Consider the following 72,089-nt stretch of genomic DNA (forward strand, 5'->3'; position numbering starts at 1 on the left):
CATAAATTATTTTCTAGATCAAAGGAAACTATTAAATACCTGTGTGGCCTTAGGAATGTTTCTTAATCTTTCTGAGCATCAGTTTCCTCACCAGTAAAATTGTGATGATAACAGTAAGTTGTTTTGTGTGTGGAATTAATGAGCTGATGGTTCACGTAAAGCACTTAGCACTTCATATAGTGCCTATCACTGTGTTGTCTATCACTTTTATCTCTGAAGCTAGGATTAAAGTGATTTAGTAGAAGAATTTGAGGACCTATCAGAAAATAATGATTTGGCTAATTTCCAATACCTGATCCTCCCACAAGATTAGAGTGAAGTTTTAAGTATCCTCACTTATTCTTAGTTTGTCAAGTAGTAATTACTAAACATAGGAAAATACTTAACAGGAATTCTTGGTTTTCATCAAGCAAGCTAGTTAAGGGATGACACCTCTTACCACTTCTTTTTCCCACAAAATTTTTGATCAGAAAGCTGTGTTAAAGAATTTTTAATTCCTAACAGTGGGAGATTCTAATTGGTTATCAAACTAGCTTTGTCATATCTCTGAACATTTGGGAAATATGTAGGAAGTAAAGGGGAATAAACACACGCAAAATATGCTACAGTGAAGTCTGCCTGTATGGGGCACTCATCCTAGGCAATGACACGGCAATCTTTGCAAAGAGTATGGCAAGCCTCTCTTTCTTATACATTTATTCATCAAATATTTCTTAAGCACTTAGGAACAACTGTTACAAGCAATACCAAAATTTCATTGGTTTTACACTACATGATTTAGTTCTCATACACAAGTCTGATCAGGTGTTCCTAGTCCGCAGCTTTCACTCAGGGGTGTCAAAATCCCCTACATTTCCATTAGTGTCTGTGCCTTGTCCTAGAATCTCTTCAGAATCTACTGGGTGGGTGCTCTACCCTCAGCCAGACAACAGGCAGAAAATAAAGAGACTGTGGAAAGTTGAATGCCTGATGCTTAACAACCTCAGCACAGAATAGAAACCTATCACTTCTGACCAAAGTGTGCTAGTAAGAACTAGTTACATGGTCCCACTTAGGGGCTGGGGAAGCTGGGGAAAGTAGCTAGGTAGCCATTTCCCAGAAACAATTCCAGGCTGTGGAAGGGGAGTGTGAGTCTGTGCTGCTCAGTGAGCTATCACTGCCATAAGCACCCAGGTGCTGAGGATAGACCAATTTAAAAAGATAAAAATCCCTTTCATCATGGAACTTAGAGTCTAGTTCATTCTTACTCCAATAAGAGGCTCCCTCCTAAAAGCTCAGTGCACTGAATTTCATTTTATCAATTTTACCCTCATCTCTGTCTACACTGTAGAACTACAGGTCCCAGAATTCCTTTCTAGTATCACTCAGGATTAGATTCTACCAATGAGGCATTCACAAAGATTTTAAAAAGAAGCCATTTTTCTCTGCAGCAGCTGTTTGCAGACTGATGAGATCATTGTTGGCAGCACTCCTTAGCTTTCAGCTCTTCTCCCAGGAATCACTTGCTATCAGCAAGCAGCTGAGATCATCAGCAGAAGCTTCCAGTGGATCCAGCCATCCTCCTGAGAATAACTCATTTCAGTAATCCATGCAACTAGGATCACTGATAGTGCCTCTCCTGCAATCCTTTCAAATTTACTGAAAAATAAGCTTCCAGACCTCTCCCGTAGCAATTCCGATGCTTTGAATTAATTTTCTTCCTACACAAAATACTAGAATAATTTCTGTTTTCTGGCAAAATCTAAACACATTCAGAATTAAAATGTTCAGTACACTTACTTGGTAATTCAAAGAAATATTTTTCAATGCCTGTTATATGCTAGGTCCTATGCTAGATACTAGAGAATACAATTTAACAAGCTAATAGATTAACTTCTGCCTTCATTGTGCTTATTTGTAATATTTTCAGTTAAAAACTCATAACAAATCAGTAAATATATATGTATACATATGTATGTATGTATATATACATATTCTAGCAAGTGCTTTAAAGAGATTCTATAAGAGAGTACACGAGGACTTTTTTCAAGTAAAGTACAATAAGAGTTGGGATGGGTAAACTCCCACCATTGCCATCAATGGAAAAGAAAAAAGAAAATCAAGAGTAAACAAGTAACTCAATGCTGCTTTACTCATCAAAAGCAATTTGGCAAAATCCTTGAAAGTGTGTGACTAATTAAACATCTTTAATATCTCTGAATTATAGTGATATGATGACATATCACAACAGGTGTCACAATTTGTCAGAGTCACAAAAGATATCTTCCAGAACCCTATTTTGTTTTTATGTATAGGATAAAATATTGCATATTGGCTGTATTGCTAAGGATTTGGGTCATTTGTAAAATGAAAAACAATTGGCTACAAATGCAGTTTAAAAATGCAAATGTAACTTTAGAATAAAATTCATTAGAGAAGCAAGATCAAGTAAAGCAAGGTAGATAATTTTCCTGGGTAATTCTGATCAAGAAAACATGGTGTTTGTGCTCTCCCCACATATTCATTTGTCAGTCAATAGTTAAATGGCTTGGGGATCCCGGGGTGGCTCAGCGGTTTAGCGCCTGCCTTCCACCCAGGATGTGATCCTGGAGACCTGGGATGAAGTCCCACATCCGGGTCCCTGCATGGAGCCTGCTTCTCCCTCTGCCTGTGTCTCTGCCTCTGTGTGTGTGTGTGTGTATGTCTCATGAATAAATAAATAAAATCTTTTTTAAAAACAGTTAAAAGGCTTATTTTATATTCTATATACAAGTCTAGGTTAGAGAAAGACCATCAATATTCACTTTGGGATGTGTAATATTGTATGAAAATTATAAGGTATAACTATCATGTGTCCCTTTTTCTTTCAGGGTAGTACTAATGTGAACATAGCTAACAATAATTAATATTCTATTAGTAGCTTGGAAATAGAAAAAAATCACGGGTAGGAAACCATCAGGCTCCATCCTAACCACAGCTAAGACACACAAAATGTTTATAAGAATCTGCTTAGCTTTTTATTCTATTCACTTTTCAGAAATAGGACTCTTAATTTACCTATTCTCATCCTCTGATCATAATCAAGGAAATCTCTTGTAAGCTCTATGCAGTACTTCAAGGCTTGAGATCTAACCAGTCTACTTGCTTACCCTATAGTATTAAAGCTCAGATTCAGAGACCAGCCTCGTGCTTTATAAACAAACCTCCACTATACATTTAGTCACTCAACAAATATTGATTGAATACATAGTGTGTGTTGGGCCCTGGAGATATAAACAAAAATGACATATACGATCCCTATCCTGATTGAATTTGGAGGTGAGTGATAAAGTTACAAAGAGGAGCTAGAATGTACTTGGAAGGAAGTACAGAGTAACTAATTCAAACTTGACAGTTTTGAGAGCATTTCCTAGAAGAAAGGCTTTTTAACCAAGACCTAAATGATGCTTTAGAAAGTTATTCTGGGCAGCCTGGGTGGCTGAGTTGGTTAAGCATCTGCCTCCAGCCCAGGTCATGATCCTAGGGTCCTGGGATTGAGCCCATGTCGGGGTTCTAGGCTCAGCAGTGAGTCTATTTTTCCCTCTCCCTCTGTCCCCCTGCCTGCTTGTGTACTCACATTCTCTTTCTCTCTGTCTGCCTGCCTTTCTCTCTCTCTCTCTCAAATAAATAAACAATCTTTAAAAAAAAAAAAAGTTATTCTGGCACAGAGAGAGGTAAAATTATTGGCAAAAGGAACAACGTTGAGAAACCTGGAAGTGAGAGAGACCATAGTAGATATTCCATTGGAGTAATTGGAAAGAGTTCAATGTAGCTGGATTTTAAATTTTAGTGTTGAGCAATTAAGAAGGAATTAAGAGAATTAAGAAGGAATAGATTTTATAGGAACTAGTAGGCCACATTAGAGACTTTGAACTTTAAGAAGCAATTTGGAGCTTTTGAAAGGTATAAAGTAAGGGAACGGTAGGGTCAATTTTGCATTTTGGAAATTACATTCTGGCTGCCATGTGGAGAATGGAAAGGAAGAGAAGAAAATGGAAGGAGAAGAGGAGCTATATAAAAGATTATTGCCATAATTCAAGTATGAAAGTATGGTAGTTTAACCTATAGCAGTGAGTTCGTCTTTGACTACCATGGTGTTTCATTTAGAATTGGTTTCCTGACTTACTCCTCATAGTCCTTTCTAGATGTTAAAGTTCTACTCAAGTTAGTTTAAATAGCTGAACTTCTACATGATACCAAATATGCTTGAAAATAACTGATTGCCAGTCTGTCCCTCTACTGATTGCCTTAACCATGTGTTCCCCGCCTATGGTATGCTATACTCCCCTACGGAGAAATGTATTCCTTGCCTACTGCCAGTCTTTCCCTAAGTAACTGCTTCCTATTATTAACTACTTCCTATTTTTTGATGCTGACACTTTTCAATTTGCTGTCATTCCCCTGTAAAGCTAGGCTCTTTTTTTTTAATAGATTAATTTTTATTGGTGTTCAATTTACCAACATACAGAATAACACCCAGTGCTCATCCCATCAAGTGTCCCCCTCAGTGCCTGTCACCCGTTCCCCCCCACCCCCCACCCTCCTCCCCTTCCACCACCCCTAGTTTGTTTCCCAGAGTTAGGAGCCTTCATGTTCTGTCTCCCTTTCTGATATTTCCCACACATTTCTTCTCCCTTCCCTTCTATTCCCTTTCACTATTATTTATATTCCCCAAATGAATGAGAACATACACTGTTTGTCCTTCTCCGATTGACTCACTTCACTCAGCATAATACCCTCCAGTTCCATCCACATCGAAGCAAATGGTGGGTATTTGTCGTTTCTAATGGCTGAGTAATATTCCATTGTATACATAGACCACATCTTCTTTATCCATTCATCTTTCGATGGACACCGAGGCTCCTTCCACAGTTTGGCTATTGGGGACATTGCTGCTAGAAACATCGGGGTGCAGGTGTCCCGGCTTTTCATTGCATCTGAATCTTTGGGGTAAATCCCCAACAGTGCAATTGCTGGGTCGTAGGGCAGGTCTATTTTTAACTCTTTGAGGAACCTCCACACAGTTTTCCAGAGTGGCTGCACCAGTTCACATTCCCACCAACAGTGCAGGAGGGTTCCCCTTTCTCCACATCCTCTCCAACATTTGTGGTTTCCTGCCTTGTTAATTTTCCCCATTCTCACTGGTGTGAGGTGGGATCTCATTGTGGTTTTGATTTGTATTTCCCTGATGGCAAAGGATGTGGAGCATTTCCTCATGTGCATGTTGGCCATGTCCATGTCTTCCTCTGTGAGATTTCTCTTCATGTCTTTTGCCCATTTCATGATTGGATTGTTTGTTTCTTTGGTGTTGAGTTTAATAAGTTCTTTATAGATTTTGGAAACTAGCCCTTTATCTGATATGGCGTTTGCAAATATCTTCTCCCATTCTGTAGGTTGTCTTTTAGTTTTGTTGACTGTATCCTTTGCTGTGCAAAAGCTTCTTATCTTGATGAAGTCCCAATAGTTCATTTTTGCTTTTGTTTCTTTTGCCTTTGTGGATGTATCTTGCAAGAAGTTACTGTGGCCAAGTTCAAAAAGGGTGTTGCCTGTGTTCTCCTCTAGGATTTTGATGGAATCTTGTCTCACATTTAGATCTTTCATCCATCTTGAGTTTATCTTTGTGTATGGTGAAAGAGAGTGGTCCAGTTTCATTCTTCTGCATGTGGCTGTCCAATTTTCCCAGCACCATTTATTGAAGAGACTCTTTCTTCCAGTGGATAGTCTTTCCTCCTTTAGCGAATATTAGCTGACCATAAAGTTCAGGGTCCACTTCAGGGTTCTCTATTCTGTTCCATTGATCTATGTGTCTGTTTTTGTGCCAGTACCACACTGTCTTGATGACCACAGCTTTGTAGTGCAACCTGAAATCTGGCATTGTGATGCCCCCAGCTATGGTTTTCTTTTTTAAAATTCCCCTGGCTATTCGGGGTCTTTTCTGATTCCACACAAATCTTAAAATAATTTGTTCTAACTCTCTGAAGAAAGTCCATGGTATTTTGATAGGGATTGCATTAAATGTGTAAATTGCCCTGGGTAACATTGACATTTTTACAATATTAATTCTGCCAATCCATGAGCATGGAATATTTTTCCATCTCTTTGTGTCTTCCTCAATTTCTTTCAGAAGTGTTCTATAGTTTTTAGGGTATAGATCCTTTACCTCTTTGGTTAGGTTTATTCCGAGGTATCTTATGCTTTTGGGTGCAATTGTAAATGGGATTGACTCCTTAATTTCTCTTTCTTCAGTCTCATTTTTAGTGTATAGAAATGCCACTGATTTCTGGGCATTGATTTTGTATCCTGCCACGCTACCAAATTGCTGTATGAGTTCTAGCAATCTTGGGGTGGAGGCTTTTGGGTTTTCTATGTAGAGTATCATGTCATCGGCGAAGAGGGAGAGTTTGACTTCTTCTTTGCCAATTTGAATGCCTTTAATGTCTTTTTGTTGTCTGATTGCTGAGGCTAGGACTTCCAGAACTATGTTGAATAGCAGTGGTGAGAGTGGACATCCTTGTCTTGTTCCTGATCTTAGGGGAAAGGCTCCCAGTGCTTCCCCATTGAGAATGATATTTGCTGTGGGCTTTTCGTAAATGGCTTTTAAGATGTCGAGGAAAGTCCCCTCTATCCCAACACTCTGAAGTGTTTGGTCAGGAATGGATGCTGTATTTTGTCAAATGCTTTCTCTGCATCTAATGAGAGGATCATATGGTTCTTGGTTTTTCTCTTGCTGATATGATGAATCACATTGATGGTTTTACGAGTGTTGAACCAGCCTTGTGTCCCGGGGATAAATCCTACTTGGTCATGATGAATAATTTTCTTAATGTGTTGTTGGATCCTATTGGCTAGTATCTTATTGAGAATTTTTGCATCCGTGTTCATCAGGGATATTGGTCTGTAATTCTCCTTTTTGGTGGGTCTTTGTCTGGTTTCGGAATTAAGGTGATGCTGGCCTCATAGAATGAATTTGGAAGTACTCCATCTCTTTCTATCTTTCCAAACAGCTTTAGTAGAATAGGTATGATTTCTCCTTTAAACGTTTGATAGAATTCCCCTGGGAAGCCATCTGGCCCTGGACTCTTGTGTCTTGGGAGGTTTTTGATGACTGCTTCAATTTCCTCCCTGGTTATTGGCCTGTTCAGGTTTTCTATTTCTTCCTGTAAAGCTAGGCTCTTCACCACAGCTTTACCATGTCCTATTCTTCCTATGATCTAAGTTCCAATTAAAACAGTAGCAATATCATGGACTCTCAGATAAATTATGACATAGATTTTAGAATTTTGAACCTGCCCCCTCCTGTAGTCCTTACACTGTACTCTAGCATCACAGAAGTTACTTCAGCCTGTATTTAATAGCTATTTGATATGAATAGGCATAGTTTTTAAAGTTTTTATTTAAATTCCAGTTAATTTACAGTTTAATATTAATTTCAGGTGTACAATATACTGTTTCAACACTCTCATACACCTGGTGCTCATCACAACACATGTACTCCTTAATCCCCATCACCTGTTTTTTTTTTAAGATTTTATTTATTTATTCATGAGACACATAGGCAGAGGAAGAAGCAGGATCCCCATGGGGAGCCCGATGTGGCACTCAGTCCCAAGACCCCGGGATTATACCCTGAGCCAAAGGTAGACACTCAACCACTGAGCCACTCAGACATTCTGCCCTATCACCTGTTTAACCTATTCCCCAGCCACCCCTCTGGTAACCATCAGTTTGTTCTCTATAGTTGAGAATCTGTTCATTGGTTTGCCCCTCTCTTTCCCTCTCTTTTTCCTTCTGTTCATTTGTTTTGTTTCCTAAATTGCACATGTGAGTGAAATCATGTGGTATTTGTCTTTCTCTGACTAATTTATTTCGCTTAGTATAATATTCTCTATTTCCATCCATGGTATTGCTAATGTCAAGATTTCATTTTATGTGGTTGAGTAATATCCCATTATATATACTACATCTTATCCATTCATCAGTTAATGGACACTTGGACTGTTTCCATAATTTGGCCATTGTAGATAATACTGCTATAAACTTCAGGGTGCTTGTGTCCCTTTTAATTAGTGTTTTTGTATTCTGTGGGTAAATACTAGTAGTAAGATTGCTAGATCATGGATGATTCTATTATTAACTTTTTGAGAAACCTCCATATTGTCAAATACTGTTTTCCAAAGTGGCTACACCAGTTTGCATTCCCAACAGTGTATGAGGGTTCCCCTTTCTCCATATCCTTGCCAACAACTATTGTTTCTTGTGCTGTTGATTTCTTTCATTCTGATAAGTGTAAGGTGATATCTCATTGTGATTTTGATTTGCATTTCCCTGCTGATAAGTGGTGTTGAGCATCTTTGTATGTGTCTGTTGGCTATCTATATGTCTTCTTTGGAAAAATGTCTTTTTGTGTCTTCTGCCCATTTTTAATTAATTTATTTATTTTGGGGGTGATGAGTTTTATAAATTCTTTTTATATGTTAGATACAAACCCTTTACCAAATAAGGCACATTTATTTTTTAAATATTATGAAAGCTATAATAACTTTACAGGTGCATTGATTCATTCATTCAGTATGGTTCAGCCCTATGGTTAGAATCTGGCTAACCTCTGGAAAGAATTAAAATGTTGAATGGCACCTAATTCTTCTTTCCAAGAAGTTAAAAAGCCAGTAGGGATGCCAAAAAATGTGAACACTGAACATTTATGTAATAATATATTTAATTATCTCAAGATGATAGGTATCAATCTAACTTTAATGCTTACTATGTGCCAAATCCTATGCCAAGCACATGATGTGTCCTATATTTTTAAATTATCATAATAATCTTGCAAAGCAGTTGTTATTCCAATATTTTAAATTAGGAAATAAGCCTCAGGGAAGTTAGGTGACTTGCCCAAGATTACACAAAGAATAGTGGTAAAAGTGGATTCAATTCCAAGCCTGTTTTATGACCAGGGATTTGCTTTTCATACATATGCTATGGGCACTTGCCTTCTAATGCCCATGAATCATTATATACCCATCTAAAGCCCATTATATTCACTTAAAATATTATCTGGAAAGAAATGTAATGGAATAAACTGAGAAAAGGATGGCAAAATGCTTTCAACTTTTATGGTAACCCCAATATATATATTGTGGCTGACTGAGTTACATGAGTTAAAATAACCTATAAAAGTATTCTGAGGCTGCACTTGAGTTCTGTGGGAAAGAGCTCCATCTTTAATTTGTGATGTCTGCTCTGAAGTCAGAATAGAGAAGTTGTGATTATTGTACTGAGTTAGTAGCTATCCTGTGCAAGAAAGTCCATGAAACATCAGCCATATAATTGCCTAATCACAGTGAGGAGTCAAATGAATTTTGCTATTATCTATCTGCCCTGACCTGCATTTCACAGTTCTACAGCTTCACCACATTTGTATCCAGCAATCCAGGGAGAAAAAAAAGTGAAAGAAAACTGGGAAAGAATTATAAACCAAACCAGATTTTTCTAAAACGGAAGCCACAAGCTAGATGTGGCTTTTGAGCACTTAAAATCTGCCAAAAATGACTAGGAAACTGAAATTTTTATTTCACCTAACTTGAACTAATTTCAATTTAAATTAAAATACCGGATCCTATATTTGGTTATTAGAAATATTTAAATATGTGATTCTACTTTTTAACCATTTTATAAAATCTAGAAACAGCTCAAGTAATTTCAGTGAAAATTGAAATGTGCTGTAAGTATAAAATACACTGGATTTTGAAGATTTATCCCACACAAAAAGAATGTGTGCTGTTTAATTGATAATTATTATACTAGTTATATGTTGAATATTTTGGCTACATTAGGTTAAGGCAAATATATTATTCAGATCAATTTCATCTGTTTCTTTTTACTTTCTTAATGCAGTTACTAGAAAATTTAAAATTGCATGTGAGATTCACATTTTGCTTCTGTTAGACAACATTGGACACTACAGAAGATCACAAGGACAGGGGAGGGGAGGGTGAGATTAAGTAGGTACTGAATTCATTGAACGTTCAGGTAGGTGATTGTTCTAGATCAATATCTTGGCCTTTTTTTCCTTTTATCATTCTCTAAGTTGCTTTTTTAGACTTTTTTTTTTTTTTTTTGTAATCAGTCCCCCATGTAATTTAAACCAAAAATATACTATATATCTACTTATGTGTTACGGCACTTTGGAGGACTACAAACCGTTCTGATATGTAAGAAGTCCTTGCCTGGCTTATGTCTAACAATTTGGCCTTTGGGAGTGACATTGCTCCCAAAGAGAATTCATGTTTTAGGGGAATTGGAAAGGGTTAAGTGACTAGAAGTCCTAGTGAGGATAGAATGAATCTTCAGACAGTATGAGTTAATTGAAAAAGAACTAAGTTAAAGAATAATGAAGCAGAGGTAGCAAAATGAGGGTCTGGTACAGGGTGTGAATTAGTATCTACAATTATTCAACATGTTTTTTGTCTGTACCTTTAGATTATACATTTTTCTAGACAGGTAAAATGTTGGAGCAGCACCTAACTCACAATAATGTTGACTGTAGAAAGCCTGCATATCATCAATATAACAAGTGTTGTTGTATCACTAATTCCTCCCATAAAGATAGATGCCAAATCTATATTTGAGATGAAATGAGGAAATTAAATAGTATATATAACATGTAATAGCTTTATTTCCAGGCTTTGGAATCTAATAAAGCCAACACTAGACAACTAAGGGCTCCTCCTGTCTCCACTACTTATGTACTATAATAGATGGTAAAACAGGGATAATGACACTAAAGGAAGATGTATGCCAAAATGTGGGGCAAAAGTCAATTGTGCAATTTTCTATAAATAAAGATTTATGTGAATAATATTTATTTCCATGGTAATCTATCTCATGAAGTGATTTTATATAATTTATCTTATGAAGCAAAAGTACAAACCCCTGGATCTATCAGAAAGTAACTTTCTTAAACATACAGAGTATAAGTTTGAAACTTATAACATGTTCTGAAATGAAGACATAATGGTAAATAAAAAAGGGAATCTGCACTGAGTCTTGGGGATAAAAACAGAGGTGGTGAGTATTTTCCAGGTTTTTGCTATGACTGGCCAAAAGCACAATTATTCTGACCAACTGACAAAACATTCAAGTTTTCTTGGTGAATCTCTCCTTATTGTGAAGATGAGTGTCATAGCTTCAGAATAATTAAAAAGCATAATTTAACTAATTTATCCTGACTCAAGCAAATTTCCCATTTAAATTTAGTTTTATGAACAGCCCTTCCAAGCAGAAAAACTCTTTAGATGCCCAACTGTTTTAAGTTTTCCTGCCGATTAGCAGTAATATTCTTCACTGAAAGTTTATTAGCATTCTAGATTTTAAATAAGTACATTATATGCACTTGGAATATAGTATGTTATGTTTAAACCCATAAATTATTTCCACTTTCCACCTCTTCCTTTATTCCCTATCTCCATAAATAGCTTCACTATCTTTCCATATCACCTAAACCAAATGCTGGGAAGTCAGTCAGAGAATCTTTGTTCTCCTTGGTCCGTGCATTATACCAGTCATTTTAGCCTATCAATTCTTCCATGTAATATTGTACATCTCCATTGCTACTATCTTAGTCCCTCATCAGTTCTCCCAACTTCTATATAGGTCTCTCTACTAATTATTGTCCCTTCAAATCAATTATTGCCTACAACAGAACTGTTTCAACCCTGACTGACATGCCTCAAATGACTAAGTAAAAAAAGGGAATTGATTGGCTCAAGTAACTACGAATGGCAAGGGTAGTTCTGGCCTCAGGTGCATGGGGTCCATATACTCAAGCCTATGACTAGGTTTCTTTTTCCATCCTTCAACATTGATTTTGTCAATGTGTGGCCCCATCCTCACCTACTACAATCAGACCTTCTCCAAATGGTGGGTATTGTCAACATGGAGATGCACTGGCCAAATCCTTCTTCCAGAAAGAACTTGCTGCAAAATATTGGAAAGGCAATGAGCCAACAGCCTCCAGTTGTCATTTCCTTTAGGATCTGCCTCATCTGCAGAAAGCCACTCCACCCAAAGTCACACCTTTCATGGTATCATGCATCTGGTGACTAAGTGAAGCTAATCAGCCATTTGGAACTTATGAGGGACACTGCTGGGCTTTCCTCATTCCAGAGCTTCCTGACAGGTTGACTTAAGCTTTGTCAAAACTGTGTCTCAATCCACTCCTCCCTCTGCCCAGCCATGTGTCTTCATTCCTTTTGCAGAGGTTTATCCCTAATAAACACCTGCACTCCTAACTCCATCTCTGTCTGTCTCCAGGGAACCCACCTTGTAACGGTGAGTTATATGGCCTGAGTGACTAGGACTTCACAGTATCCTAGCTCCATTGTCCCAGAATCAGGGCTAAGCCTTCCCCCTAGCTCTTGCTAGAACAATTCTAAAGGCAGATTGTGATAGACCCTCCTTGGTTCACCTTTCATTCCCTGGGGCCATTCAGTTAGGAGCTGTGTTTGACCTCACAAAGAGCACATCGAATGAGAAAGGAAAAGAAAGGAAAATGTAAAAAAAAAAAAAAAGAAAAAAAAGAGAAAAGAAAAAAGAAAAGAAAAAGAAAAGAGAAAGGAAAATGTCCTCTTTAAACTTCCATATATCCAAATCATGTCTCTTTCTAAAATACAGATGTAAAGTGTTTTTTTCTTTGTTTGAACGCCAACTTTCACCATTGTCTGTAGCAAAGTGCATTCAGAATAGCACAAAACACTCTAAAGGACACAAATTCAGCAAAATACCCATTTGGGCATAATACTTAGGGCATAATACTTAGGAATGTTCTCTGCTTCAATTAAAGATTGCATTTTGTGGGCCGCCTGGGTGGCTCAGCGGTTTAACGCCACCTTCAGCCCAGGGCATGATCCTGGAGTCCCAGGATCGAGTCCCACGAGTCCCACGTCGGGTTCCCTGCATGGAGCCTGCTTCTCCCTCTGCCTGTGTCTCTGCCTCTCTTTCTCTCCTTCTCTGTGTCTCTCATGAGTAAATAAATAAAATCTTAAAAAAAAAAGATTGCATTTTGCATGAAAAGATATCTAAAGGAATGTAGTTGTTGCCTTTGGTTCAGTTGCTCCAGTGTGTCTGGGCCAGGCAGCATCTTGGCAGTTCTTTCTCGTGGCTTTTTATTCATGGTTGCATCATGGCTGCCAATGATTTGGCCATCACGGCCTCATTTACAGCAGAACAAAGTCAGGAGGAAGGAGTTTTCCCAAAACCACCACCTGTACCCATGCTAACCCCAACAGGTTTCTACTAACAGTCTATGGGCCAGAGATGAGTCACATGAAAACCCCTACCTGCAAGTGAGATGACTGAGAAAGTCAGGCTCTGTAGGAGTCATCAAGGGAAATGAGGTTAGCATTTGAGCTAGATAAGAAGCAAAGTGAGAACATGAGAGAGTTAAGAAGTGACAGTGAAAGGTAGATTACAGGTTCCAGTGAGGCAAAGGAACATCTGGAGTCAGGGTTCCAGACAGAGGAAACTAGAATGATAGGATGTGGTGAGCAGAGAGTAAAAAGCTCAAAATTGAGATTGTGTAGTTAGTTGAAGTTATTTGTAATGACAAGATGCAAGATAGGGACATAGGAGTCAGGGGCTAAGTGGAGGAGTGAATGGAGGGCAGAAAACAAACCAGTATGTACAGTCCCAGCAAGTACCTGCCACAAACCAGATGGTAGATAAACAAACAATAAGCTGACTGACTTTCCAGTCAATATTTATCTGCAAGCTTGATGTCTCTCCTGACCTTCTTGTCAAACAGCCTTCTTCTTTTTGTAGTCCTGTAGGGGCCTATACATCAACATGGTCAAAGGTCAAACCATAATCCCTCAGTTTCGAGCACTCTATCCCTTCCCTATGTTCTTTGGTTAGCTAAGTGTATCCACTTACCTCAGCCAGAGATCTAGAAGTTGTCCTCCATGTCCTATCTTACCAGTTACAAGGTTTAATAATGGTAACCTACAATTGTCTTTTTATTGTTTCTTTACTTCTGCCAATACCTGAGTCAGACATGCATCATTTCTTATGAGGATTTTTGTAGTAGTCTTTAAAGTAATCTCCCTATATAGAAATATGATGTTTAACACTCTTTAAAAATTTTTCAAAAATCTCAAAAGTAACATATTTAGCCCCAATCTGTGAATGTAGAGAAAAATGTACAAAGTATCATCTCTTTCTCCTGTCAACACTGTGAATAAGTTGGTATCCATCTTTCACATCTTTCACATGGTCAACAACACAATTAGTCATTTATAGGATCATTTTTACTGATATTTTTACAAATGGGATAGATCCATATACCCTGTATGCTAATTTAAAGGTTCCTAAAGCCAATAACTAACACACTAAAGTATCTCAGTAATCTGTGCATTACACTTTGATTATTTTGCTACTTGTGCTTATTCTAGTAGTTAGTTTGTTATAATCACATACTTAATTCCCTGTTAGATTCTCAGCACTATGAGGATAGAATCCAGGGCTGTCATGTTCACTGATTTATTCCTACTAACTAAAGCAAGGTCTAGTGTCAATTGAAACTTTTTGAGTAAACACATGGTTAGTTAAATAGCAATAGCACATAAGGTGTCACTAAAACAAGAGATGAAATTTATTGAGAATGCGTTATAAGGACAAATGGACTTATAACGGACAAGGACTATGTGCTTACATGCATTATTTCTTTTACTACTCAAAAGGATGTAGGTACTATTGTTACTCTATAAATGAGAGAATTAAAGCTTAAAGAAATTGTTACTTCTCAGAGGTCATGGCTACTAGGGAAAGGATCTAGGACTTTAATCATGATCTGACTCCAAGCTTTTAATGATTATGGAGCTAACAAGTGAATTATTGTTATAAAACTATAAATTGGGATGCCTGGGTGGCTCAGCGGTTTAGCTCCTGCCTTCAGCTTCTCCTTCTGCCTGTGTCTCTGCCTCTCTCTGTGTGTGTCTCTCATGAATAAATAAATAAAATCTATTTTTAAACTATAAATTTATAAAATAAAATATAAAAATATTTAAAAATTTATTCAAAATACACATTATTACATCTTATTAGTTTCTTTTTTGTAGTTTTCAGCTTTTTTATTAGATTGGCATGTAATATATAACTCTTAGGTTTATGACATAATGATATGACCTTGGTATATGCTGTAAAATGATCACAAGTCTAATTAACATCCGTCATCATACAGTTACAATTTTTTTCTTATGATGAGAACTTTTCTCCTAGTAACATTCAAACATGCAATATAAAATTATTAACTGTATTTACTCTGCAGTACATTACATAAATATACACATATGTAAAACAATTTCTTTACCCACTTATCCATTAATGGACACTTAGGTTGTTTCCATGTCTTGGCTATTATAAATAGTGTTGCAGTGAACATAGAGGTGCACATATCTTTTCGAGTTAGTGTTTTTATTTTCTTCAGATAAATACCCAGAAGCAGCATTGCTGGATCATATGGTAGTTATAGCTTTAATTTTTTGAAGAACCTCCCCATATTGTTTTCCATACTGGCTGTGTGAATTTATATTCCCACCAACAGAGCACAAGTGTTCCTTTTTTTCCACATCCTCACCAATACTTGTTAATTCTTGTCTTTTTGATAACAGCCATTCTGCCAGATGTAAAGTAGTATTTCACTGTGGTTTTGATTTACATTTCCCTGATGATCAGTGATGTTGAGCATCTGTTCATGTACCTGTTGGCCATCTGCATGTCTTCTTTGGGAAAATGCCTATTCAGATCCTCTGCCCATTTTTAAATCAGATTTGGAGGTTGTTGTTTTTTTTAATATTGAGTTGAATGAACTTTTTATATATTTTGGATATTAGTCCCTTGTCAGATATATGATTTGCAAGTATCTTCTTGCATTTAGTAGGTTGCCTTTTTTATTTTGTTGATGGTTTCCTTTGCTGTATGGAAGTGTTTTAGTTTGACATAGCCCCACATTTCATTTTTATTAGAGCTTCTTTAAGAGGGCATTTTATTGAGCACAGGGTGGAGTCACAGAGAGCAGCTCAGCATCTCTCATTCCTGCAACTTCTATTTTCTGCTATGGCCTATAGGGAGTAACCTTTACTAATAAACTCTTCATACTTATGAAGATTGTAAATGAGTATATGGATTGTTTCTTTTTTGAGACAGAGCTTTAAATAATTGGACAACTTTTTAAAAATCTGGTCAACAGATCAAATAACTAGTCTTAATATTTTGCTACAGTAAACCCTATTTTCAAGACCAAGTGTATTCTATTAAGTGCATTTTGCTTTAAGGTTGAAGCAGCCATGACAAAGTATATAAAAGATTTCTTAAATATTATACAAATAAAAGCTCCCTTTTTTTCCTATATGAATTAATATGAAGGGTATTTTGTTTTCTTGGCAGTTTGAAGTTAGTGTTAGAGAGTTTTGGATCTCCTGGCATCATTTCTTACAAACAATAAATGATTTCTAATGAGATTTGGTATGTAGGGATGTGTAATGTTGTATTAGAGACTTTTTTTGCAAATTAATATAGAGAAAGATGGAAAATGAGGAATTTGGGTGTGGGATTTGGAATTTTGAAAACAGGGATTAAGTGGAAATTGTATTGTTTCTCTGTATGATGTGTAATACAAATCTGTGCAGCAGCGTTAAAATGGCAGATCTGACTTCTAGCCTTTGACAGTAAAAGATCTGCTACAATAAGTCTGACCCTTGATCATGTCTGGGAACTTGGATTTTGGAATGTTAGGGGTCTCCCCATCCCTAGAATTGTTAAAAGTGACTCACTCTGCCTAAACTGTGCAAACAATATGGTTTATCCCAAACACCTGTTTTCCTTCTGGGAGTCTGGAATCCATGTGCCAGGGAGAGGATGCCTACAGGACCAGCCTCCAAAAACCTGGGCACTGAGTTTCAAACAAGCTTCCTCAGTTGGCAACAGCCACCAAAGAGTTGTCACAACTTATTGCTGGGGGAATTAAGTGCAGCCTATGTGACTCTCTTTGAAACTTACACCTGGTTTCCCCTAGACTTCGTCCCATGTGTCTTTTCCTTCGCTGATTGTGCTTTGTGTCATTTTTAGTAATAAGTCATAGCTATGACTATGAGTATATGTTGTCTTATGAGTTCTCCTAGCAAATCACCAAATGTAGGGGTGATCTTGGAGAACTTCAACACAGCACCTTACTCACTATTACTAAAAATCTTCAGTGTATCACTCATCTATTGAGTTTTTCCTATGTGCCCAAGAATTTCTTAAACATTGGGAATATAATAATGAATAAGGTATGATCTCTATTAAGAATCCTATGGTTCAGTGGCATGATTCTCACCCAAGATTGATTTTTGTCTCCCAGGAGACATTTCATGTCTGAAGACGTTTTTGATGGTCACCATTGGAACAGTTCTCCTGGCATCAATTGAATAGAAATCAGGTATATTGCTAAACATCCTACAATATGAACAAGACAGTTCCCCCACAAACCTCCAAAAATCATCCAATCCAAAATATTAATAGTGCCAAGGATGAAAAACCCTAATCTAGTGGAAGAAACAGACACAAAAATACATAATTTTAATAGGATGTGAAAACTGTTCATTGACCTCCTGTCTTCCAGGGATTTTGCCCACTCCCTTACGTTAGCAACTCACTCCCACAACCGGGGCCCTCCACCTAACACCTTTGCACTTTCTTTTACTCTCTTGTGGACTCTGATGAGGTTAAACTTCATAGTCAATTCACAATAGCCATTCCCTTTCATACCCCCTACTTCCCCTTAACTGGCTCCCTCTGTAGGCCCCTCTTGACCAAACAGTACTACTAACCTGAGTTTATGCCTACTCCAGACCACAATGCAGTTGACCTGGACTAATTTTACTTTAAATTCATAGTCACTGACCATCACGTGTGCCCTGCATGCTGTGCTGCCATCACATTTCTCCAGAATCTTCCTTCTCTCACCCATTTCATACCTTGCTCTCTCTCTTCAAATGCTCTGCACTTGCTGTCTTTTCTTTTTTTCTCAGGTTGCTCACCCTGTTTGCAGTTTCACTGAGAAAATAAAGGCAATCAGAAGAAAACTTGCACAAACTCTCACTGCCAAAGCCACTGGCTTCTATGCAACTGGCACACATTGTCTGCCTTCTTCCTGTGACAAAGGATGAACTTTGTTTATCAACCATCTAGCAACCTCTCTCACTTGCTGAAGGAAATCAGAACTCCAGCACCTCTCTTTTCTCCCACATGGCTGTTTCCCTCTCTATTGAATCGTCCCTACTGGCATCAAAATACACTTCTTTCCCCATCATAAAAAAACTTCCTCTCCTGACCCCACCTTTTCCTCTCATCACTGTCCCATTTCTCTCCCCTCACATCAAAACTCCTTAGAATAGTTGATTATATTTACTGCTTTAAATTCCCCTTCTATTCTTTCCTGGACCAATTAAGGTTTTTACTATTTTTCCAAATCTGTTCTTACATCCTGCCCTGGTACGTCATCTTTCAGAGTCAGATAGGGGTGGGGAGCCCAGGGCACTTCCTGCACCCCAACATGTGTGGAAGCCCTCAGCTTCTCTGTTAACCCAAATCCCCTCCTCTTGTTTCTTTCATGGATTGCATAGTCCACTCTCAATGATCTGAATCATGACTTCACTTTACCTCTTCCTCCTAATCACTTTGTTCTCTTAGTGGCTATAAGCTCAATTCCAATGAAAAATGAACCAATTGGTGAATTCATATTTCTAGGCCAGGCTACATCATATACAGGCTACCAGGCCATAGGCTAGGTTATTTGGTTCAGGTATATATTGCCAGTCCAAACACTGATCATACCAAAAAATAGCCCATTATTGCTTCTCTGAGTTGGCAGTTGAGGGCAACTCAAGGCAACTTTATCAAAGAAGGAACACTGTGTGCATTGAAGACAATGAGATATAGTCAGTATAGTGGCACTTGGTAAATTTTCAATTATTCTCTCCCTCTCCAATGGCTTGGGTCACGTACTGTCTATTGTAATATGGTAATCTACATGTGTTACGTGTGGCATCTCTTAAATTTAAGTGCCTATACTCAAAGACTACATCTTAGCTATCTCTATCTTTCGGCCATTGACTGTGTGTCCTCAGTGTGATAAGTCTATATTAGGGCAGTATAAAAGAAACATTTACACTTAGGAAGACCTTGAATCTGAAGCATATTTTCCCAAGTCTCACCACGCTTCATTCCCTCCTCATGGCTGACCATCTTTGCCGCTGCTTCTGCTACCTACTTCTAGGTTCCCCAATTCTATTCTACACTATAAACTATAGTGACTTTCTTGTATTTACTGCTGTGTCCCCAGAACCTTGCTCCACAGCCAAGTCATCATGGGTGATTGGCAAATGTTGATTGAATAAATGGCAACTGAGCATTGGTCCAGGATCAGTTCCTTTGGCTTCATTTTTGTGGCTCTCTGGCAGGCCCTTTGGGATCCAATATTTTCTGCAGCTTCGTTTATTGATCATATGCTTTTCTCTCCCTCATTCCATACCCTTTCCCCAAATCCATGGCAAGGTACAGTGCATTGAAAAGGGCCAGGATGCAATACATTTTTAGCATATTATCTTCCTGGAAATGTAACCCACCACCTTAAAGGCCTAATGCTATTAATTCGTCTCCCTACGTTTCCTCAGTCCACCATTACCCTGCACAATAGAAAAGAAATAAGCAAAAAAAAGAGAGAGAGAGAGAGAGAGAAAGAAAAAAAAAAAAGAAAAGAAGCCCTTTAATAATAATGAGAATGCTACTACCAATAAAAAATAAGCACTACATTGAAGCTAAATTACACGTCTTTTACAGGACTGGGAAATTTTAATATGGTTCCATGCTTAAGTGCTTATTGTTTAGGGAGGGATTTTTGGTTTACATGGTCTCCAAATTATTTTTTTCTTCTTTACCATTAGCATTCCTATTTTGGCCATTTCACAGATCATTAACATCTCTACTAGAGAAGAGGAAATATAAATAGAAAGGAACTAAAATCCAAATTTATAAACTGAGTTGTTTGTCCATAACTCTAACAGTTAAAAAAAAAAAAAAAAAGATGAGCAAGAAAAAACTGTAGCAGGAGTAGGAATCTGAAATCAGTGATGAGAATGAAATGTGAAACCTATCCTATGGAATTCCTTTATAGTATTCATATGATAGGTCTTTTTTTTTTTTTTTTTTTTTTTTTGTAAAAAGGGCACATATCCTCAGCATGAGCATATACATGTGTGAGAGAGTCTGGTTTGGAAGTGTTGATGTGATGGGAATGAGCCAGAAGAGTGAATTATACACATGTTTGAGTTGAAGCTGCTCCTGGCAAGCTGCAAATTATGACACAGTCATTTAGAAGAGAGTCCATAATTGCTAGAGGAATTTCTGTGTTAATCATCAGGAGACAGATTCAATAATACAAAAATTAAAAAAAAATCAGTGCCAGCTTATATAATATTCTCCCTCCCTTCCCAAATCAATTATTGGCTCTTCTCTGTCAATGACGGAGAAATGATAACAACTTAATTAGCTATTTTTCCACTGAAAAAAACCACAGTGTTGCAATTCAAATGCACCCATATCAGTTAACCAGGAGGTATGTGGCTACAATGTAGGTTTCTAAGAATCACAAAATCAACCTCTGAGTTCAAATAAAATGACAATTTAAAACATAATTTTAGCTCTTGAGAAAATTAAATCCTGTTTTAATATAAAACACTTTATTTTTGGCTCTGCAGTTGCTATATTAGACCAAAAATTCATGTCAAAGAAAGTCAGTAAAGATTTTCTCCAGGAGAGGTATTTTTTTAATAATTTTAAAATGGCTAATATTTTCTGTCAACCTGATTATCTAACTCTGTAAAATAATCCTATGAATTTTAAAACCACTATTCGAATCCCCACTCTTCACCAATAAAGTGGCAGTGATATAGATGAGAATATTTCTATAATTCTTTCTAATCATTATTTAAAACCTGGAAGCCGGGACCCCTGGGTGGCGCAGCGGTTTGGCGCCTGCCTTTGGCCTAGGGCGCGATCCTGGAGTTCCGGGATCAAGTCCCATGTCGGGCTCCCGGTGCGTGGAGCCTGCTTCTCCCTCTGCCTGTGTCTCTGCCTCTCTCTCTCTCTCTGTGTGACTATCATGAATGAATAAATAAATAAAAATTTAAAGATGACCAATTAAGTTTAAAAAAAAATAAAATAAAATAAAACCTGGAAGCCTTAAGAAAAAAATGATTGATACCTATGACTTCATAAAACCATAGTATTTTTATATGAAGATAATACTTTCATATAAGCAAAAGTAAAAAAACACTACAAACTGGAAGAAAATATTTTCAACATGTATGGTAGAGGGTAAATATCACTTTTGAAAGAAAGCTCTTAAAACCTGATTTAAAAAAAAGATAGCCACTAAATATATGAAATGATTCCCAACCTCACCAATAATTCCAACTTAAACAAGAAGAAATTAATTTTACTTATAAGACAGGCCAAGATGGGGCACCTGGGTGGCTCAACCACTGTCTTTGGCTCAGGTTGCCAAAACCTGGGATCGAGTCCCGCATCAGGCTCCCTGCAAAGAGCCCGCTTCTCCCTCTGCCTATGTCTCTGCCTCTCCGTGTCTCTCATGAATGAATGAATGAATGAATGAGTGAATGAATAAAATCTTTTTAAAAAGACAGGCCAATATCAACAATAATAACATCCGAAACTGATGTATGTAAGGGAAAATTAGCACAATCATACACTTTTGTGGAAGTATAAATCATTACATTTCAGCAAGCTTTTTAGCAGTATTTCTCAGAATCACAGCACACCATCACTTTGACACTGCAATGCACATAGTGAAGCGATCCTACGTTAATACAGAAACATGAAACATACAAACATGGTCCCCTTAATGGCATTTGCCATTGCAAAAAAATCAGAAACCACATAAAAATGTGTCAGTAGGAACTGATTAAATAAATCACCATAAAATCTTACAACAGTCATGTATCCATTGTGTAATTTCAAGAAAACCTTCAGGTATGGAAGGTCAGGAGAGTGAAGAAAGAGCAAAATTGCTTAACATGTTAACATTAAAAGTTAACTTTAGAATAAATTACAAAAATGCGTGAAGTCAACCCCACTCCCACAGGCTGGGGCTGTTAACAGCTTGGCATGCATCCTTTCAGAGACAGATCTGTGTATGTTTTGAAGCCATGGCCAGCTCTGCTCTTACTAAACCAAGTTACAGTTAAATATTAGTTTCTAAATCTCATAAGATACAGAAGTAAACAGTGCCAAAAGAATTACATGTCTCCGTCTACAGTATCCAAAAGAACTGAAATCCCAGCAGAGATATCAGGCATCATGTAGCTATGCTTGCTGGAGAAAAGAGTTTAATTTCTCTACTTCCTCCATGGCTTCTTACATATCTTGGACAATGCAAGCAATGCAGCTTCTCTAAGCCCTCATATTTGTCTTCTAAACTTCCTGGTTTCACCTCATCTGTTATAGGTGATCTGCTTCCTTATTTTAGAGTAATAATGTTTTACCATTTCCATCATCTCTCCTTGCAGTGGCTCCTTTGTATTGGCAGCTCGACCCTTTCTCTCTCTCTCTCTCTCTCTCTCTCTCTCTGTTTCTGTCTCTGTCTCTCTCTTTCTCTCTCTCTCAAATCCAAATGTTTTATTTAAATGATTTTAATTCAATAAATATTGAACAATGATTAGAATTGGAACAATTGCTATTAAGAGTGTTTAGACTCCTGGCTGACTTGCAAGTCCCATTTAAACCAATCAGCAGCTAGAATTAGTTCAATTTATTATTTTCTTTGGAGCTGATCTGTCTTCTTTCACTGCCTTGTAGACTTTCCTTACTTCCTTCTTCCTTCTCTTTGTTTACTGCTTCCTCCTTCCTTCTCTTTCCCTCCCTGCCATTCCTGCCCCTCCTCTCATCACCATCAGCCCTACTTCCTCTTTCCATAATGTTTCAGCCACAATATTTGTTAAAACAGAACCTGAAGGGTTGCTCTGGGAACTAAATCACAATGTATACCATGGCTTCTCCTATGGGCTTTAGCAAGAAAAGATCACGAGCACACTTGGTCCTCCTCTTCCTCCCGGCTACAGCCTACCCTGGGACAGGCAGGGAGCAAAGTCTCTACTGGAGGGGAAAACAAATCTTTTACTTGCATAACGTAGGCCAGTGTATGTTGCCTTCTGTATACAAGGACCTCTATGCTTTGATCATTATCTTCTATTATATTTTTTGTGACATCCTGTTGCTCTCAGTTCTACCAACCTATCTCATTATCTGTAACTCCTTGCCCCCATGCACATTCACTTCTTCAGTCATCTGCATCTAATTGTTACCCTTACCTCATTTCTGCTTTCACCTGTTTCTTTGGTAACGTAATGGCAGCATGCGCAATGAAGACTCTCTTCAATTGGTCAAGAAATACTTCAAAGTTCTGTTTTAACATTCCTACTAACTACATAATTCTTTATTGCTTTCCAATAATGTGAAGAGATGAGATAGAATGGAAATAACATGACAAATGAACCTAAGCCCATGAAAGCTAACAAAGGTTTACTTGTTGGTTCTTGATATTTGGAAGTCAAAAATAGCAGGTCTGCTATTAAAACATTATACTTGTGAGTTTCCAAAAGGAACATAGGAGATGTTGTGAAGAGAGGTTATTTCAGCCCCTTAAAATATGAAATTTACTAAGAGAAACACCACAATCTTTCCTTGCCTTGTGGCTCTTTCTCATCCACTCTCTCATTCCATAAAAGATCTTTCTAATAATCTAATCTCTTCTTCAGAATCTCTAACCCTTACTGTGACATCCACCTACATATTTAGACTTCCCTGCTACTATTTTCCCATTGTGTATCTTAGTGACTCCTCAGTATTCTATGATATAATCCCCTTGTTGTTGATGCTATACCCTCCACCTAAAACCCCTTCCCCACCCCTCTGCTTGTCTCCTTACCTCTGCCAACTGTCTTGTTAGCTCTAGAGGCCTCACTCTGTTAAGAGCCTAACTCCCCAGGCAAGCATAGGCACTCTTTTCTCTACTCCTCTTCTCCTCCGCTTCTTACTAGTGCTTCCATTATAGCTCTTATGCATATTACTACACATTTATACGTGCTCTTGTAAAACCTTTGCTTAGTGTAGCCAGCTTACCACTACATTGTACTTTTTGGCATTCGGAAACTATACCTTTTGATGCCCGTGACCTCCACATCTAAGATGGTACCTGGCATTTAGAAGGCACCTGTATCAGGGTGTGTTCTTGTTTATAGGCCACTAAAACTAATTATGGCTAAGTTGATCAGAAAAGAGATACACTGATAAAAAAAAAAAATATTGGGTGGACTACGGACTTAAGAGGAAGGAAGAATAGAGAAATAGGCTCAGAACATAAGTAGGAACCAATGGATTCATGGCAGCAGAACCAAAACTAAAGCCATATTACAAGAAAGTCTAGCTACCTTGCTACCACTCGTACTAGGCTTCCACCCTTGTCAGATGTCACTGTGTGGTGCTACCACCACTGGACTTTTAATGCTTTCAAATTATTTCTAGTTCCTTGCTTCACTGCCTCCATATTCAAAATTCTAAGTAGAAGCATCCAGAGCATAGTTCATGAGTCTATACCTTGACTTATAGGTAATGTAATAGATATAGAGAAGTAGACTTCACACCTCACCAATCTATACAATGGAGAATCCCCCCAACAAGAAGGAAAATTATACATTAAGCAGCCACAAAAAAATTGCAAATGCCCATGAGAGTTACCAAGTATTATCACATTTACCACATTATCACCATGTAAGGTGCATTTAATGATTTTGAGCCCAGCTTTAAGGATAATGAACTGATTTTTACTACCTTTGCTTATTATACAACTCTTCTATGGCTCAATTTTTTATTTGGAAAGTGTAGATAACAATGATATTAATTTTTATAACAGTTGTAACAAATTACTACAAACTTAGCAACATAAAACAACACAAATTTATTATCTCAAAGTTTGTAGGTCAAAAGTCCAGGTGGGCTTGGCTGGTTTTGGTGTTCCAGATCCCACAAGGGGCAGCAGGGCTGCATTCCTTTTTATAAGCTCCAGGGGAGAATCTATTTCCTTGTTTATACAGTGTATTAGCAGAATTCGGTTTCTTGTGGTTATAGGGCTAGGATCTCATTTCTTTGCCAACAGCTGAAGGCCACTCTCAACTTCAAGAGGTCTTGTGTATTCCTTGTCTTGTGTCCCCACCTCCTTCCTGAATCTTCAAAGCCAGTTTCTGCAAAGCAATTAATATTGTTTTTTTTTTTCTTTTTTGTTTTCTCCTCTTAATTAGTCATGATAACAGTAGTAAAAGATAACATTTGAGGTCACTTACTCTTCGTCAAGCACTAAGATCAGAGTTTTACTAATGAATCCCCAGTAATCTTACTATACCACTTCTCAGCGGTGTGGGGGAACCTGCTCCTGTCAGTCTTATGGACAGAGCTAGCTTTGTGATTTGCAGGGCTTGGTGTAAAATGAAAAATGCAGGCACAGCATAGACAGGAGAGTCAATTTCCCCTATCCACAGGCCTGTATTCTAACTTGTGGCAGATGAACAACTCCAGAAGTAACACTCAGTAACTGGATGAGGAGAGGGTGAGAGGCCAGCAGAGTTGCCACTGAAAGAACGATGGCAAATCAGCCCAGGGCCGGGAAGACCAGTGCTTTGCCCTGCCCTGAAATGCTACATGTTGCACACCTCAAGCCACCATGTGGTTGGTCGTTCTCCTCAAGGAATCTCTATATTAGAGGTCAATGTTGGCATATGGTTTTACAGGTTGGATATTGGGTGGTGGTTTAAAGAGAATAGTCTTAATAAGGGAGAACTCTCCCACAGAACCTCCATCCCTTATCACAATGGCTGCTTTGCTCATGTGCCTATGTTCTAGCCCTGGGGTAGCTGTTGACACTTTGTTGACATTAATCAGCCAAGTTATTTGAGCTACTTTGATTTAAGTGTCTTTTCTGTGGTAGCTACTCTGACAAACATTAATAATTAATTAATAACTAATTAATATGAAGGTTTTAAACTTTGTGCCCATTCCTATATATCCATCCAGATGCCTCGACCCTATACCTTTTGGTCTCTGGCCACCCAATCTTTCTCCTTATTAGTCATTGTGCACAGATCCATATACCCTTTTATCCAAAGTATATGACCAGATGTACCACCCAAAGCTCTGCCTATTGGAGGGGCAGGGCATTCTCTCATCATTGTCTTTAATAGACACTCAGTATGGCTGTAGTGAATTTGCAGTTCATTTTGGGTATCAACATACCAAGCTGGCATTCATACACCAAGTTTGGGCTTTGTTTTCCTCAGTCATCTTTTCGTAACTAAATTATAACTGAAATTGTGAGCTAAGTGGCTGCTGGTACAATAATGGCAGATTAAATGGGAGTCATCTGGCTTTTGCCTTTTGCTTATCCTCAATTCTAGATGTGCTGCTTGTATTTTACCAAGGATTGTCCACTCAGTTGTGCATCTCACAGACCCTGGCTGTAATGGGCAGTTTCAGATATATAGTCATGCACTCCTTTTCTACCATTGTCCGGTAGTATGCAAAGAGTTGTTTTCAAAAGGCATAAAATTCTCTGGATGATATTGATGTTCTTCAATTATACTGTGAATTTTAAAATTCACAGTAGGTGTGAATTTTAAAATTTTCTTGGTATTTGTTGGATTTGTTAAACGATATTGGTATCTTTCAGAAAAATTCTAAGCCATGGTATCTTCAAATATTTCTTCTGCTTCAGTGTTTCTTTTTACTCAAACAAAAATCTCAACTAAATATATATATATGTATGTATATATATATATATATATATGCACATTTGTGTGTTTGACATTTTCTATTGATTTTCCATATACTTTGACCTATTTTTGATATTTTCCATCTCTGTTTTTCTGGCCTACTAAGATGATCTCATCAGTTGTTCTTTTTTCTAATGTACTAATTCTTTTATTAGATGTGTATAATCTGTCATTCAACTAGTCCATTTATTTTTCATTTTAATAATTAGTTTTCATTTCTGGTTCTGTTTCATGCTTTTTCAAATTTGCTCATGTTTGTTTTACTTATTAAAATATATTCACATTTATATTCTGCATCCTATAATTCTAAAATATGAAGTTTGCATATCTGTTTCTGTTTCCTTTTTCATATAAGATAGTTTATTTCCTTGTATTTAATGATTTTTTTAATTATATGGTGCTCTTATGCCTTAGAATTTTATCTGTAGAAACATGCTATTACCTGGTTTAAAGGAAGGTTATTCTAGAAAAATATTTGTCTTTGTTCCATTTGGGTGTCTGGGGCGGGGACAGACCGGGAGGGGGTTGGCTACCCAGGTAGCATGTATTTGCATCACAAGATTGAATTATGTTTGCACAAAGGAAAACTTTTGGTTTTTTCTACTAAATAGCAAGTTTTGAGACTGGCAGTTTTCCTGATAGTTTCTTGAAGAGAAAGAGGAGGCAGATTTATTTCTAGTCAATATATACTATGGGTGTAAAGTCCTTTGTGACCCTAGCTTTATGTGAGGGATTTCTTATTAGACTCTCACTTTAAGTGCCTTCCAGAATGTTTTTTTCCTTTCCTTAAATTTTACAGTCTCACAAAAACCATTGCTCACATTCTCATGGTGTGGTTAATAGCCTCAAGAAACAAACAAAACCAGGATCCCTGGGTGGTGCAGTGGTTTGGTGCCTGCCTTTGACCTGGGGTGCGATCCTGGAGACCTGGGATCAAATCCCACGTTGGGCTCCTGGTGCACGGAGCCTGCTTCTCTCTCTGCCTGTGTCTCTGCCCCTCTCTCTCTCTCTCTGACTATCATAAATAAATAAAAATTTTAAAAAAGGAATAATTATTTTTTAAAAAAACTGTTTCAAGTGTTATCTGTACCCTTTTCTTGGTACCTAGGTGCACCACAGATCCTGACCTGCATATTCCTTATTTTTTGCCTTTAGTGAAAGCAACTAAAGAATATTTTTCTATACTTTACCCAGAATTTTTTCTCAGAACAGTCTAGAGGCCTAGTCTGCTATTGCTCTAGAAATCTCTTCTGGCCTTTTTTCCACTTAACGTGTTAGTATCTGTCCCATTGTTATAACTGTTCATAATCTAAGTCTGGTATAAATTATTTGCCTCCGAGTGACAGCAATAACAAAAATGACTAGATAAATGCTATAAATAGTTGCTTTTTTCTCATGTAACAAGAAGTCTAGAGGTAGGCATTCCAAGTCATTGCTCAACAGGAATGACAATGACAAATATTCAGGTTCTTTCTACCTCTCTGCTTGGCTAAATTTAGTGTTTTGATTTTTATCTTCATTGCTTGTCAGCATGAGTTAGCAACTGCTTCTTGAGGAATTAGTCCATTTTATAAGCAAAATAAAGAGGAAAAACCAAAAGGACAAAAGCTTTGCTTTTGCTTTAGCTTGTCCAAGCTAAGTTTAAGAAGTTTTATTAAGAAATAATAATTTCAAAAAAAAAAAAGAAATAATAATTTCATTGGTGAAACTGAAATACATGTTCACCTCAAACCAATCAATGGCAAAACCGCATGAGAATACCATTTCTGATACAGGCCAATCACATTCCCTGAAGCTAGGATAAAATGTTGCTCTACTTGAACTCAGGAATTCTCCATTGCTCCCTGAATAAACGTGGATCCTGTGAGCAGAAAAGAAGGTGTTGGAGAATTACCATTGGGTAGGCATTAAAGTATGTCTGTCGTAACATCTAACAGTTTCTCAGCATCTAGTCTTTCCTGCCTAGAATGTCTTCTCTTCTTCCTTCATCTGTTTACACAAGTCTTTATGTCCTTAAATCCAAACTTAGGGTATCTTTTATTAACCCTTTGATACCATCCTTTGCCCACAGGCTTGCCCTCTTTCCAAGTTGTTGCTAATAACTATTATAGAGTGCATTTTTCTTCTGAGTGTGATCACTTGCTGCACTATGTTATTCTTTCCATCTCCCAAACCAGAATGTAAGCTCTTTGAGAGTATGACTCATATCTCATGTCACCTAGCCTAGTACTTGATGCTCAATCAGCTAACACTCATTGTTTACTGCGAGCTGATTATCTCATTACTTATGTTCTCTATAACTCCTTCTGCTTAGTGACATATCTTTGACATTTACCCTACACCATAATCCATTGACCCTCTTTTATAACTTAATTTTATTGATCTCTCTATTTCTAAATTCTAATTAACCATTCTCACATAGAAAATCTGTTCTGCCTCATTCCCGACTATCCTGGTGATTTCTTAGAAACTACCATCTCCACCAGGGCTTTGCAATTCTATGCCATTCTGGTTATCCTCCTTGGTTTCTGGTGGTTTCTTTTCACCTTATTCCTCTCTTCCTTTTACTCTCATCTCCTGACAGTTCATATTTAAACCTCCTTTACTCCTCAACCTTTTTATTTGGAGAAAAGAGGTATTTGTGACAGAACTTTTTGAGGCTATTTAGTTAATTGAGGTAAGTATGTCTGAATTTTGAGGGAGGAGGGAAAGTGAAACAATGGATATTAGAGAGATTTCAAAGATTGACTTAACATGATAGGAACAGTTAGAAATGCCTCAAATATTTCATGCTGTAAAACAAGAAATGTGATGGTACCACTGGAAGAAATGGGAAAATTGGGATAAATAGTGTATTCAAACTTAAGATGATAGGTTTAGTGTTGGAAACTTTGAGCTTCAAATGACATCAATGCAATAAATACAGATACAGAAATTAGCATGACTACTTTCATTGATGTGGTGAATCATCTAAATCAAAACAGATCTGCTCAATCTCTCCTAAACAGATTAACCTTTTTTTTTTTAAGATTTTTTTTTATTCATGAGAGACACAGAGAGAGAGAGGCAGAGACACAAGCAGAGGGAGAAGCAGTTCCCCACCGGGAGCCTGATGCAAGACTCGATCCCAGGACCCAGGGTTCATGACCTGAGCCAAAGGCAGATGCTCAACCACTGTGCCCAGTTGCCCTCAGATTAATCTTTTTAAAATTTCACTTAAATGAAGTCCTAATTATGAGCCAGAAACCTTCAGTGACTCCACTATACATTGCATAAAGACCAAATCCATGAAGCTGTTTCAGAGCCCTGATATCCTTGTTATATCCAAATTAATTGCCTATTCTCCCCAAGTGAATATTTTTTTACAGTGAGATCAGTTTATTTTTATCTCTGTGCTTTTACCCTGCCACCTCCCCTCTCCCAAGTTAGTGACTTTGCTCCTGCATCTCCCACAGAGGATTCCTAGAAATCATCTTTAATGAACAAAAAATATCTTTTTTCTGATATTCAGGAGCCAATAAAACATTTTCTCTGCTTTCAGTAGCTTTGACTCCCTGATGAATATACAAAAAAATGAATCATATGTACTATGGGTTCTTTCAGCAACTATTCTTCTCATGTCTTTCTTGTAGTTTGTTAGGGGTTTTGCTATTGCTGCCATGGTGCTAGTCTCTTGAGCTGCCCTCACTTTTTTAAAGTTATGCAGCTTGTGAAATTTGAAGATGAAAAGAACTTGTTTGAAATCACTTAGCTGACTAGGGACTTGTACATCCTTACATGATCCTAGTTTTGTTTTTAAAATAGAGCAACTCCATCTGGACACCAGCCTTTGGAGGGACTTTATGCAGGTGGCAGGCCACTTAACATGGTGGAGACTTCCTTTTAATTGTGTTCAGGTTGAGTGGCTCCCACAAAGTAGGTAATCAGACTGATTTCTTTTCTCTATTGTAAATTAATTTCATACTAATATTTTGTCTTTCTTTTGAAGATTGTTGATTGGAAAAAGCAGTTTTGATTTTTAAGAATCTGATCCATTTGATCTTAATGTACTTTCTTTCCCCATAGAGCAGAGATATTTGAAAATGTTTTACATTAATGGTTTTTTATCTAAACTAATTCCTTGTAAAAGAGCAAACTGTCTGCATGCTAAAACAAATGTGCATTTGAATGCACAATTGATTAACCAATTTTCAAATAATTAACTTTTTAGATTTTGCATGTGCATTTGTTGCTCATTTGACCATATAATAATTAATTAGCCTTAATTATAATGGATTGTACCTTCAAATCTGCATGCATATTCTAATAGAATGACAGCATTTTTTAACCACTTTTTTATATTTTAGTCAAACAGACAAGCACTCACAAGCAAAGGAAGAGAATTTTAAAAGTGGGGGACATTTTACATCTGTGGTAGTTGACATTTTGATTAATGAAGTGTTACAGTTGTTTTTAATGTATTTATTTGGTCGTGCATTCAGCAAAATTAATCCTGATAGATGAAATGTGTTTAAAGTACTGCTCACAAAATGAATGGTGTCTCCAAGCTAATAGAGTTATAAATGAACAGAAAAAAATGAAGAAGACTTTAAAAATGAGTCAAGTGAAAATAAATGCCAGATTAAAAAACAATTTGCTGTGTGTGTCTAGAGAGCCAAAGGGAACTCGAGTGCAAAGAATTTGACTTATGGACTAAGTGAGCAGTTGAAATATTTAAATATCAGCCTAATGCTATTCAGTTATAATGGTAGAAAGGCTGCACAGGTTGGGCTTCTTACCTTCACCTGTGGTATGCAGAGCTGAAAGGCAAAAATCAAAATCATGTCCTGAGGGATATATTAAGAATTGAACAGGAAAGTACAACCATGTGTTCAGTCACTTGGGACGCCATGGTGTAGCTTGAAAATCAGGGAAAACAAGAATTAGAAATAGTGAGAGGGCTCACGCATCCAAAAAAGCAGTGGGGATGAGTACTGCAAACTGAGACCAAGCAGGATCATTTGCCCATATTGCCTTTTGGTTTCGAAAGCAAAATAGGCCCATTTAAAATGATAAGAATGGGGTGGTTTGGTGGCTCAGTCAACTGATTGTCTGCCTTCAGCTCAAGTCATGATCTCAGAGTCCTGGGATCAAACCTTGCCTTGGGCCCCACATTGGCCCTGCAATGGGCCCTGCATTAGGCTCCCCATTCAGCAGGAAGTCTGCTTCTCCCTGTCCCACTGCCTCTCCTCCCTACTTGTGCTCACTCTCTCTCTCTCAAATATACAAATATATATTATATAAATGTATAAATAAAATCTTTTAAAAATAATAAAATAAAATACTAAGAATAGAACAAAAACTTATCTATAAAAATTCTCCATAAAAGAGAGTTCCTATTTTATGAATGACAGCTTGAGTCTATATAAGCAATTCTCCAAAGATTTTCAGAATACATAAATAGCTGAGTTTTTACTCTTGGGAAAGGTCAAATAGGTGTATATGCTCTGTACAGAATAGAGTAGGGCAGGACGCCTGGGTGGTTCAGTGGTTTAGTGCCTGCTTTTGGCTCAGGGCGTGATCCTGGAGTCCCAAAATCGACTCTCACATCGGGATCCCTGCATGGAGCCTGCTTCTCCCTCTGCTTGTGTCTCTGCCTCTGTGTGTGTGTGTGTGTGTTTCTCATGAATAAATAAATAAAATCTTTTAAAAAAATTCCTCACAAAAAACAAAAGAATATTAAAAAAAAAAAAAAACGAATAGAGTAGGGCTTCAGAGAGAGCCACATGGGTGCCAACTCTAGATTTATCACTCGTTAACTATTTGGTCCCAAGCAAGTTAAAAAAATCTCTCTATGTCTTGGTTTTATCATCTGCAATAAAGATGAATAATATTTGTTTTCTTTATCTTTAATCTCATAAGAATTGAAGATGTATGAGGACAGCCATTTTGATGATGTTATTCACTGATCTAGCCCATGTGCTTGAAAAGTATTGAGCACTTAGTAGGTGCTTAATAAATATTTAACAAGTGAATGGATATATAAGGCATTTTTCAGACTTTCTGGCACTTAAACATTCAATAAATAAATGGTAAACAAAAGATAATTTGATAGCACCCCTACATCTAGGTATAATGGAGTGGCTAGAGCAGACTCCCCCTTCAGCTGAAAGAAATGAAGAATCCCGTGTCCTTGTCTATCCAGAATTTTTAAAATGAATTTGTCCACAGAAATCTTTTTTCACATCATGACACTCCTTCATTTACTCAAATATTTATAGAATATCTATGTACACTAAACACTATTTTCATGCCTACAAAGACATGAATCAGTCCCTGTCCTCCAGGAGTTTATATTTTTGTATGATGAAATCAGAAAGTAAAGACTAACTAAATATGTGATTTCAGGTAGTAATAAGCACCATGAAGAAAAATTAAGCAGGATATGGAGATAAACAATGACCATTGAGCCTGGATTATATGTGGTAAGGAATCCACAGAATATACTTGGGGAAGCTCTGCCTTAGATTTATACCGATGTGCGAGCCAAGGTGAAACAGATCTGTAAAAAGGAGAAGGCTTAAGAAAATCCTCAACACTTCTCTTCACTCCCACTGATGTGTGCTTTCTATAAAGATACTTAGTCCTTGAGCTTTAAAGGCCAGTGCTATTGGTAGAGATCACTGGTCAGATATGAGGGAAGGCAGTGTCATGGGATACATCCAAGAGACTCTGATTTAGAGGCCCTCATATTGTACTTTGTGGATAGTCCTTACTTAATGCACCCCTTAGGCAATTTTCCCTTCTTATAAAATTGGGAAAAGGTAATATTTACACATTTTGTTGAACTTAAAAATCTCAGCTATTCAGGGGCACCTGGTGGCTTAGTTGGTTGAGTGTCCAACTCTTGGTTTCAGTTCAGGTCCTGATCCCAGGGTCATGGGATCAAGCCCTGCAACAGGCTCCACACTCAGCGGGGAGTCTGCTTGAGATTCTCTCCTTCTCATTCTTTCCCTCTCCTCTTCCCCCAGTCTGTCTCTCTCAAATTTATAAATAAATATTTTTTTAAAAAAATCTCAGCCGTTCAATTTACCCTACAACAATTCTCATTAGATAACTGACTGGCATAATTTTTCTTTCTTCTAGACATAGAAATTGAATTGCCAGCTTCCATCTTGTTCCTCAGATGATGAAGTGGGCCAATCTAGGCCTTCTCTTATTCACTACTTCACAACACCTGCGAGATATCTTACTGTCTGTGCAGCCTTGTGTTAGGAACTAGGTATGCAAAAATGAATTTGAAGCAGAGGAACTTACTAGCACATTGATGCTAGTGAGATGGTTAGACAAATGGTTAGGTACTTTCCCTTGTGTTTCCCAGCCTGTCTTAAGAAATAAGTAAAAGCTTCAAAAAGAAGGGATATAACTCATTGGTTTCTCACTTTCCAAAGCCACAGAGAACACAGTAAATAGAGGTAGATGCCTAAGATGTACTTTGTCTTCATTCATGAAGTCTTTTAAATATTTAGGGTAATGATCAATACAACTATCTTTTGCCAATCAATAAAAATAAGATATCACAAACACAGAACTTCTTCCCATTCTTTTCATCAGGGAGGATCTTAGTAGCAGAACTTCTCAATGCTCACCAGCCTAAAAGTAGATATTCAGAGCTGCTTAGGGCAGAGAAGTTCTAATCCTCCACCTGAAGTCATATGACTCATCTGAAGCAGAAGTGGGAAGAAACAGTGAGGCCAGGAATCTGAAATTATGAGCAGCAAAGAAAGTCATAATGATTGTACTGATGAGTCATTTGCCATCTGCTTCTCATTCAGAAAAGATAAGTCAAGGTACAGATAACCAAGAGTAAAGTGATACCAAGAAAAAACAAAATGGACTGTTTTTCTGGAATGATAGAAGGAAAGATGAAGTACATAAGAAGCTGTCACAAGGGGACCAATGTATTCAGAACCCCTCTGAGCAGGCTGGGCAGATACAAGCTTTGTGAAACCTAACACCTGCAGTAAATGATAGAGAAAAGGAAAGGAGGCCTATACTAGAGAACTAGAAGCCAAAAGACTCAGTAGGTGAGTTCCAGTTCACCAATTCATTCTTCCAGCCCCACTTGCTGCCTCAATTTGCAATACCAGAGGCAGGAAAAGGCCCTCATGAGGCCCCACTCTGATGAGGGAAGAGAAGCTGACAACACACATAAGGTATCTTTTTATGGCTTCACTGATTCAGCTCTCTGATGATCCACTGTGGCTACCTTTTTATCCAGAAAAAAAAGAACTATTCTATGGAAATGTTCTATGTTTAGTGGAACTTCTCATTCTGTTGCTTTTGGTTTATATTGCTGTTTGAGAACCTATCACACCACATTATGTGGCTTTGTATTTGTCTCACTAACAGATGGTAAACTGTTTGAGAGCAGGAGCAATAGCTTATTTATTTCTGTTTCTTCAGTGCCCAGCAAAGTTCTTGCACCAGAATAGGCATTGAAAACATCTTAGTAAATTGAAGTTGACTGGGCTTCCCCCTTATATTTCACTGGTGCCTTGTCATCCTATACAAATATATTATAGGACTTTGGTTACAATTCCTGTACAGAATCCTATGAAGTTCCATTGAGATTTTAGCTGCTCTACTAAAAAACTTAGCTAAAGGAGGGCAGTGGATTGCTATTCATTGAACATATACATTTTTATTGAGCATCTATTATATGCTACGTACAATTCTTGGGCTTGGGATACATTAGTAAACTATGATTCTTGCCCTTGTGGAGCCTACATTCAAATGGGAGGAAGAAAGAGAAAATACACGTAATAAGTAAACATGCTAGTACGTTCAATGATGCATGCCGTAGAAAAGAGAAAAAGTAGAGTAAGAAATATCAGTAGTACCAGGATATAGGGTTGAGGGTTGGTCGGTTTAAAACACTCAACAAACTAATCAGAGTGTGCCTCGTTAAGAAGATAAAATTTGACCAGACTTGAAGGAGGTGGTAGAGTTTGTCAAGTGGTTATTTGAGTAAAAATGTATCACATTTTTTTCCCAGCTGCATAGAGGACTTTGAGCCAATGCTGCTTTGAGACTCAGAAGATGTGGTAAGTTTGCCAAATGGCCATAACACTTGCTTTTGGCTCACATGGTAAATCCAGTGAGTAAAGTTTTAGTCATTTTGTTACTGGTGTGTGACATGGGAGACTGAGAACAGGAACAGAGAAAGGAGAAGCACAGAACTCAAGAATGGTGTGGGGTTGGGAAAGAGAAGGAGTTCTACTCTGAGATCAGGGAAGGTTCTGGAAACCTTGTGGGTAGTATGAAGTCAAAAAGTTTGTTATTTCCTTAATGTTCTTCCCTGTAATGAGTTTAAATTCTCTATATTTGGCATTTTGAACTCACAGAGCTTCTGTGCTGCTACTAAAGACTTCTTTTTAACTGGCTTTGTCCCTTCATTCTATATTTCTGTGGCAACCAAAAGAGAGCAATCAAAACTATAATTTCTGGCCCAGAAAAGGGAATTCTAGTTTTGTTCTTTTAATCCTTGCTCTATACTAGTCTTATCTCATTATATCTCTCTGTTCCTTGGGGCTTTTTCAACATAGCTAATTAAAACACAGTTGAAAATTTATTCATTCTATCAAATATGTTTATTAGGTGATTGAGAGGTTTCAGGTCCTGTCTACATATAAAGGACACAAAGATGAGGAAGATGCAATTCTATTCCTAGTGAGAAGCCATTCTCAATAACTTGTTGGCATATTACTAGACCAGAACATAATGACCTCAAGTCACAGAAAAACAGAATTTTTGTCCTATTCTAGAAGTAATCCAGTCAAAAATAATACACATTTTTTGTCAATGTTTCCTAAAGGAGTGAAACTTAAGAATTAATTCATGGTCTTACCAATGATTAACTACTGTCATTGTCTTTCCCATAAAACTCTGAAACCCTAGCAACATTCAGCCACTCCTCCTAGTTCCTGTTAGTAAGTCTGTGTTTGACTGAAAGGGCTTAATCACTTGCATTTACCACCTATTCACTTCACCACAAAAAGAGAAGAGGATGGAAGCTTCCCAAAAGTCAATTAGGAAGAATTGGAAACAGTGAAGTGAGGTGAAGTCCTGAGTCTGGGACAGAGGACAACCTATAAGCACAGAGAGTAATGGCAGCCAGGTTGTCCATGACCACAGACCTCTTGGAGTGGCTCATTCCGATAGTGTTCTATGTCCACTGTTGATTCTACAGTGAGATCTGCCCATTTGGGGCTGGTAGTGTGACTTACGTAAGCTGGAGCGCAGTTGTCAGAGAAATAAAAGTTTGCTTCAGCCTTATAGGTCTTAAGTAAAGAATACCCCGAAATTCAAACAGCACAATATGTCAACCACATGCACGTGATGTTTGGCATCATACAGAATGTTTTTGCATTGATGAACAGGTGGCTGCTAACTTGAAAAGGGATTTCTCTTCTGCAGTGGGAATTATAGATGGGGAGAAGAGGAGGAGAAAATAAGCCTATCCTTCACAGACTGCTCTCTTTGCTTTATTCTTTCAGGAGACTCATCATTCTCCAGAGGATTTTATTTCACCTTTGTTTAATTGCTGGGCCTCTCCTGTTTCCATACCCAGATGAAGTATTCTTGGAATTTAAGGTGTCACTTTAGTAGCCTAGCCACAAGTTCCATGCTGTTTCCTCTGCTCCACTCTTGCTCTTGAATAATACTTCTCCTTTGATACTAATTTCAGTGTCCTGGTCGAAGACCCAGAGAAAATACGGAGTCCTCTGCCCCTGCATATCTTTACAGAAGGTAAGACAGTAAGAAGGCCAGCAAAGCAGTAAAATGACAGGCCCATTGTTTGAGCCCAGCACTGGGACTTCCCCTTTTGTATAAGCTGAGTCACATTTTTCCTGTTGTCAACTTGAAGCCTGTCCGTTGATGGACGATAGGGCTATCTTGCTGATGTATAAAGCCGGGCAGACAGGTTTCCTTATATTTGTTTGCCTTACCTTGGACCTTTACCAATTAGAAGCCGTCCACTGGCCAAAGGAGATAAGACACAGTTTCTTAAAGCTCAGATACTCGACAGAATGAACTAATTTCTGACAATTTTCTTCTGTTAAAATGCTATCCGAGGTTCCTGCCTTGTGCAATCTTACTGATTTTGACACAGGTCTTTTGGGATGTATATGTGCATTTTATTCTTGATATCTGTTCAGTTGACACATGCTTTAAAACCACAGATATCTTTGATTGGCTGGCAAATTGTGAAAACAGGAAGTCAAAGGATGGAATCAACTGTGAAACAACCATAACAAGTGAAGCTTTCTGCTTAAGTGCCAAGATGGGAATGCTGTTATGAGAAACAAACAAAAAAAAAAATGAAATGATAATATCAGAACAATTCCAACAGGAAGAGTGAACATCCAGAATGCTCCAATTATCATATTTTCAGGGCCTTATAACCACCAAAACGGATTATAGATCTTAATCTACAATATTGTTGCTAGGCATGAGAAAATCTCCAAAATTAGGAGAGGGGTGTCATGACATTTATTGGCTAGGAAATATTTGGGATAATATTTTTTTTGTCTGACAATCACCATCTGATTGAGCTTAAAAGAGAAGAAAAAACTTGCTGTGTGATTTAATCCCTTCATTTATTCAGCAAATAGCTGTTAAGAGCTCACTGTAGGACAGGTTCTATCGTGAACATCAGGGTTGTGAAGGTCATAGCATATTGCCTTCTTGCCTATAAGCCTTTGCACATTACACCAAGACTTTTCTTATAATTCTTCAAGGTTGCCAAATATCAGTCCTCCTGTGATATCATTCTTCCATGGTGAATTCTCAACAAAACAAAGGTTATTTATCAGCAGTTGAAAGAATAAAAAATATCCTCCCATCAGTTGATCTGAGGAACACAGGCAAATATTAGAATGAAATGAAGGACTTTTTAGACAAATACTGTAATTACTACTTCACTAGTATGTAATGAGTTTATGAAATTTACTACTTTAAAAATTTTAGAAATGTAAACAGATATAAAAAACTGGGATAATTTTTGAGGCAGGAACACTGTTGGCAGTAGAACAGGGAAAGGGCAGAGACTGGATAACATCGTAAATCCTGTTCATCCATCTTTTGAGAATTTCTGTATGAAATATTCTATATAAACGATGTCATGTGCCATCCATTCAGATAACTGACTTTTTAAAAGTATGATCAATATCTCTCAAGGTCTAACTCTGCCAGAAAAAAATTTTAAATACTACAATGAGACATTTTAATGTCATCTTGTTGGAGTGAGAATAAAGAATTAATCATAAGGACTTAGCACAATTGATTGTTAGTTAGAAGATTAGGTCACCATGCATGTATTAATCTGTTATTTAACCTTCAAACATCATTTTAAGAGACTGTTTCAGGAGGGATACTTTGGGGGCAGTTGGATATTCATTTTGGCCAGCCAAAAATCAAATTCTAGGAATTGAAAATCAAAACTGGAATGAACTAAATCTACTCTAACTCTCCCATCTTACTGAAAAGGAAACTGAGGCACAAACAAATTAAGTGACTTCTGCAGGTCACAGTAGTTTTAAAGGGAAGAAGCCAAGCCAGATACAGGTAACCTAGATACCAGAGCTTCTTTCATGTTACTGTGCTGATGGAGATAAAATAAAACAGCATTCTGGGATTATTCAGTTATCTTCTATTCCATATTGTGAAATGATCACATTTGGGGACAGAGTCAAGCACTAATTGGAAAGAAACTGCACTGACTTTAGCTCAAAATCTACCTTAAGAGGTGTTAACTCGTCATAGCTCTGTCACATCCATGGATCATTCCAGAGCTGTTTACCAACCCTAGACTAACAAGACAGTCTCTTTTTGTTGTTGTTGTTTAATAGGTAGATGAAAAGTGAAGAAAAACCCTAAATATAAAGGCTCTCCCAAAGAGAAATCCAGAGGAAATAGCAATAATAATGTAAAATATTCAACTCTATAATTTCCAAGACTTAGATTTTACTGCATAGTCAAATAACACTATTATTCATTTCACAGCTATAGATCAATTTGCTCATGTGTGAAACCTATGAAATAACAACCATTTTCTCTTCAGATGAGTGATCCTGGTTTGAGTTACCCATACAATTTGATAAAAATACATTATTCCAGATGGACTCCAGTTGTTGGGCAGATGGAAATGTTTAAGTTAAGAACTAAAAACTTTATTATCATAAATTAGGTGGTCAGAGAGAAAGGCATAAGAATATAACTGTAACCCAAATGATTTGTAAGTTCTTCTGAATTCAGGAGAAAAAAACTGTAGAAAGGAAGAAATGTATACATTTATGAAATTTGACATATTTAAGTTTTTAAAAATGTCTACTTTTACAGTCAAATATTTATCCATAAGTTTTAACTCTGCTAAATATCCTCCTAATACAGTCAGTTTCCATTCTCGCACAGTAAGCCAACTCAGCTATAAATCAAGCTCAGGTGTTTCCAGCTCTCCAGTTGATTGCAGAGTACCTCCCTGCCTCCCCCATCCCCTCCCCATAGGCAAAGGTGAAAGTGAAGGGAGTATTACTGGTGTGACTTTGTCCAGTGACATGGGGGTCTGGGCTACCTGCCCATGCAGCTTACTTATGCTCTGTTATTACTTATGACATTTCTGGATACACAGTTCTAATGATAGACTGCTGCTGGGCCAATCCATAATTATGGCTTGGCGAGCCCAACAGAAATTAGCTCATCATGGGCAACTCAATTGGCATCCTATGGTCAAGATTTCCACCTCTGATAGGACCCAATACCACTACAGGAGCTATTTTTCAAAAAGCATGTCATTTTCCACTGCAGATGGCATCAGGTTGCTGAGGATGGTATAGTGTTGCTTGCCCAAAGGCCTGCCTTAACTTTCTCCTCCTAGAGGTTGCTATAAACTCCAAACCATACCTTTTCTCAACCCTGACACTTCCAACACCACAGAGTCTGATGCCTCAAATAGTCCAAGTACCTAGACCTCACTGCAGCCTAAACCTATTGCAGAGCCCTTTCCAGCACAGATGTCCACTCAAAGCTGGCAGCCTTCTATATAACCAAGTCTGTGGACTCCTAGCTATAGAAGGTGTTGCCTCTAGAACTTAAGGAGATCTACCAGGTGCAATGATTCCTTTCTTGCCATGGAGATGTAAGATGCTGCAACTTAACTTTGGCGCAGAAGGACATATTGTACCATGTTTCTTTCTGGCCACTGGATATCTGTAAACTTCACAGAAGTGCAGGTCCCTAAATTTTATCACCCATATTCAGGGGTTGCCAACTCTTACTGTACAGGAGCAGACTATTTTTGTAAATTTTAAATATTCAGGAAGGTCTACAGAGACAAACTCCTTTGGCAGGACCTATCTAGATGTCTCCATCCCATATTTCAAGATCCCAGGTTTTCCCAATCAGGGCCCAGAAAAGACAAGTCTTGGCTGAGCATCCAAATATCTCTGGAGCGTTTAGAACTGTATCAAGTTCTGATTCTGCTCTTCAGCTGTTCGTGACTCCATAGCAGGAGAAAAGGACTTGATAAAATAACAAAGAGGCTCTCTAGCTCACACTCTTGGGTAACCTAGATACCAGAGCTTATCTGTTAATAGTCTTCAGCTTCTCATTATCCTACTGCAGTACATCAGTGTGTAGTTTAGTAATTGCTAGCCAATCCTGCTGTCCTTGCACACTCATCCCCATATCTCTCAAATGGGGAACCATCCACCGATAAGGGTGTTGTCCATTGAGATGTTTCTGTAAGCCACAGTAGTAAAATGTTCAGCAACTGGACTGCCATCTTTGGCCAGGGATTCCCTGTGCCTTACAGATGAAGTCCTCCTTGCCTGCTGGGCAGTGAGTGAGCCAAACCCCAAACCTATATTACCACCTGATTCATCAGAACACTTTTGGTATCAATTCGGTACCTGAACAGTATCAATTCAGGTCAACCCAGAAGCAGACACCAAGACAGGATTACACATGCAAGATGTTGACTGGGAGAAACTCCTGTGAGTGATAAAGAGGTATGGGGCAAGGAGAGCCCAGACTGCAGTGAGGAACTGACACCTGTAAAAAGATAGTTCGTAATCCTGGATCAGATGATCTTTAAGTCTGTAATTCTCCTATATCCATTTCTTTTGCTCACAAGGTGTTACAAGAACTGAGGGTAGATGTACATGGAAAGGCCTGGCTCAGACTCCACATAGTAAGGGTCCTTAACAATTCAATTTATATGTTCATTTCAAAAAACAAAAACAAACAACAACAAATAAAAAGGAGAATAATAAGCAGAGCCCCTAAGTGTCCCTCAAAAAAATACGGTACACCTGATTCCACGTGCAGACAGGTAGACTCGGAGGCTGCCTCTGCATTCACAACCCCTATTCCTGATTAAAAGCATTGTTTAGCACTTTATATTTTAAATAGCACTAGAAAGAAAACAGGATACACTTATCTCTTACAGACATGACCTTAAAAGGTATTCCATTTTATAATCATTATTACTAACTAAAATGCACCTCTCCTATTATTGTTTAATCAGAAGAAGAAAAACATCCTACAGGCTTGTAACATATATTAAGTGCTGATTTATGCCGGGTATTACTTTAGTCCCTTCACGGATCTTTTCTTACTTCATCCTTACAATAGCACTCTGGAATAGGAATTATTATCCACTTTGTAAGTGAAAATTGAGGCTTATTGAAGTTAAGTAACTTGTCTATGGTAACTCAGTTAATTACCAGAAATGATCAATAATAGACTCCAGAGCCTTGTATGTTTCATTAAAAAAAAAAAAGTATCTGCAAAGTAGACCTTATGTAAGAATTACCGAAAATTTTTAGTTTAAGTACTTTTATTTCCAAGGTCAGAAGGAATATTTTCCTACATTATATATTTAAGAATCTGTACTGGTTTCTGTCCCCACTCCAGTTAATATCACATTGTTTTAAGTAGTTAATTGTTCATAGATCTATTTCTCTCATTTAAATTATAAACTCCTTGAGGACAGCTATCATGTCTAATGCATCTCATCCCTAACCAAGTAGAATAAGGCCTGAATAATGTGTGTGCTTAATTTGTTGAGCCAAAAAAGGAAATCTCAGCAACTCAGTTCATTTTTCTATTTCTCCCATTTACTCTGATATAACACATTAGAATATTAGGAAATCACGTCCTCTTTTGATTTTGTGGGACCCACATCCTAATGGAAGGGCCTTCTCAAAAGCCTTAAAATTCTTCTCTTCATTGAGAATCCAAAGTCACTTAGCTTTTTTCTTGGCTAAAAAACACATATGGGTGATGGGAATCAATAGAATTCCCAAGCCCGGAATTCATCCCGAGTTCCTCCAACCCGTGGATTGATGACTAGTCAGAAGCATAAAAGTAAAGAACACCTGTGGTGTGGGGACCAGCTTAGGATAGGCAACTTCAGAAAACAGGGCCTTGGCAGTGGCTTTCTGAGTTCACCTCATGGTGAAGAGCACAGGCTTTAGAAACAGAGCACCCTGAGTCTGAATCCTGTCTTTGACATTGAGCCGTGTGACCTTGGACAAGTTGCTAAGCCTCTCTAACCACAGTTTCCTTGTGTGTAAAACAGAGATAATAATAGTGTTGCCGTGAGAATGAAAAGGAAGAGCAAATGTAAAGCACTTAGCACATGGGCAGCACATGATAAACACTCATTAAATAGGAATTTATACTCATTAATACTTTCACTATGCATGCAACTAGCAGCTTCATGTGTCTGAGCCGAATGATAACAACATTTGAACTCACGATTTTAATAGGTCTTTGCATTGCCACAGCACCTTTCATCTCAGAGGACCAAAGCCCTGGCAAATATTAATTCTTGTCTACTTTATTTATGTGAGTAAAGGCAGGAGCACATACAATAGCCTAGTTATTAAAAAGAACTGTAGTATAGAAAGCTAACTCCACATGCACAAAGTAAAACCAAGAAAACCCTTAGCAGTATCTAGGTCTCTCAACTTCTGGGATTCCTCTTTAATTGGATCAGGTTATTTGTTTCCAGTGGCTAAATATTATTTATTGGCAGTGTAAGTCAATGCTGCTGATATATTACCCTTTCGGGGAGTGTTTGTTTTTTGAAAACTGCTCTCAAATTTTCTAAATGTGAATTTAAAAGTCTGTCAGTCTATGTGCCGATAACACAAAACAGATTGTAAATGTAACGGGATGCAATCAAGTCAAACAAATCCAACGAGAGTGCCAGAAGGCTTAATATTAGGACTGCTCCTGTTCACAGGCTTTTGCTAATGACGGAACAATTGTTTGTGCTGATTTGTAGCTGGCATTGATATGCAGACAGTAACACTTTCATCTAAAATCCAGCTCCAAATTTTTTTAATGCTGTCAATGAATATGCTGTGTCTGCAAAGAGCAACTCCGAAGAACCTTTCTCAATAATAAGAAACAGGAAGATGCAAGCATCGTCTTTAATTCTAAATCCAGGGTTTCAGTTGAAATATACAATGATTTTTCTCTTTGTCATTGTCTTATCATCTACTGGGATGCTTGCGTCCAAACAACTTGTATGAATTAACAACTAAACACGGTTTTAAAATATTGGACTGGGTCAATGTGGGCGGGAGGCGGGCGCTCAACTGCAGGAGGATATTGCAAGATTCCAAACTCATCTAACATTTGCTTCAGAAAATAAAAAAATGTAAATGTGCTCTGACTGCAGTTCACATTTACTGTGGGGATGAGGTTTTTTTTTTTTTTTTTTTTATCAAACAGCACCTGCCTCTCTATTCAGAGATGTCTGCGTGCAAGGATAAGTGCAAACAACAAAGGCTTCGTCTGTGGCAGCGGCTGCATCATTTTCTTGGAACTTGCCATTATGTTTTAGGTCAGAGATTGAGGTTTGGTTCAGGGAATGGAGCTTTTAATATCAGGTGAATGGATTTTTATATAAGAGGTTGGGAAGCTTTGCGTCTTAGAAGAAAAATGGTGCTTTAAAAATAGTCACATTTCTTTTGTACTGTAATTATCAGTGCATGACGAATCATTTTTTATTCTGTTCTGTGTGGGCAAAAGGAAATATCCCCTACCCATCTCTGTGGGCTGGCCATTTTAAGGAGTCAAAATGTTCCCATATTTAATCAGTTCCTTGGGAATATGTAATTTACCTAGAAGATTGATCCCAAAACATCACTTTTAAGGGAGGATGAATAAATAGCACAGATTCATCAGTTTGTCCAGGAAGTTACTGTCACATGTGTTCACCATTTAAGCAAGTAGTACTGAATAAATTGGTGATCTGTCCATAATTCCTCCTGCAAAAAAAGGCTCACATTATATAAAAGATCAAATGATAGAAATAGGAATAATCAGCCTTGTTAAAAATAGAAAGAATTATTAAAAAAAAAAAAAAAAAAAAGGAGGGAGTAGAACAATAGCCTGAGTTGAGCCCAGCTCTGACCTTGACGGTAAGAGCCCAGGCAAATCATTTCATGTCTCTGTGCTTCCGTTTCCCCATCTATAAACTAGAACTAGTGAAATGTTCCCTTCCAGGCCTCTTGTAAGCAGGAAATAGGGACATGTTTGTGAAAGCTTTGTAAATGGTAAAACATTTTAAGAGCATCAAGAAGGAAAAAAGGAGAAAGCAGAATAATAACGGCAATAATAGTAACAATTGTAACAATCCTAATATTATTAAAAATATTATTAAAAATAATAGTAACAATTGTAACAATCCTAATATTATTAAAATATTATTAATATTATTAATAAGGAGTATTATTATTATTATTGAAAGTAGTGAAACTTATCCAGAAATGCTGAAAATTGGTAGATGGTGCAGCTCAGACTATGTTCTTCTTCTCTGAACTGTAGGAAAAAGAGACATACAGGCCCTGTAGTCTCACATAAAAAAAAAAAATCTATTCTGGCTGAGTAGACTTTAGACACATTAATACATATTCTTTGAAAGAAACTCTGCAGGTTTTAAATTAAGTCACATCGCTCTGAGAGCCTTTTTCAAAAGCAAAGTGTAGGCTGATAGAGGATCCTCTTTTTTGAAGAGCTTGAAGGATTTCAAATGACCTTTGCCCACAGGACATGGGTGTCATGCTAACTTGCCAAGGTCAGGTTTCCCCCTCAGTAGGTCAGTAGCCCACATGTTTTATAGCCTAAGTGAAGTCTCCAGGCAAGCATTCATCATCACATCTCTGCTTCAAAATTCACAGCTTTCTATTGTTAGAGCAACTCAAGGTTTTTAAACAGTAAAAAAAAAAGTTGCAGGAATTATGGATGGAAAACTGCTGCATATTTTTGCTTCTGAAACCAAAACCCCAAGAAAATAAATACACTTTTAGCACTCGATGCAAGAGATAGGCAGCTTCCTATACTTGCTCTCAGGGTGATAAGTTGTGTGGTGAGAAGGTAAGGCAGCTGGTGGCCGCTATGTAAAGTCTGTGAACACTATGGTTCCTCTAGTCAGAGACAGGAGAAAGAAGTGACTAGCATATACAGGTTGCCAATCTTTTCCCCTTCCTTGGTGGTGGTACGCTGTGACTGCTTAGATAAACTGAAACTCCATCTCCTGGGCTACTTCTAGGTACAAGAGATTTGGGAGGTGAAATAACGCAGCAGCCATTATGCTCAGATCGTGTTTGCTCAAGGCAGAGAGATTGTGTTGTCAACAGACAAAAAAGGTTCCAGTTTGTCAGACTCTCCCTGTCCTATGTTCAGCTCCCTGATTGCCTGCTCTGCTGACAAATAGCAAAACCAGGCTACCATCTGACCCTTTATAGTGAACTGACTGAGGCATTGGCCACAAGGAATCAACAATCTTACACAGACTTCTCTCCCAGTCCCATTTCCGGTTCCACTCTAGCAGCTGGATGGGATGGGCTTCCCTCAAGATCTAACTTGTTTACCCACTCAAGAGCTGATTTAAGTCCAGTTCACACATCAACACAAGTCATTTGAAGATATTTGGTATAAAGAGACAGCATAGGCTCCCAAGTCCTACAATTATATGTAGTCAACCTGAGTCTTTTTCAAGCTATGTGACCTTACTCCTCTTAAGCCTCTACTTCTATCTTCAGGAGAAATGGTAAGAAATCCAGCCTTTATCCTGTATGAAGAAAACAAAAATTCTCCTGTGAGAATTCTTATTCATAAGCTAGTCTTCATGTAGATTGGGGATTCATGTACTCTACCTGCATAAACCATAAAAATCTCCAGCTGAGCACTTAGTTTAGTGGCCTGTGCTTGTAAGTGTCTTCAAGGCATCTGGAAAGAGCAAATTCAGAAACTTTCCAAAGGAAAGCACCTTAAAACCAGGACACAAAGTTTTCCCAAATAAAATTCCAAGAAACATGAGCTCAGAAAATTAAAAAAAAAAAAATCACAAAACATCTACGGAATTAATCTGTCATTAGCAAGAGTGAGCAGAAACAATGAACAGCATCTGACTTGCAAAGATGGCAAATAGCGAATTTTAAAACAAATATTTATAGATTTCCTACTTTGTGCCAAACTATTTTTGGTGCTTCAGATCAGGCACATCAATGAGTAAAATTAAATTTCTGCCATTTTGGTGAGATTTAATATTTGCATTTATAATGTAAAGAGTGTCTGAAAGGTTTTTAAAGAAATACAAGAGGAAAAAAAAAAAAGAAATACAAGAGGATGTCACAATTACCAGGCAGATCTGATAAACAAATAGAACTTGAAGAAATAAACCAATAATGGTGGTTAAAATGAGAAACTCACTGGACAGATTAAGCCACAGGATAGCAACTGAATGGAGAACTTGACTTTTATCCAGAATACAATACAATGAGACAAAGGGACAGGGAATATGAACAAGAGATGATAGAGCATGAAGGATAAAGAGGCTTTAACATATTTCCAGTCATTGTTTCAGAAGGAGAAAATGAAGGAGAGGTGCCTCATTCTGAAAAATAATGGCTGAGACTTCTTCCAGAGTGAAAGACAGCGATCCTTACACTCAAGAAGCCCAACAAGTCACACCAGGATTTTTTTTTTTTTAATTTTCATTTGGCGACAAGATTTAATGGCAGTATATTTTATAACATTTGGTTCAGGTACCAAAAGTATATTAAAAGATGGAATGAAATTTCAACTTCTAGTAAATCGCCAAAAACAGTGAGGTGAGTGAGGAATCCAGCAAGCAAAATTTGAGGGAAAATTTAGGGATGTGCAAGTGCTGAGTTGACCCTTGAAGAAATCTGGCAGTGAGTATCTCTTTCAATTTTGTGTCCTGGATGCCTCACTTGCCCTACCCCTGTCCTCGCCCTTACAAACAATAATCTGCTTTTGTGACCTTACATTTGGAGTTATCTAATTGAATAGTTAAAACAATAAATTGAGTTATTTTAATGAAATTTATATATTGGCTTTTTAATCTGCTATATTGTGATCTAATTTACATTCAATATCATGCACCTGTTGTAAATGTATAGTTCATTGCATTTGACGGTATAACTACTTCCACAACCAAGATACAGGACATTACCATCATCCAAAAAGTACTGTGCTAATCTTTTGCCTTTATCCACACCTACTCTTCTTGGTCCTAGAAAACCACTGATCTGCTTTCTGTTATTATAGTTTAGATTTGACTTCTCACAATTTTATGTAAATGGAACAATAGAGTATTTCCATTTTCTTTTGAATAACAAGAAAAATATCTAAGGCAGCACTGTTTAAACATGTTGCCTTATAGGTATGGTTATCTTGATTTGCAATAAGTAAAAAAGTGAAATCGGATATATTTGTCTCTGCACATATTTCTCCTTTTATAGTAGTTTTGGAAATACTAAAGATTTCGGTGTGCTCTGTAAAAATTGTGATTAGGACAGCCTGGGTAGCTCAGCGGTTTAGCACTGCCTTCAGCCCAGGGCCTGATTCTGGAGACCCAGGATCTAGTCCCATGTTGGGCCCCCTGCATGGAGCCTGCTTCTCCCTCTGCCTGTGTCTCTGCCTGCCTCTCTCTCTCTTTCTCTCCCCCTCTCTCTCTCATGAATAAATAAATAAAATCTCAAAAAATAAAAAATAAATAAAAATTGTGATTAAATTGATCCAACTTAAGAATCTTGTACAGGACATCTCAGAGCAAATTAGAGAATTGCTATCATTTTTATACCCATAATTAACTTATAATTAACTTCAGTGTTCATTTTGCTTTTGTCTTTATCAAAAGTCCCATCATGGTATAAATTAAATTTAAAGGGTACTTAAAAATGAAACAGACATTTAACTCTCAAGTAATCAAAATCAACACAACGGCTACAGGTATCCAACTGGGTGAGCAAATCACAAATATAAGCCTTTTATATCAATGATTGGTGTGCATGGCCACTCAAACACACTCTAAGACCCTCAAAGCATCAGTTCTGAAAAAACAAAAAATCACATCATCACTTAGAGATTTTTTTAAAACAGAAATTAGAGATCGACTTAATTGTTTAGGCATTTCCATTTTTAATAGAGTTGTATTACATTTGAAAATCTTTTATAAACTTACCAAGTAAATAAAGAATTTTTCAAGCATGCAGAGACTTTAAAGAGGGTGACTGGCAAAAGAGACAAATTTATTTGCTGACATGCAATAATTAGTGACCCATGAGTGGCCTATAAATGTTCATTTTCCCTTCTCACGCTATGATTTGAAAATCCTCAAAGGTTTGTGAAAGTGTCATAGAGGAGTCATCATTAAAAATGGTAATGACATCTGTTTTGGGTTCTGGCTTGTGCATTGACAGACTTCTTATTCCTTATAATTTTCTCATTTCCTATTTTAGGCCAGCATCATGTTATTTCTACTCCAACCTGTCTGGCTGGTCTATCTCTGATTCTTTATGAGATCCCTCTCTCTTCTCCATGGACACAACAGGACTAAACCCTCTGCTTCCCCACCCCCACCCCCCACTTCATACTTGCTTTTCTTTGCTTAATCTACTGTACTGACCCTGGGCTTGTTTTCCCACCCATACTTCATGTTACAGGCTGCATTTCTCTGGATCCTTATCAGCTTGTTTCATTTAGTTCAACCAAAAGAAGGGAGAGGGAGGCATGGACACTGATAGCATAAAGGACTTGAGCAGCCAAGGTATTTCTCTCCCTCTCTCTCTCTGCCTTGGATACAATCTCTGATGTCTTGATTGCAGCTGGATGGTTCAAAATGGCTTCATTTGCACATCTGAAAATTTCTTTTGGCTGTTTGCTGGGTTCTCCTCCATGTGACTTCTTACCTTTCAGTAGACTAGACTGGGCCTCTTCACAGCATTGTGATCTGAAAGTTTCAAGAGGGCAAGACTTGAAGTACAAGACCTCTTCAGGCCCAAAGGTTCCAGAATTTACACAATGTCACATCTACCACCTTCCATTGGTCAAAGCAAGTCACAAGGCCCAGCCCTTCTGCAAAGGGATAGAAAAATAGACTTTGCTTCTTGGTAGAAGGAGCAGTAATATACCATTGCAAACAGCCTGGACACAAGGATATGTTCACTAGAAGCCATTATTGCAACAATGCACTTCACTCAGTCCTGCGCTGCAGAAACACCACCTCCATCCTAGCCATAGTTTAGGACCCTAGCCATATGCTGTTCCCAAACTCCGCATTGTAGCCTATTTGTCTCCTCAGCAACTTCATAACCTCTTTAATCTGTTCTTTGCAATAGATTGCTCTTAGTTTCCCTGTTGCTGATTCGACCAGAAATGCACATCTACTTTCTTTCTTTCAAATCTATTACTGGAACACAGCCATGCTCATTAACTTTTATACTGTCCTGGCTGCTGCTTTCATGCTACAACAGAATGGAATAGTTGCAACAGAAACCATGTGACCGCAAAGTTAAAAATCTTTATTATACAGCTTTTGAGAAAATACGGAAAATTCAGAAAATTTGCCAACTCTTTTCTAAACCTCTGATACCTTTTACTTTTTCATATAAAACTGATGTAAATTTTCATGTAAACTGATCATTGCAAAATACAATTTTAATTCAGTCACCTACTAACAATTCTACAGTGACTTTTATTTTTTTATTTATTTTTTACAGTGACTTTTAATATCTGATCTGTATCATAACTACAAACTCTACAACCTTTCACCAAATTACCTCAATTTACCCAACAAAATTTAATTTGCACCTTTCCCAAACCATCTTCTCCAATCTAGTGCATTTTCTTTTACTGGATTTCAGAGTCTAGGAATATAGGAATCCTGTCTTATGCACTAGAAATACAGGAATTAAGTCTTATGCTTATTCTTGCACTCTGGAACCAAGTGCAATGTCTGGCACGTGGCAACCAGGGAGTGTGTGTTAAATGAATGTTCCCCCTGAACACTACTGATTTTATTTCTACTTTTTTTTTAAAAGATTATTTATTTATTTATTTATTTATTTATTTATTTATTTGAGAAACAGAGACAGAGAGTAGAGAGAGGGGCAGAGAGAGAGAGAGAGAGAGAGTCCTTTAAGCAGGCTCCGTGCTCAGCGGGGCTTGATCTCAGGACACTGAGATCATGACCTGAGCTGAAACCAAGAGTCAAACACTCAACCAACTGAGCCACCCAGGCACCTCTTATTTCTACTTTGGTTATTTATATATATATACTTCTATCTAGGACGCCCTCTCCATTCTTTCCTATCTATACAAACTATGTTTTCTAGTCCTAGCTTCTCTCAAAACTGTCCTAATCTTAATGATCTCTTCTTTTATTCAAGTTCTGTAACACTAAAAATCCAAAACATGGGTTTTAATGATGACTCCCCCATGACACTTTCACAAACCTTTGAGGATTTCAAATCCTCAAAGGGGAAGGAAAAATTAACAGTTAGAGGCGACTCATGGGGGATCCCTGGGTGGCTCAGAGGTTTAGCGCCTGCCTTTGGCCCGGGGCTGATCCTGGAGTCCCGGGATCAGGTCCCACGTCGGGCTCCCTGCATAGAGCCTGCTTCTCCCTCTGCCTGTGTCTTTGCCTCTCTCTCTCTCCCTGTGTCTCTGCCTTTCTCTCTCTCTCTCTCTCTCTCTCTCTCTCTCTCTCTCTCTCTCTCTCTCTCTCTGTCTCTCATGAATAAATAAATAAAATCTTTAAAAAAAAAAAAAAGAGGCCACTCATGGGTCATCTTCCCACTGCCTCCTTGCATAAGTGGATATAGAATTACCCACAATATTGATTCTTGAGACAATAAGAACATGCCATATGTAGAAATATGCACATTTTGTGACATCCTTTCACATACTTCACAGTTACCCTTTGAAATATTTCTTACTAGCCTTGATTTGGGATTTGTCCAAAATTACAAGGCTAGTAATGATTAAGAGCCAAAATGATGATTCAATTTCTAAACATACAAGTTCGAAGTCCAGGACTCTAAATTTATAATGCTTTCCAGGAAATGTCAGATGAGTTGTGTATTATAAAATTTGGTTCTAATTTTTTTTTTTTTTTTGTAAATTGAGAGTTACAATTATTCAAACAGAAAAAAGAAGAGTTGTGGAAAAGAAATAGAAAACACTTATTCATAGGTTATTACTCAGAAGAGAAAAGTTCACTTAAGCCATCTAAAAATTACAACCTATCCTTGCAATGTTTGTGAACAAAATCCTGAGGATTGCACAGACATCCCTGGAAGCCAACTCTTACACTGTGTGGTTTCAAGTCTTACGTTTAAGTCTTTAATCCGCTTTGAAGTGTTTCTTTGTTTCCTTCTGGTTTTGTTTTGCATATGGTACAGGAAAGTGGCCCAGTTTCTAGTTGCATTCTTTTGCAGTTAGCTTCCCAGTTTTCTTAGCACCATTTATTGAAGACTATCTTTTCCCCCACTGGACATCCTTGCCTCATTTGTCATAGATTAATTGACCATATAAGTGTGGGTTTACTTCTGGACTCTCTCTCCTGTTCCCTTAATTTTCTTGTCTCTTTTTTTGTGCCAGTACCATATTATTTTGATTACTTTAGCTTTGCAGTGTAATTTGAAATCTGGAATTGTGATACCTTTAACTTTGTTCTTCCTTCTCAAGATTACTTTGGCTATTCAGAGTCTTTGCTGTTTCCCTAAAAAGTGTAGAATTATTTGCTCTAGTTCTGTAAACAATATTGTTATTTTAATAGGGATTGCAACCATAAAACCCCTAGGAGAAAACATAAGCAGTAATCTCTTAAACATTAGTCTAAGCAATATTTTTCTGGATCTATCTCCTCAGTCAAGGGAAACAAAAGCAAAAGTAAACATTTAGGACTACATAAGACTAAACACATTTTCCACAGTGAAAAAAAACCATCAATAAGATAAAAAGGCAACTTTTTTCTAGGAGATATTTTATGGGAGATGATATCTGCAAATGACATACCTGATAATATATAAAGAACTCATGCAACCCAACACCAATAAAATAATCTGATTAAAAAGTGGGCAGAGGATCTGAATAGACATTTTTCCAAGGAAAAACACAGATGACAAATAGACACATGAAAAGATGCTCAATATCACTAATTATCAGAGAAATGAACATCAAAACCACAACAATATATTACCTCATGATAGAATGGCTAGTATCAAAAAAAAAAAAATGACAAGTGTTGGTGAGGATATAGAGAAAAAGGAACTCTCACACACCTTTGATAAGAATGCAAACTAGAAAAGCCACTATGGAAAACAGTATGGAAGTTCCTTAAAAAATTAAAAGTAGAACTACCATATGACCCAGTAATTCCACTTCTGGGTATTTAGATTAAAAAAATGAAGCATTAATTCAAAAAGATATATGAATCCCTATGTTTATTGCAGCATTATTTATAATAGCCAAGATATGGAAGCAACCTATGCATCCATCAATGAACAAATGGATAAAGTTATATATCTCATATTTAATGGAATATTACTCAGCCACAAAAAAGGATGAAATCTTACCATTTGCAAGAACATGGATTGACCTAGAGGGTATTATGGTAAATGAAATAAGTCAGAAAAAGAAAAATACCATATGATTCACTTGTATGTGGGATCTAAAAAAATTTTTTTCAATGAAGAAGGAGACCCACAAGTATAGCAAACAAACTGGTGATTGCCAGAGGTGAGGGATGAAGGGGTGAGAGGATGGGTAAAATGGGTGAAAGGGAGTAGAAGGTACAGACTTCCAGTTATTGAATAGATAAGTCATAGAGATGAAAGGTACAGCATAGGAAATATATTCAATGGTTTTGTAATAACATTGTATGGTGACAAATGGTTGCTACTTTCATGGTAAGTATAGCATATTGTATGGAGTTATCAAATCACTATGTTGTATACCTGAAACCAATGTAACATTGTTATGTCAACTATACTTCAACAATAACAGCAAAAAAAGGAAGTTGGCAAATGATACAAATAAAAACTTTTTTTTTTTTAGTTTTCCTGCACATCACTGGATATAGACAGACATTGATAAAGGAAGAAAAGAGAATCAGAAGGTAATAATAATCACAATAGTAATTAATAATGATTGATAAAAGGACATTAATTTAGTATTTACTCTGTTCCAAGCTATGCTTTCTAAGCATTTAACATTTTTTCAGTAGTGTGCTAAAGCCAGCCAGTACCAGCTTGCAAAAGCTAATTATCCACATGTCTTTCCAACTTTGAATTCAGTAACCTCAGATTGGTACCTTGAAATTAGACAGGGGGAATATCTAAACCATGGAAATCAGCAGATACTACAAATCAGGACTTCTTACCCAGGGGAGCCAGTCATTCAACCTCAACACATCACAGGTCTTAAGCCAGACTTTTACAAGGCAGAAGAGTCACTATTGGTTTCTTAATGTATAATTCTGCATTATTTCATTGATAGGAAACCTACGCTTGAACAGAGTGAAGGAAAAATAGGAGATTGCAAAAGTAAGGAAAGACTTGACTACAGCACAACTAGTCTGTGACAGCTGAAGGCTCTGGAAGTCTTTGCTTCCATTACCTTCCCTCTGCCACAGGAGCTTCTGGAAAAAGACTGTAGCATACTCTTCCACTGACCATGCAATCTCTATCATTCCTAACTTCTGCACAAAACAGAATTATGAACAGTTCAATCACTTCACCTTAGCTTTTTGAGAGTCACTATTTCTAATGAGACAACACCCTTCCCATCTATAAGTAGGCACTTTGTAGACACAGACAATCAGCTACTAAACCATAACCTTGGGTATGTTCAAAGGGATACACCAGTGCTGATGCAGTAAGGAAAAGGGTAGGCCAAGGGGAAGAGAGCCAGAATAAGAAAAGAAATTAAGAATGGCACCTCAGGTAGGGTGAGTTCTGTAAGAACTGAGTTTCCACTTTATTAATAGGTTCCCTTGGTGATTTGAAATGATAACATGGTGTCTTTGTCACTCCTCCTTCCTTCCCTAATAATTCTCAGTATATCCCTGAGAGTAATCTGTGCCAGTGCACAAAGGGAAAATTATGACAAGTTCCTTCTGTCATATCTTCACAAAAGGATAAAATGTCTACATTTCTAGGACTCCAAAGCAAAAGGTAATTTCTAATTCAAGCTTATGCTTCCCTTAAGGGGAGAGCTGTCCAGTGAATTAGGTAATTTTCAAAATTTGCTAGCAGAAATACAAATCCAAAAACTTGAAGGAAGAAAATGAAAACAATAGCAAATGGCAAATTATCCGTCATAAACAACAACCACTGGGTCTTGAGAGGAGAAGAGGGAGGTGTACAGCTTAATTAGGAAGTGTCCTCCCAGAATACCAATGGCATCCCAGATGCTCTACTTAGTTTGCCACGGGCCATTGTTTTCCTCCATAAATTTAAATTAGCATCTGCAGCCACTCTCCTAGAAATAAAGACTTGAGCTCTATGCTTCATTTTGAACACCCACTGGTCTTGAACTAAAATTAAATCATGAATGGAGTATTATTTAAAGGTTGATAATTTTCATGCAATATCACTTCAGCAATGAAACTAAAACCCTTGAACAAAATTCTGCTATATACCCAAGAGTGTCATGATTAGGTTCCGGTTTAATAAAATTGGCTAGCATTTCAAAGTTTAAATGCCTTCAGGCAGTTTTTTCAAGAGGATATTGTAACCTATACAAAATTGAGCTTGAAGTGATTAAACAATACAACCTTGAGCTGATGGAGGAGGGGCGGGACAGTGATAGAATTCCAAGGAAGTGAAGTGTCAAGGTCCTGCCCAAATTGGAGGAGATGGAGAAATTCTTTTCTTTCTTTCCATTCTAACATCAAATAAGACGCAACTCCTGTCACAAAGGGGTTCTTAAAGCCTCAGCCCAAAGAAAACATTGATTGCGCTGAGAAAATTCAGTAGCCAGTAAAATCACACAACCAGAAGCACACATTCTAGGGATCAATCCAAAGTAATCACCTTGGGTAACCAATTCTTTGTTATACTTATGACATCTAGAAGCATCTGTAGATATATTTGTGATGCAGTGGAAGGGTGTAGTTGGGAGGAGGTAATCTTGTTATCACACAATCACAAACCTGCCAAGCCCCAGAGATGGTGCAGACCACCTTTTCTATTTCAGTCTACAGGTATTGTCCCCATTGCCACACCGATGATTCCTTGTAGTGCTTGGTTCCCAAAGAAGGCTAGACATCTGCAAAATCTTCAGCTAAGATGAACACTTAAAATGTGATATCTTTGATATGTTATTATGGTTTTATGGGGTAGGAGAGAAAAAAATGGGATCTTAAAAAAAAAAAAAAAAAAAACCACCGTAGGGAAGATGAACTACCTAGAGGGATCAAAGAGAACTTAACAGAAAGATTCTACTTCATTTTTATATTTCCTTCCCATTTAAAGATTTAGCCAACTCTGTAATGTTCCTGGAGCAAGAAGCAAGCATCTCAGCTCAGGGTAGACTTTGAGCTAAGAACCATCAGCAGACAGTGTTCACCTGACAAGCATATGCCAAACTTCTACACAGTCTAGAGACGTGAGCCTACCACAGATGGCCCAGATGTTCATGTGAATAATTCTGGCATCTTTCAGAAGCCCTACTAGGTATCAACTGGATTGGATTTATAGTTAATATCTGATAATATATCTAATATCTTAGAAGTATATTGTGTCATATACTGAGACCCTAATGTCTTGCTCACTGAATGTTTGGAAACATATGAAAAGTAGCTACTATGGTCTCAGAGACTGAAGAAAGCTTTAGGGATGCTGCAATAGTTCTGGGCTTTATGGAAACAGACCAGCCCATTCTGTTAGAAACAGGACACCAGCAGATCTTTTTTGTGAGTATGCTAAGATTGTCACCGAAGGAAGATAACACCAAGAAGGAAGGTTACAATCAGATCCACAAATGGTTGTGGCAGCAATAAATCAGTAAATAGTTTGAGGAACCCATGGAATTTATGACTAATAATCCTAGACATTTATGATAGATACAGATATACAGATAAAGATAGATACTGATAGATATAAATGATATAGAGATGCTAGAGAATATACAGAGATAGAGGTAGGGATGGGAGAATTATGTATATACACTCAAGGCCTGATACAAATGGAACTTAGACAAAAGCGTAACTACTGTTATCAATCAATTAGTCAAGAAACAATATGATGAGTCCACTACTACTTCTACCTCAGTTTCATGTTCAGGGTAAAAGAAAGAAGTATTCATACACCAATTGCTGTACTTCCATTAGTGATATCATTTTTTATCTTTCTTCCAAAATAGCACTAGAGTGATCTTTCTAATCATAAAACAGTCCCATAAGGCCTTATGAACTTTAGTTTCCTATGTGTTATTTAATCTCATAATAACTCTGTGAGGAAAGCCGGCTACCAGGGCCAACATAGTAGCATGAAGAAGGAAGAGGAAGGTTGGGAAAGAAAGAAAGGAAGGGGAAAAAGGAACCAAGGAGAGGAGGGGCTAACAGGATGAGAGAAAGCTGCCTACTCAGCTCTTCCTGCCATCAGATATCACTCTTCAGCCTACTAACAGTTCCTACCATCTCCTAACAAGTATTCCAAGGGTTTAGACCCACACAATCCTTTAGACTCTCCAATAATAATTGTTCTACAAATGCTGAGAAGTGATATCATCATCACCAAACTTAGCTTTCATATTTTTCATAAACTCACACACAAAGCTGAGGAACTTCAGAGAAAACAACAGTAAGAGCAAGTGAAGCACAAAATCAAGAAAGTGAATTAAAAAGAAAGAAAGCACCAAGCACTCACTTTCTCTATAGGCCTCATAATCTTTCTTCATGAGGCAATCTAACCAGGCAGTAAGCTTACATTAAAAATGGGGTGTGTAAAGAGTGAGTTCTTGGAGACCAGCCTAGAGAAGGGAAATCCCTCCCATTTTGTCCTTAGTTCAACTCCCAAGATTCCCAGCCACACCATGTGAGTCACACTGCAATTGCCTATGATATGCATCTGCACGGATGCCTTCTGCTTTAGCAGGGATTTCAAGCTTCTGCCTGCCTATAATAAGGGGGAAAATCAGTGCAACAATGTGACCGGATGCTGGAAAGCTGGCAGCCAGGGAAAACAGTAGTGCATTTGGCTAATTTTCTATTTCAGGGCTTTTTACTGTTAAGAAAATTGGCCTCTGTGGATTAAGAGAAATTCAACATTTGCATCCCTTTCTTCAATTTGATCTCTTTGTTTCCATTTTAATATGTCGTGGGAAGTTTCCTGTGAATATGTAAACAAGCTTTGTGTTTATTTTAATCACTTTTTCCTCCTGTTTCCAGGCTCTAGACAACCCAAGCCCTCACTCAAATTCTGCTGTTTCAAGTAGAAAACAACCAACTTGTAACCTAAGTCTCTCCTTTTTTAAGAGGAAGTGGTAGTGGGATAAAGAAAAGGATGGCATTTCCTACAGCAGCTGAGACTCTTATTAACTGGTTAAAGAACCAACTCCTCAATAAAGAATTAGTCAAATGAACCAGTTGAAGAAAGAAAAGAAATCTTTGCGCTAATTTATGGCTTTGGAACATGAACAGCCACCCAAGATTCTCTCCCTTTACAGTTAATCTTGAATATCATACTTCTACTTTGCTTCTCAGAGACTCATCTTAAAAGTGTTGCCATATTTTGTGTTTCTAAGCCCTACATCTGATTTATTAACCCACTGTAATCTGTCTTTTGTCCTTACTACCTTACTGAAACTTATAAAGACAGTGGTCAGAATGACTGGCTTATTGATAAATAGAGTGAATGTTTCTTAGTGCTTATTTTACTGGATTTCTCTATGGTATTTGAAGATGATGAACATTGAGAAATTTCTCTTCTTTTGTTTCCTGTGATACCATGCTCTCATTCTCTTCCATCTCAGATCAGTTCTGTCTTCTCTGAATTCTCTTCCCTGCTTCTCTTTTTTTTTTTTTTTTGAATTTAGTTCAATTTATTCCTGCTTCTCTTAAAAATAGATGTTCTTTGTGTTCTCTACCTCTTCGTTGATGATTTCATTCCTTCTTATGTGTTCAATATCACCTCTATATGATTTTCACATCTGGATCTCTAGCCTGGACTTTCTTCCTGCATCCTTATATCTTCACCCACCTATCTCAGTTGCTGCCAGCTGTGGCCATTAAGGACAATTCCAACTCAGCTCCTGCTGCCACATTCCTACCTCAACTGCCTGCTGTTGTGTGTCTTTCCAAGGTTTGCCCCCAGGACCTTCTATAATATCATGGGAGTTGGCCTGCCCACTTAAACCAGGGCAACTCACAATGGGGTAGTCAGCGGGTAAATGCTCCAGAGTCCTGTCTTTCAGATAGGCTAATTCTTGGAGGCATTCCTTGTTCTCAAAAGTCTCTTTCTTGCCCAGAGAACTGGCCTTAAAAAAGTATCCTTATATTGAATCTTTCTCCTTCACTGTCTCACTCTTCCTACTTGGTCACTCATGGTTTGTGGGATCTTTCCCCAAGTAAACTACCTGTACCCAAGTTCTTATTGCAGGTACTGCTTTTGGGGAAACCCAAAGGCATTGGGTACCAGGAGTGGTCATGGAAATTAGACTTTCAAAATGAGATTTTATAGCTAGATTGTCTCTATTTAGATGATACCTAACCCAATTACTGGTGGCAAACAGGATGGTGATAGGACTTACCACGCTATTGCATTAAATAACTGGGACTCTTCCCCATAATGGATGTGATGAAGTACAGAGGAAATGAAAAGCATTGTATGGAATGATATGGGGCAGTGGTAATTAAGGTTACCAAGTTGAATGGCTTTTCTTAAATGCCTTAAAAGCTTTGAAGTAAAAAAAAAAAAAAGAAAAAGAAAAAAAGCTTTGAAGTAATAGAATATGGAATAAAATTAAAATGCCAGGCTCAGATCAGCTGTCAACTGAGTGCACACTGTGAAGATCGTAAAGCTTCCACAGAAAGATTCAAAAAGACCTTCAATTCCTATAATCAGAGGGATGTCTATGGCAAAAGCCAAATATCTAAACCTTATGGAAAGACAAGATGTCTTTTGTATTGATAGGTCTCCTAAGCTGAAGACATAGCCATAATAGAAAAGTAGTAGAATCCTGAAACTTGATACGGAGACATTGGGTGGATTCATTTAGGAAGAGTGAAACTCCCAAGTTCTCTTGGATCCTCCAAAAAGAGAGGAATCTCCCTTACCTGAAGACCTTGTAAAGACCACACCTGAGGCAAATGCCTTGTAAGATGATGTTGCCTTCTCAAAACCCACTATCACCTCCTCCTATAGCTTACAAACCAATAACAAAGGCCATGACCCTGTATTAATTTAGGAGGGAAATACAGTCCTTGCTCCAGAAGGAAATGGCTTTTTTACTTTTTATTTTTATTTTTTACAGAAAATGTAGTGCTTATTTATATGTACTGTCAGGAATTGGAAGAGTATGTGTGGGAGTGGTTTTTAAGGATTAAGATGAGGAGGAAGTACATAAACCTGGATAGGAAGATTTATTAATCTTGAAGTATACTTTCCATGACTCAGGATTTAATGTCTCAGCAAGAATACCTGGATCCAGTCCTAACCCAAAGCTAGGAGGCGTCCATGAAGCTCAGTCATAATTTTAGCCTATAGCAATAAAGGTAGAGATACTGGAACTGCCTTGGCAGAGTATTGAAGAAGGATTTGGAAGGCTCAGGGAAGCGTAAAAGAAAGAGAAAACTCAACCCAACCACGTTTTGAAGGATACTCCCTTTACTTAGACAATAAGGAATAAATACTTGATGAAATTCCATTATATATTTGAGAATTTCAGTGATAACTCTTCTTAGTAGGCCAGAGTATGTAGTGGGAAAGTATGCCCTGGTGAAACTCATTTTCATTGTGTAAACAGGGAGGACAGAATTCAAAAAATCAGAGACAAGGTTTTAGCACTTAAATGGAAGGTAGAAGTGATTACCATAATGGGCATCCAATCCAGAATGGCAATCTGAGAACTTTACCCATCTCTCTCACTCCTAGGAACCATGGTCAATCGACTGCAGACAAAAATCAAAGGCTGGCACACAGAAGTCTGATGTTAGCCTCCACTGTGGAATATCACAATTATTCAAACAACTTTAATATTAGATCTTGTTCTCCCACAAAGAGCCAATCATTGAAGGGGGGGTGGGGAATGGTCCTCCTCAAAAAAAAAAAAAAAATCTTAAAGATTTACTTAAGGAAGTTATGTATGTTATATACTACTGCAATAACCATGTGCAACAAACATCCCCTAATTCATTACCAAAAGGACTTGTGGCAATTTACCACAGTAAATTGTTCGCTAGGAAAAGAGGAGCACTCTGACCTTTCAAGGACTATTAGATACACTTGTAGGCTGACACAAATACAAAGAGATTTGAAACTCCCTCATACCCTACTACTAGTTAGAGTAGGGTTTTGAAGGTCAGATAAATCCTGACCGAGAATTATCTCACAATCTGTGCATAGACCTGATGATGTTGTTATTTTCCCTGTCCCTGAGTGTACTAATTGATGGATACACTCAGCTAACAAACGCCCATGTGTTTCCCTGAATTGTTCAGTAAGAGCCATTAATATATGAAAGACCAAGAGTAAGACTTTGAAACAACTCTACCCAGTCAAAATGGTAAATGGGAAGCAATACCACAATCCACATGAAAATACAATGTTCATATTCCAATCAAGACATATAGGACACAAGTATTATAGTCCTTATATTGCTAATTAACATCCCTGTAGATTGTGATTGATTACCATGAACTTACCAAATGAAAGCCACAGTTGTGTGTCTATGTGAGATATGGTATCTTTACTGGAACTGATCAACACTCCTTTTGACCAAATGGTTGCATGGGGTATGTAGCTATTTGTCTGGTGAACAGATTCTTTTCAATCTCTATCAATTAATGAGGATCAAAGCAATTCACATTTATGTAGAAAGAATAGAAGTACATAAGCCAGATGTTGATTGTGTAGCTCCAATCAATTATATAATGAAAATAATATACAGGGATTCAGGCCTCAACAGATCTACAGGACACAAGTTAATCATATGAGTATATGGCCATGATCCCTCTATCACTTATCCCAATGTACCAGTGTACCAATGATTCCCTTCAGCACACAATGTTGTCCTGAGTCTTACACCTCACAGAGGAAAAAAAATACTGGTCCTATTCACAACTCAATATGTTGATGTGACACAGAAAATCCTGTCACTATACTGCAGCTCCACTCATGATTTTTCCTAAGGGACAATAATGAGACAAGATGCTTTTTGGCAGGGCTTTGATCCGTATATTTAGTAGGCCACATTTTTTTGGAGGGAGAAGTGGTCTGAGGTGGGGGATATAGACTCCTATGCAATAGATTATTATTACCAAGATGTCAGTGTAAGATTGGCCACTTACCATCACTGCCAATAATGCACTTGCAAAATTTGTGCTCTTTCCTTGCAGTTTTAGTCTTTGTTGCATTAGAGGTTCTAACTCTGAAAGGAGTGGTACTATCAGGAAATTCTTCCATAAGGAAACATTGTAAGTATTCTGTTGAACCTGAAGCTATAGTTCCTCATGCCAATGGACCAACTGGCAAATAAAAGAGATACTCTACTGATGGAAACATTCTAATGTGACTCTCTTGTGGAGCTGCAGTTGCCACAGAATAGAGATAAAGTGGACTATATCTGCAACTTGGAGCATCAACGGTAGTGTATTGCCATGGTTCCTGCCTAGTGACAATAGCTAACTGGCAATTGGAGCAATTATAGCTTCACAAGGGCAAAGTAACCAAAGACTCAGACCCCCTCAACCTGACAAGGCAAGCAATTTATATAAGCTTAAGTGTTGGCTGAGGGTTATAAAAATCCCGTGTTGGTGGTAGAAAAGGAAGATGATAAAATCAATAACAGTCTGAGGACTGATTGAAACAACAAAGACTGTAGCTTATACTACCAATTAACCGGAACATCTTCCTGCCTTCTGTCCCAGGGCCTTCTCTAACACAACAGAAGTTCCCCAAGCCTCACGGAACTGCAGTGCCGTTCACACTTCTGCAGGCTTCCTTCTACAGCACTCATCCAATCAATTCCTGCATCCAGTTGACTCTACCTCCCAAGAACGTTGGGAGGTTCTATCATTTAATAAGTGTCTCTTTTTTCTGGTCCCCATGACTACAACCTTACTGCCTTCAAACCTTTTTCTCTAATGCAAGACAGGCTCTTAAAAAGCAAGTTATGTCTCTGCTCTTCTTTAAACCTTTCAATGGTTCCATAATACCTATAGGTTAAGGACTACTTTCTTTAACATGGTGTATAAGGTTCTGGATAGCCTTTGTCTGCCTATGTCTCCAGCTTCATTTCCTGTGATTTTTCATTGTTAAGCCACTTCAAGCTCTAGAAATACCAAGTAGCTTAAACTTTCAAATACTCTGTACTAGGTATTTTAATATTCATTCTCCTTTCCAGAAACTGTAGTCTAAGTTCTCCCTGGGGACCATCCTTCCCACCCACCCCTCTTTCCAGAGTAGGTGCTTGCAATTAAGCCATAACGACTGTCCCAGGAATAGGTACTCAGTGATTCAGAGCCAGTGATTCATGATAAAATTTATTTGTTCAGGAATATTGAAAAAGAAATTCTCCAGCTTTTCTATTAAACACAAATCTGGAATTGTGTAACCTCTGGATCTACTGGCAGCCATCTAGAGATTACAAAAGATAGCCCTAAGAATAAAGCCAACACAGAGGAAGCAAAGTGAATGATGGAGAGAGAGGAATTGATACTGATTACCTCCTCTGAGACTCTGTGTGTAGCCAAACCAGAAGCCAGGTCTACTCCACACTCTTCATGTGTATGATCCAATATCTTTCACTTTTAGCTTAACCTAATTTGACTCAGATTTTCTTTTATTGACCATCAGATGCATCCTGATACACACATAGTGCTTCAGGCCTCTATATATTTGTGCATGCAATTCCCTTAATCTCAAGTGCATTATTTAAATATCTTGGCTAAATTTTATCTTCTCTTAGAAGTCTTCCCTAATTACCCAGAATATAACCATCATCTCTTTCATTGTATTCTCTCTGTACATGAATATGCTACTGTTGAATTTATCACCATATGTTATATGCATGGTTAATATTTAGGTCTCTCTCCCTGGACTATTAATTCTATTAGTTTCTCAAAAGATATTGTGTCTTCATTTTTTCAACTAGTCCAATGACAGGCATATAGAAAGCACTTGAAGTTACACATTGCTGCATAACAAAATTTTCCCAATCTTAGTGACTTAAAGCAAAAAAGAAAAAAAAAACAATTTCTCTAGATTCTGGGGTTTTATTGAATAGTTCTTCTGCTTCGTGTAGTATCATCTGGGGTACTAGAGCAACTGGAAGATACAAAATGGCTTCACTCACATTACTGACAGCTGACATGCAGGAGCTTAGCTGGTGTTTGTTAGCCAGGGTACTTGGTTCTCTTTCACATGGGCCTCTTCATGGGGCTACGTGGGCTTCTTCACAGCATGTTGGCTAGGTTCCAAACAACAAAGGCAGAGCTAAAGATTTTTAAAAGCTCAGCCTCAGAAGTTACACAGCATCACTTCTGCCAATACTGTTGGATGAACTTGCCACAGGCCAGCCAAAATTCAAGAGGAAGAGAAACAGACTCCAGTTCTCAGCAGATGAGTAGCAAAATTATTGCAGAAGAGGATGTAACATGGGAAATATCATTGCAGCCATCTCTGAAATTGAAATAAGACAATCTAAAGCAGCACTCAATCATTTCTGAATGAATAAATAGATGAGAAAATGAACAAATGATGTGCTGTCACCTTTATTCCTGCCACTATTTCTATTTTACCACCTTTTTGTCTAGGTTCATGCTGTCAGTATCTTCTTGTTGGATAACTCTCCTTTCCTTTTGATAAGAGCTACGAAAATTTTAAGCTATTAGGATTAATATTTAGGTTAATTCATATAACTTTAATATTCTCTTGATAGAAAAAGTAATCCCTCTTTTAAGCCTGTACTTCAGGACTGTGTGTGTGTGTGTGTGTGTGTGTGTGTGTGTGTGGAATTACTTATTCCATGTCCCCAACAGTCCTAGAGTGCTTTAATATTCTAATTCGAATTTTAAATTTCTGAGTTTCAAGTCCCATGCCTAATTTTATCACTTTATTTAATACACAGTACAATAATATTTAATAAATGTGAGATCATTAGTTGACTTGTAGTAAGACTGCTGAGTCTTTAATAGCCAAATAAAGAAGTTTGCTACCCTATCTCCAAGTCTGTGCTACAAAACTCCATAAAGAATATAGAAATGACTGCTAAACATAGATAGGCATTATGTTTTTTACATGCATAATAAAAGAGACACACAGTGAGTACACTCAGTTTTCGAGGAGATACAAATATTGTTTAAGTCCCCACATTCCTTCCATCCAGTGAATTTCTTTTAAGACCAGATGGCCCTGGTCAGAGGACTTTTAGTTCAATTAGTCATTTCCTGGGGACACATCTCTATGGTTTGTCCTTTTCAGTGTAGTTCCTCTTATTCTTCTTCCTTTTCTTATTTATTGGAGTTTGATCTAACTTCTCTTTTAAGTGGAGTGTTCCAAGATCTCATAAGATATTCTTTGCTGTATATCTTCTTAAATTGCCATGTTTGTGTATTTACCGTAATCTCCTCTTACTCCTTTATCTTTCTGTTCTTTTCATTTCTCCTAGTTTTGCCTCAGAAACCAAGTCCTAGATACAATAATAAATTCTCTGTTCCAAAAGTTCTTGAATAAAAAACATTAGCAACTACGTGAACCATCACTTGTCCTGGATCTACCAAACTGGGATCAATTTCTGTGGCCAAATCTGTGGATACAACTGTTTGGAGCTTAGCAGATATATCTTCACAGCATCTGTGGGTAGCTTCTATAAATCAAAGAAATTCTAATCAACCCATGATGTAGCTAAAAACCTACTAATTGTTGCACAAATTGCCACAGACCAGCCAAGATTCAATGGAAAGAAAAACAGACTCTACCTCCTGATGGATGAATAGCGAGATTATATTGCAAAAGAGTATGTAAGATGGGAAAAGAGTTGAGTTTTAAGTCACAGGTATATTTAAATTTTAAGTGAGAACTCTGAAGGTGGGAAATCAGAGAGAGAGCAGGGAGATGGTTCTCATGACAATAGCCATCTGTGTACCATGTGTAGTTGTCCAGGAAGCATGTTTTAAATGCAAGCTGGAATTTATTTTCTGAATACCCAAAATGGCACAGCTTTCTTTCATTTGCCCTAGTAGGTAAGTTCATATTACCAGGGAAATGGTACTAGTTCCCTTCTTCAGAAACTTTTAAAAGCTTCTTGGGACACTTGGGTGGCTCAGTGGTTGAGCGTCTGTCTTCAGCTCAGGGTATGATCCTGGAGTCCCCATATCGAGTCCCACATCGGGCTCCTCACAGGGACCCTGCTTCTCCCTCTGCCTATGTCTCTGCTTCTCTCTCTGTCTCTCATGAATAAATAAATAAAATCTTTATAAAAAAAGAAAAATTTTACAATCTTCTTATAGAATATAAGGAACAAAGACTTATTTTCTGTTCTAAGCACAGGGTGATATATGTAATCTGTGTTTCTAAATCCTCATTCCCACTTGAGACACCAAACAAAGTAATAATAGTTGATACTAAACATAGACTTCTTGATGCTACCTGAAATCTAGCCAGAGACTGACTCTACTTTCTTCTCTTCATCTGCTGGCCATTGAAAAAATGATATACTACCTGATTCTAATTAGCTAATGTATAAAAGGAAAAAAGAAACAAAGATATAAACCTGAAAAATCTAAAAAAAAAAAATTGAAGTACACCAGGAAATTAATTTAAGTCATCAATGCCAGGAAATAAATCCTATGCCACCTCACCATCAGGGTGCCAACAGAGCATTGATTCCCATTCCTGAGCATGGGGCAGGGGGACGGAAGCAGGAATTGGTGCTGTCTCTACTAGATCTGGGTAATAGTGAAGAAGTGTCTAGAGAGAGATCAGAATGGCTAAGAGATCTTTTGGAACTTTTTCTGGGAAATTTTTAAAAATTAAAGTAAAATGAAACTTTTAATTAAATTACAAGTAGTTGGAAAATTTGCTTTAAGCAAATCCATAAGTATGAAAATTATTCCACTTGATCCAAAGGGAGATATCAAATCAAATGTCAGAAGTAAGATATAATTTCTTTTGCATTACCCAAGAGTGAGGGGAAAGCAAGCCTTGTATTTTTAAATAAACACTCTTCCACAGACCCAAATGGACACAGCATCTGCAGTCCCAAAATATCTATACCTGATAGAGAACAACATATTACATGTCTTTCATAAATGCACAGAGTAGAGTTTTACAAATACTGAAAACAAAAAAAGAACGTATTCCAAAATGCATTTGTATATCAGTTCATTGGGATTAGGACATTTTTCCCCATTAAATCCACAGTTCAGGTTCCCAGATGAATCTGAGAAATTCCACTTAAAAATCATGCAATTGAAAATCTGGACCATCCAAATGCTGAGTACCACATTTCAAGTTATTTGAGTCCTAAACTACTGTGACTCCAAAGGTAAGGACCAGAGGAAAAGCAGGTGTCATGGTATCCCAGGAAGATGGTTCCCATGACAATAAACATATGTGTAAGTGCATCATTCATAAATCAAGAATCATCAACATGCGCAGCAAAGTATACACGCTATCTAAATCCCTAGCTGACACCTATCAACCTAAGTTTATGTAATTTCAATTACAAATTTTTTAATAGTTAATGCTATTTTGTATAAAACCGCTTCACATTTAGAACTTTCATTCAATTTTTCTAACTTGATCCTAATTTTCCTTTCTAAAACTAAAACACAAAGCCTTGAATGCAGTAGTAGTTTTCCCCAATGTTCCAGGGACCCCACTGATAAGCCCCATAATATAGCACATATCACCCTTTAAATATCAACCAACAGCCTTTGTCTACCTTTTCCTAGTGGAGGTTTTTACTGCTTTCTCCTTTATCACCTTTCCCTGGAGAAACAATTCCTGACAGCTTAACACCACCATTTATTTGAATTTAGTGAACTGCTTAATGCTTGTGTTAGGGTACATCCCTGGCTTTTGCCACAAACAACAAATTCACATTGATGCTCTTCAAGAATAAATCCTCTCAACAAAATTGTGGCATTACCTTACATGTTTAATTCATACATAAGTTTTCTCGTAGAATTTATTTCTTGATGGACATGTGGTATAAGATTCTGGAATCTTATGTAGCATTTAGAAGACCAAAAAAGGTTATATTTGGCATTCCCCTTTCCTATTAGTCTCTCTTCCTCCCTCTATCCAAGTATTTTCCCTAGAAACTTACTCAGCCTTGTATTCTTCCTGAGTTAGACTCTTACACTTCATTCTTTAAAGCAAGATATGCTATTAAGATAAGACCTTGGCTGATTTACATTCTGGCCTAAATTTAATTACTTGCTATGTATGCTGCACCCCCCACAAAAGTAGGAGGAATTTTATAGGAGACTTTAGTGATTTTGGGCAGGGGGGGACATCAGTGAGTTTTGTATAAATAGTCATTCCAAGGTTTTAGTGACCATTCTCATTCTCCAGATTACCATGAGAAATTATACATTGGTACCAAATCTGAGCCTTAAGTCTTCAGTCCTGAGTCAGTCTCAAGAGGCACCATCCCTCTTCTCAATTTGTAGTATTCTTCGCCTATTAGCCAAGACTTAGAAGGGGTTAGACAGAAACACAACCTCATGAAATATAGCCCAATTCTTCCTACTCTTTAACTATAATTTCCTACTAGTCTTAAATTTAATAGAGGGTCACTGTGATGTCACACATTATTTATCAAGTACAATATCCTACAGATCATCTTTCCAGAGATGTCTGAAACATTCAGGACTTAGGTCATCAGCTCAAAATTTATCCCACTGTTAAGTCAACTCCAACTGACAATTTAGTTCATATACCATACTCTTTTCTGAAAAGTCAATTATCTATTATCCACTTGGTTATTGACTATAATTAAGTTAAGTTATTTCTCGTCTTAATAACATTAAAAAATTTTAATAGGTAACACTTGAATGAAAATGATTAATTATAAACGCAGAGTTAGTTTAGTGATTTTTTTATATTTAAAAGAACAGCATTAGTTAGTTATAAATATCTGGTCTCTAGGAGATACAAATGAATTAGTTCTTTAAAAAAAAAAGATTTTATTTATTTATTTATGAGAGACACACAGAGAGAGGCAGAGACATAGGCAGAGGGAGAAGTAGGCTCCCTGCGGGGAGCATGATTCAGGACTCGATCTCATGACCCTGGGATCACAACCTGAGTCAAAGGCAGACACTCCACCCCTAAGCCACCCAGGTGCCCCTAAATGAATTAGTTCTGAATGGGAAAAGAAACAATTCCATTATCAGAGATGATAGAATATAAACTAGAGAGAGCCTTCTTGCCAAACCACATTGTGATAAATCAATGTAACTGTAAATAAAATTCCTGTTGGAAGTCTCACCAGTAATCCTATTAGAGTGGAGAATACAGCACTTTTGTGAAATTGGGAAAATTTCAACTTAAGGCAAAGGTAGTTTTGGATAGTTATTGGCATCTCATTGACTGGGTAAACTGGGTAAAAATAAATAAATAAAATAAATCATTCAAACATATTTATGCCTCAGTTTCTACTTCTGTGAAAGAGAATGAATCGCATTTGTGTTTGAAGCTCTTAAGACCAAGAGAGGCAATATATCATAATGATTATGTGCATAACCCTGGAAACATACTGAATGAGTTTGCAGCCCATTCTGATACAATCAATAAATAACCTTACACAAGTTACTCCAACTTCCTGCGCCTCCATTTCTGCATATGTAAACAAGGATGATGATAATAATATGCCAATTTGGGGAGATATTATAAAGACTAAATGAATGCATAGATGTCAAATACCTAGAAGACTGTCTGATACAAAGCAATAATTCAATAAATGTTAGGTCTGTAGCCATAGCCATCAAAGCATAACTATATATCTTTAAAGTTTTTATTTAAATTCCAGTTAGTTAACATACAGCGTAATATTAGTTTCAGGTGTACAATATAGTGATTCAACACTTCCATACATTACACATATTCATCTTCCCACCCACCCCCCACCTCCCCTCTGGCAATCAGCAGTTTATTCTCTCCAGTTAAGAGTCTGTTTTTTGGTTTGCCTCCCTCTCTAAAGCAAGATTATATTTTTAAAGCAATCAGAAGATACAATTAATGAAACTGTGAGTGGCCTTTTTGACATTTCCTTATCACGCTTTTCCAAGCTTTGCAATGATTTCTGTTATACATCTGAATACGATTTTTAGGAAAATATTAAATTGAAGCACCATAAAAGCAAAAGAAATAATTTTGAACTGATAATCAGGATACAGTGGCTGTTTCTGCCACCATCCAGTTGTAACTTTACGTGATTTGGGCTCTATGTTTCCTCATCTGAAAATTGAGGGCTGTAAATTCATTATCTCTAAGGTCCCTCCAGGTCTTTTGTTCTCTCTAGTAAGATGCATTTGATTGGATTATCTTGAAATAACCAGAATGCCATTTTATAATAGCCACTTATCTACAGGTATATTTGTGGAGGTAAAACTCATTTTGCCTCTTTAAAAGTTTAAATCCAAGGTTGGTGTTAACCAAAATAGAAATCTCATGAATGTTGAACCAGAAATGTACCAAAAAGCATTTCTCTACCAAAGACTCAAGGATAGGATACTACACTTTAAATAAACTTAATTTTAATAAAAATAAACCTCTAGGTTAGGGCAACCCAGAAAATGAGGACTTCAGGTTAAGATCTACATAAAGGGGAGAAAGCTGGGAAAGTGACAGAAAGCAAATGTAAGTCTTAAAGGAGAATTTAAATTACACTTGAGAAAGTATTTGTAAAACAAAGCATTTGTCTTCGCAGGAAACATGTAGTCTTAAAGGAGGTGCTAAACCCATGACAAAAATAGTATTATCTCAAGGAAACAGATGAATGCCTATAGGGAAGGGAGGAAAGTTGGTTAAGAAAAAAAAAAGAGGAAAAAATTAAATGTAAACCAAAAAAAAAAAAAAATCCCCAAAACTGATGAAAAAAAGGAAAGGGACTTTCTAAATAAATAAAGAGATAGCACAGAGACACAGGGATGGTGAGGTGGGGGTGGGGGGAGACAAAAGGAATAGATAGAGAGAAATTATTTCAAAAGTAGATTGATAAGACAATCAAAAAGACATCTTCCATATTTCAAAGAGACAGTGAGGATAAGCCTGAGAACATTCAAAAATGTCAATGTCATGGAAGATGTTTAAAAAATAAAAGTCTGAGAAACTGTTCTAGATTAAAGTAAACTAAAGAAAATACATGATCTTTGATATAATTCTAATTTTTTTTAAAGTTCTAAAGGCATTGGGACAATAGGAGAAATTTGGATATGGACTGTCTATAGACAACTAGTATTGTGTCAATGGTAAATTTTCTGAGAGTGATCATAATGTAGTTGAGTAGGAGAATGTCTCATTATTAGGATATATACACTAAATTATTTAGGGATAAGTAATGTGATAGCATGCATCTTACGCTCAACTGAGTCAG

The 72,089-nt window shown here is 37.4% G+C and overlaps 1 long non-coding RNA gene across 1 annotated transcript; it reads left to right on the forward strand.

The window, feature by feature from the left end:
- Positions 1-34,081: 34,081 nt before the first annotated feature.
- On the forward strand, positions 34,082-59,094 carry LOC121493170. The gene is made up of 5 exons (XR_005988406.1): positions 34,082-34,212; positions 35,989-36,037; positions 37,681-37,742; positions 54,378-54,438; positions 58,714-59,094. It is a non-coding gene; the product is annotated as an uncharacterized LOC121493170 (long non-coding RNA).
- Positions 59,095-72,089: the final 12,995 nt, after the last annotated feature.

This window comes from Vulpes lagopus, chromosome 6 (assembly GCF_018345385.1).
Source record: "Vulpes lagopus strain Blue_001 chromosome 6, ASM1834538v1, whole genome shotgun sequence".
Classification (NCBI taxonomy): Eukaryota; Metazoa; Chordata; class Mammalia; order Carnivora; family Canidae; genus Vulpes; species Vulpes lagopus.